At 51.0% G+C, this 61906-nt stretch overlaps 3 protein-coding genes and 3 long non-coding RNA genes across 9 annotated transcripts in view; 4 read left to right on the forward strand and 2 right to left on the reverse strand.

Moving 5' to 3' along the window:
* LOC116861853 overlaps positions 1 to 6356 on the reverse strand; it is an 8335-nt gene extending 1979 nt beyond the window's left edge. The window contains exons 1-2 of one of the 2 annotated variants that reach the window (XR_004381550.1): positions 6341 to 6356; positions 1226 to 1337 (exon numbers count right to left, since the gene is read on the reverse strand). This is a non-coding gene — a long non-coding RNA (uncharacterized LOC116861853). Of the gene's footprint in view, positions 1 to 1225; positions 1338 to 2859; positions 2923 to 6340 lie in introns of those variants that run through there. The other variant, XR_004381549.1, reaches the window with a different exon arrangement.
* The window catches only part of LOC116861805 (T-cell-interacting, activating receptor on myeloid cells protein 1-like), a 12277-nt gene extending 974 nt beyond the window's left edge, over positions 1 to 11303 (forward strand). Inside the window, exons 2-11 of the mRNA XM_032848650.1 lie at positions 1159 to 1228; positions 1801 to 1836; positions 1967 to 2257; positions 2533 to 2829; positions 7640 to 7684; positions 8093 to 8176; positions 8279 to 8306; positions 8736 to 8797; positions 9288 to 9325; positions 10617 to 11303. Of these exons, the coding sequence (XP_032704541.1) occupies positions 1168 to 1228; positions 1801 to 1836; positions 1967 to 2257; positions 2533 to 2829; positions 7640 to 7684; positions 8093 to 8176; positions 8279 to 8306; positions 8736 to 8797; positions 9288 to 9325; positions 10617 to 10760 (1086 nt within the window). The 5' untranslated portion in view covers positions 1159 to 1167 and the 3' untranslated portion in view covers positions 10761 to 11303. The remainder of the gene's footprint in view (positions 1 to 1158; positions 1229 to 1800; positions 1837 to 1966; positions 2258 to 2532; positions 2830 to 7639; positions 7685 to 8092; positions 8177 to 8278; positions 8307 to 8735; positions 8798 to 9287; positions 9326 to 10616) is intronic.
* A 3239-nt stretch (positions 11304 to 14542) lies between these two features.
* Positions 14543 to 23714, forward strand: LOC116861818 (T-cell-interacting, activating receptor on myeloid cells protein 1-like). Of its 2 annotated transcripts, XM_032848670.1 has the most exons (5): positions 14543 to 14645; positions 20686 to 20721; positions 20852 to 21142; positions 21417 to 21713; positions 22972 to 23183. In XM_032848670.1, exons 1-5 carry the CDS (start codon positions 14612 to 14614, stop codon positions 23112 to 23114), a joined length of 801 nt encoding a protein of 266 aa, XP_032704561.1. In that variant the 5' UTR covers positions 14543 to 14611; the 3' UTR covers positions 23115 to 23183. The 2 variants fall into 2 exon arrangements, with proteins under 2 accessions (XP_032704561.1, XP_032704562.1); XM_032848671.1 differs by lacking the exons at positions 14543 to 14645; positions 20686 to 20721; positions 22972 to 23183 and adding exons at positions 20442 to 20649; positions 23481 to 23714.
* Positions 23715 to 29683: 5969 nt separating this feature from the next.
* On the forward strand, positions 29684 to 42925 carry LOC116861852. Its single transcript, XR_004381548.1, has 3 exons — positions 29684 to 29913; positions 41634 to 41669; positions 42862 to 42925. It is a non-coding gene; the product is annotated as an uncharacterized LOC116861852 (long non-coding RNA).
* Positions 42926 to 43707: 782 nt separating this feature from the next.
* Positions 43708 to 46908, forward strand: LOC116861850. The gene is made up of 3 exons (XR_004381546.1): positions 43708 to 43755; positions 46221 to 46341; positions 46729 to 46908. It is a non-coding gene; the product is annotated as an uncharacterized LOC116861850 (long non-coding RNA).
* A 7797-nt stretch (positions 46909 to 54705) lies between these two features.
* LOC116861815 (T-cell-interacting, activating receptor on myeloid cells protein 1-like) lies at positions 54706 to 60006 on the reverse strand. 2 transcript variants are annotated; one of them, XM_032848666.1, is made up of 5 exons: positions 59905 to 60006; positions 58171 to 58206; positions 57750 to 58040; positions 57180 to 57476; positions 54706 to 55895 (listed from the first exon to the last, which is right to left on the reverse strand). In XM_032848666.1, the coding sequence occupies exons 1-5, from the start codon at positions 59978 to 59980 to the stop codon at positions 55762 to 55764; spliced, it is 834 nt and encodes a 277-aa protein (XP_032704557.1). In that variant the 5' UTR covers positions 59981 to 60006; the 3' UTR covers positions 54706 to 55761. The 2 variants fall into 2 exon arrangements, with proteins under 2 accessions (XP_032704557.1, XP_032704556.1); XM_032848665.1 differs by having other exon boundaries at positions 54706 to 55904.
* Between the last annotated feature and the right edge of the window lie 1900 nt (positions 60007 to 61906).

Genomic DNA, 61906 nt, shown 5'->3' on the forward strand with positions numbered 1-61906 from the left:
GTGCCAAAGACCATAGTTTTCCACTGGTCCGTATGAAGGAATCAAAAAGGTCCTATTTTGGGGACATGGGGGTGGAAATGTCTGGAGGGTGGATGAAGGGAGTCATGATTAGAAAAACCTCAAGAAAGTAAATGAACCGTGGATCCAGTGATCTTAGTGGGTGCTGGCAACCTTCTCCTGTAGAGGGCCTCATAGACAGGCTCTGTGGTTTGCGTGGTCTTCGTTACTTACCATCCGACACCTGTCAGGATGGCTCTCACCAAGAAGCCATGAGACAAGACATGTTGGTGAGGATGTGGGGAATAGGGACTCGTGCACTGGTGGTGGGGATGAAAACTGGTGCAGCCCCTGCAGAAGACAGTATGGAGGTTCCTTAAAAAGTTCAAAGTGGGGGTGCCTGGGTGGCTCAGTTGGTTGGGGATCTGACTTGTGATTTTGGCTCAGGTCATGATCCCAGGGTCATGAGACTGAGTCCCAGGTCAGGTCCTCACTGAGCGCAGAGCCTGCTTGGGATTCTCTCTCTCCCTCTGCCCCTCCCCTGTGTGCTCATGCTGTCTCTCTCTAATAATATTTTTTTAAAAAGCTAAAAGTAGAACTGCCATATGATCATCAGCCCCACTTTGGGGTTATATATCTAAAGGAAATGAAAAGAGGAAATTGAAGGGAGGTCTGTGTCCCCATGTTCACTTCAGCGTTATTCACAGCAGCCAAGACATGGAAATGACCTCAGTGTCCACCCACGGACAGACGGTTACAGAAGATGTGGTCTGTATGTAAAATGGGATATAAATCCAGCTATGAGGAGGAAGGAAATCCTGCCATTTGTGACAACATGGATGGACCTTGAGGGTGTGACCCGAAGTGAAACAAGGCTGGCAGAGAAAGACAAACACTGTAGATCTCACTTAGGATGTTTGGTCTAGATCTGAAAGTAAGGCCACCAGAGGGGAAAGGTGGGGACATGCACCTCACCCTTCCAGGTAATACCAATCTTAGATTTTTGAGATTGACTCATGGCCAAACCTAACATCAGGAATGCATTTAGGCCATTCCCCAGGGGCAGACAGAAGCTTCTCCACGCAAAGGACTGAGTTCTCAGCAGCTAGCTGTCCCTTCTCATAGGGCAGGGATCTCACCACCCCTTTCCCCCACCCTCAGTTGACTCAGATGGTTATGCTGCTGCGTTCAGAGAGAAATTTGGGAACTCATCATTTCTGGAACTTACCACGTAAGGAAATGCAAGGTGGCGGGTGGAACTGAAGTTGCTTATCAGCTGGTCTTAAAGGAGGAGGCTTCTTCCGGATTATCTGGGTGGTCACAGTGTAACCACAGGGTCCCTAGAGCAGCGAAAGAGGCAGAAGAGGGTGTCAATGCACCAACCACTGCTACTTGTAGAGGCAGAGGCAGAGGGTGCCACCAAGAGGTGTGGGCATCTCTAGAAGCTGGAGAAGGCCAGGAAATGGGTTGTCATCTAAAGCCCCCAGAAGGAACGCAGCCCTGAAGATACCCTGGTTGGAGCCAGTGGGACCTGTGTTGTTGGCTTTCCTAACCCACGGAACAGCAAGATGAGAAATCCGTGTTTTCACAAGCCACTAAACTTGTGACAACTTGAGACACCAGCAGCCCCAGGAAATTAACCTAAGGGCAAACCAGCACTCATGCTAGATGGGTTCTCTGGCAGGAGGCTGGGACTGCTGCTGAGTGTGATGACAGGGGTCCCTTCTCAGCGGCAGCCCCCGGGAGGCCCCGCGGGATGGGCTCCGGGCGAGTGCTCGTGTCTCATGGACGGTTCTCTTGCAGGGCTGTGTGCTGGCCAAGGAAGCAGGGGGACCAACGGTGAGATCCCTCAGACAGACCCTCCTTCTCCTTTACTCCAAACTCCCCGTATCACTGCTCTTTCCTTCAAGGGGTTTCCCAGGAGCAGTCAAGGGCACCAAACCCCATCCTGATCTCTGCTTCCTTCCAGAGTCCCTTCCCAAGCCCTCCCTCAGGGCCTGGCCCAGCTCGGTGATGCCTCGCTGGAGTAATGTGACGCTGCAATGCCAGACTTCTACCAAGAATGTCAACTTTGTTCTCAGAAAGGGAAAAGTTCCTTTGGACTCTGGGCAATCATGGATTTCCACAGATGGGCCGGCTGAATTTCACCTCACTGACCTACAATTCAGCAATGCTGGAGAGTACACCTGTGAGTACTACAGACGGGGGGCCCCACGCACACGTTCACAGCCCAGTGACGTCCTCCTGCTACTGGTGACAGGTGAGGAGGGTGCCTCGGAGGGACACAGGGTCTTGCAGGGACAGGTGTGGGGGAGGAACCGAGGGAGGGAGGGGGCAAGGGGAGACGGAGAGACACAGAACAGAAAGAGCCAGGGCTTGAAAGGGAAATCGCCTTCCCGCTGTCAGAGTGGAAAGAGGGTGAGATCAGGGATCTGTCACTTCCCCGACGTGGCAGGAACCCCTGTTAGGAGAACAAGGGTGGGTGGAGGACGCCGGGCTTCTCCCCATGACCTTGGAGCCCTCCTTCTCTTCCAGGAAATTTTCCTAAACCTTCCCTGCAAGCCCACCAAAGGGGTGAGGTGACCGCAGGAGACACCGTGACCCTGAGGTGCCAGACGGCAGCCAATGTTTACGAGACTATAATGTTTGCTCTACTGAAGGCAGGAGCAGCAGGGCCCGTTCAGCTCGAGGGTCCAGTAGAGAAGGAGACAGACTTCTCCCTCCAGAATGCGACAGCTGGTGACACCGGGAACTACAGTTGTGTGTACTTCCAGACCACCGCACCTTTCTGGGCTTCCAAGCCCAGTGATCATCTGGAGATCCGGGTGACAGGTGAGGTTTGTACTGCCAGGTGGACCGTACCTGGATTACCTGCCGCTGAGATGCTGGGACCCGAGGGAGTGCGGTGTGGGCACAGTCTGTCTCCACGAGACTCTGCGGCTTGGAGAAATGTTGAGGAAGAACCAAGGGAGGGCCGGGATTCTGCCGTACAGTATAGAGGATCTTCTGCCAAGACGGAGCACAGAAGGTGGAGAATCACATAAGAGGAGACTGGGTGGGGGCTTCCCACTGTAGGTGGCCACATGTGCTCTGGGTGGGGGGAGCAGCCTTCGGGGTGAGGGGAGATCTGCAGTAATTGACCCCCCCTAGGCAAATAAGATGTAGCCACAAAACCATCACACATCTCCTGGGCAGGGCACAATTCATTTAGACTAAAGTGTGAATGACACCTCCTGGGGTTATGTGGGTGGAGATTCTAGCAAAAAGGCAGAGGAGGAGGGAGAGAATAACAGAGCCCAGGAGCATCTTCTTGAGAAGGACTCGCAGACTCCAGGAAGATCTGTGTTCCATTTTCATTGGGATTCCAGCACTCCCGCCTTTTAGCTTAGCTGAGTCGAATTTTTCTCTTCCTGCCAAGCCCTTTCTTTCAAGACGCCGGATTTTTTACAAGTTATGGCAAAAGTGCATAATGTAACAGTTACCACCTTATTTTCAAGTGCACAGCTCAGTAGTAGTGCACCTACACCAGCTGCCTCCAGAAAGCCTTTCATCTTGCAGAACTGAAACTCTGTCCCCATCAGACAGCCTCTCTGTACCCACCGGCCCCCAGCCCCTGGCTCCCACCATCCTACATTGTCTCAATGCATCTGACTAATCCAGGAACCTCACATCACTGGGACCATACGCTGCTTGTCTTTCTGGGATTGGCCTTTCTCACTCCAAAATACATTCTCAAGGCTCACGCATACCGTAGCATGTAGCTAGATTTCCTTCCTTATTGAGGCTGAGAATATCCCATTTTAGGGACAGACCACATTTCACTTACTTCGTCATCAGCTGATGGATATTTGGGTCCTTTCCACCTATTTGGCTACTGGCTTGTCACCTCCTGGCCACCAAGTGACTATCAGTTCTTCCAGATGTATATGCAGAAACGGGATTGCTGGATCATAGGATGGCTCTCCCTTCATTGGGGACCCACCATCATACTGTTTTTCTGAGTGGCCACACGGTTCTACCTTGCGACAGACAGTGCACAAGGATTCTGCTGGTTTGTTCGGGAGATGGATGTTTCCTGACCCTTGTGCGTGAGGGCTATTTTTGATGACTGAGTTTGTCCAGGACAAGGAGAGGAAGAGAGACCATTAGGAACCAGGCCTCCTCCTGGTTGGGAGCTGAGCTCCCTAGTCCTGAAAGGATGACCAGTCATATCAGCACAGGGCAGTGAACACAAAAGTTGTGTGTTCCACAGTTTCATGTTGAAATCCTAACCCCTAATGGGACAGCACTGGAGGCAGGGCCTTTGGGAGCTGTTTAGGTCATAAGTGTGGAGCCCTCATGATGGGTCTAGTGCCCTTATTAAAGGAGACCCCAGAAGCTCCTTTGTCCCCTTCTGCCACCCAGAAGAGCCCCGCTCCCACCTGTGGACCATGCTGGCACCCTGATCTCAGACTTCTAGTCTCCAGATCTGTGAGAGAAAGATGTCTCTCATTCACCTGCCGCGCTCCCAGCCTGTGGCATGCCATTAGAGCAGCCCAAAGGGACTAAGATGGCTAATGGGGGTGAGTGTCTGCTTAGCAAAGCTGTTTGCTACAGAATTACAGAACCCTGGCCAGAGCAAGAAAACTCCAAGGTCCCGATGCTGATCTGGAGACCACGGGCAGCAGCAGGTGAAGGAGAAGTTTTCTCTCTACCCCAGGGTCAGGCCTCGGAGCCCAGGCAGGGAATTCCATGTGCCTAGGGACCCCTTCCCTGCATCTAAGACCCACCTACTCTGTTGTCTTCTAGGTCAATGTGAAGGACATTCCCCCCCAGGGAGAAGTCAGGTAATCGGGAGAAAGGGAAGACCAGTCTAACAACCACAGCCACTTGACCAGGGACAGCACCTGCCACTTGGGTAGATGGCCCCCCTGTCTGGAAGGCTGTGGACCCTCTCTTGTTTTGCAAATAATTACAAGCGTTTGGAATTTTAGCTCGTTAACAAGCTATCTGCCTACAGATTACTTAGCCTCTGCCTCAGCTTCTGTCCCTGTTGAATGGGATTGATAGTAGCACGTACACAAGGGCCTCAGGGATGAGATTTTGAGGCGTTAATTTACCTAACTCCTTTCTAAACTGTGTCTGGTGGACGGCAAGTGTCATCTAAGTCTTCCCCATTATTGTCATTATGAACGCCCAGAATTTCTCTCTCTGCATACCAGAACAGTTCTGCTCAGAGCTGCACTCCTAGTGGGAGGCTTTCCAGGAAACAGAATGTGTGCACCCCGCAAAAGCTGACGGCAAATATCTTCACCGTTACAATGACTCACAAATATCAGTGGAGAATTACATGACCTCCTGAGGTCTTCCAGGGTCTAAAAAGGCCAACGGTGCCCGTCTGTGTCTCTAACTCAGCTCTGTTGCATGTGACAAGACTAAGCACAGAGGAGATGGTCTTTCAAGACGCAACGCTCAAAGAGACAAAACTGGAAGAAAAATATGGTAGGCTGGACCTGCTCTCTGCAGAAGGCAGAAATTTTAAATAATTTTGGGGTATTCAACGACTGGTGAATCACTTTTTTTGTTCTCTTCTTGCTCCTCTGAGTTTCTTGCGTGATGGTCATCCACAGGCTGCCCGGCCTGAGTACATGAGCGACAGAGCGGCTCACCGGGAGGGACCCAGGATGCTGTCATCACGCCCACTCGCCACCCTTCCCGTGTTCCTTCAGCCCCCATTCAAACCCTGACAATCGTTGCCAAGGGCAACAGGCTGAGGAAGACAGGAGGGTGGGGAGGGCGGGTATTTGGCACGGAGATGACTGGATGCAGGTGCAGGGACAGATTACTGCAAAGGGGGCCCAAGAGTTTCCCTCTGGGATTCGCCAGAGCCTTTCATGAGCCCTTTTGGCATTTCTGGTGGTCACTGCTGGGGATGGGGGATAGAGGATGCTCCCCGAATCTAGGAGGTTGAGACCATGGAAGCCGCAAAACACCCCGGGATGCCCAGGACCCCTCCCCACCAAGAGCCCCTGAAAATTGATGGCGCCCAAGTCGAGCAACCCTGCTCCAGACCCTCTGTCTGATCTCCAGCTAGACACCAGAGTGCCTGCAGGGATTTTGAGGGTGGAGACCACACTCTCCTCCAATTCCTGAAGCCTCTGATTACTTAAACTATGTGCCCCAGACCAGCAGTTGTTCCAGAAACCACCTACCAGAATACTGGCATCGTTGCCTTCCTTCAAAGTCACTTGTGGTGTTCCAGGTTTTTTTCCCTTTTATTCCAAACTATGGTTTGTCTCCAGTTTCCCAGCGATTTCTTCAGAGCCAGACCCTAGGGTCCTGATGGCTTGTGGGGTTTACTCACCATCTCTGAAGCTGGAATGAGATCAGTGATGTCTCTGGTTTGGAGAGAGCAGAAGGCAGCTGGCAGGGGCAGGAGGAGAGAGTGAGTAGACAGGAGGGGGTTGAGTCCAACTGTCCTGACGGTGTGGCTCCGCAGGACAGAGGTGAAGAGCTGCGGGTGATACCACCCGGAACAGAGGACACAGTGGCCCGGAGTGAGCACACATCCCAGGCCTGCTGCCTTCTTTGGAGCACAAGGCTGGGGGAGGAGGTGGGGTCTTCAGATGGTCTCAGGGATGTGCTGCGTCTGCTTTGGTCCACTCGCAGCCAGCACAGCTGTGGATGGTAAAGTCAATGAAGAGTGACGTGGTGAGTATCATCCCATTAGCGGGAGTCCCACCCCGGCTCTGCTACTCACTAGCTGTGCGACCCCAGGCAACTCATGTGGCCGGCAGGGTAGACACGTGGGAGAGAGCTGATGTTGAGTCTGGGGGCAGCTGGAAGCAGAATTCCTTCATCCTCAAAGGAGATCGGTCTTTCTCTTCAGACTTTCAACTGATTGGATGAGGCCCACCCATATTATGGGGAGTAATCTGCTCTACTTACACCCTCCTGACTTAAGTGTTAATTACGTCTGTTTCTAAAAATGAATTTTAGTTAAGACTGCATTTCTTTTATTTTATTTTAACTCCAGTGTAGTGAACATGCAGCATTATATTAGTTTCTGGGGTCACCTTCCTGGCAACCGGTCCAGACTGGTATTTGACCAAGTAACCGGGTACTGTAGCCTAGTCAAGTTGACACAGAAATTTCACTATCACACCCGCCACCCGCGAGTCTTGGGTTTCCTGAGTGGGGTCCGGACATTTCCAAATACACTTGCCTTTTCTTTCTGTTCTATTCCCTAGATAGACCCAAAACTCAGCAAACCCTCCCACGACCCAGCAAAGACCTGATAAGAATTTCCTTTCTTTTGAGAAATCTGAAAAATACTGCCTCATAGAAGTAACAATCAAATAACAGATAGTACCATATTCACAGCCCGGAGTTAGACTTGTTTATAGTTTGTCGTATTTGTTCCAAACTGTTTTTTTTCCCACAAATAAAGATTCTAAAAAAGAGAGTCCTTTTTCCTTCTCAACATTATTCCCATGATTTTCCCCCTTCCAGAACCTTCTGCCCTGAAGTTCGTGTTATTTCTGTGCATGGTTTTATATATTTTTTACTACATGGGCATGCCTTTGTAAATAACGTATAGAGTTTGAAATTTTATTTAAATTTGTTTAAATTGAAAACTTGACTCAAGAATTCTGTCTTCTAGATAAAACTGAAATGAAGCGTCCCAAGACAGTGGGAACAGGAATAGGTAAGAGAGCAGAGCTTCCCGGGACATGCACTCATCCACCCGCAGGATGAGACGTCCTTGTGAAGCCATGAGTCATCCACCCTTGGGAAAATTCGCGAGGATGTCTGTCTTCTGGTGGTGCCTGAAGGCTATGGCTCAGTGCAAGGTCTTTCGAGGTGGGGAGATCACAGGCACAGCTCTGCCTCCCTAGCTGGGCCACTTTGGAAATGGTACTTTAACCCTCTGATGCTCAGCTTCTGCATCTGTAAAGTGGGCATCACTGTCTCTCTCCCAGGAGACCTGTAGGTATGAACATAATGTAGTGAGCTCTCCGGAGCGTGGTAGGAACTTGATCAATGGTAGACACACTGAGGCACCAGAATGTGTCTCAGGAGACCACGGGCCCTCTTACCCCTCGCCTCTCCCCAGGGACCCCTGGGATCACCCTCATTGTCATCTCCATCTTTCTTGTCCTCCTTGGAGCCTTCCTCATCTGCAAATACACCCGGTGTGGTGAGTTCGGGAAAACAACAGCTAAATATTTGGGAGGAAACGGGAGAAACAGAATGGGGAAGTAACACCACGGGGTTGATCCTGTCTCTCTTTTGTCGCCAGGGGCAGCTCCTGAGAAGGTGACCAAACGGTAGGGCTGCTCAGCGGATCCCATGAGCCCTACTGAATGCTTCCTCCATTGCTGCCCTGACTACTCAGGACCTTCTCTCTTCCCTCAACAATTCATGTGGCCCCAACCAGCCCCAGCGACCCTCCCAAGTGTCTCTCCATGTCCTCTCTTCTTACGACCACCCGCCACTTCTCACTCTGCGTTCTTTCCTTGGGTCCTTACCTCACAGACCACGCTGACCCCAACCACTTCCCATCCTCAGCTCTCAAGACTGGGCTGAGCACCTGAACAACGTGGGGACCATGGAGGGGGGTTAGAGTGTGGAGGAAGTGGGGGGACTTTGGTTTACACATGATCTTGCTTGGCGCCTCCCTCCACCTACCCACAATGATCCTGATGTCTCACTCCAACTACCTTTACCTCCAATGCGTCTCGGTTTCTCTCCTTTAGCTCCCGCTCTGAGGGACCTGAAGAAGTGCGGACTTGTACTCAGCCTGAGAAAGAAAGCGGTGGTGGGTACACGTGTGTGCGTACTTGTAGGTGTGCTGTGTGCATCCATGTGTGCAGCCTGTGCTCACGTAAGCATGTGCATTTGAGCGTGCATGTGAGTGTGCACGTGCAGGCATGCAGGGATGCCTGTGTGCATGTGAACATGTGTGTGCACACGTGCAAGAGCATGCATGTGCAGACGTGTGTAGGAGTGTGCATGCACACACATGTGCATCGAGAGAACACACGTGTGTAAGCATGTATGGCTGTGCATGTGTGCTGCGCGTGTACATGTGTGGTTTGCACGTTTGTGTGCATATGACTCGAGTGTGTGTGCGTGCGTTGAGTGTTCGTGTGTGGACATGCGTGTGCGTGCGTGTGAGAGCACACACGGGTGTAGGTGTGTGCACATGAGGGTATGTGTGGTGAGTGGGCGTGTGAATGGGTGTGTGTGTGTGCAGACTTAACCCCCAGAGCCTGGGATGAAGCAACAGCACCATGTTTCCCCCTCAGATCTGTCCGCAGCTATGACGAGCAGCTCTCTGGCCTCGGTAAGTCTCCCGTTCCACCCGTAGTCCCAGGCTCTCCGTCACTCCCTCCCTCCGGCTTTGTCAATGGTTTTCGCCTCCGCTTTCCTCCACCCCTACCCTTGCTCTACTGTCCAGGAGAATCTGGTCTGAAATCTTCTGTGGCTTCTCTGGCCAGGGGACCTGGCATCCCATGACGAGTCCTTTCGGGGAACATTTCCCCCGCATGACATGGGGTTGACGCTGCTGTTATTATAAACTATCTGTTTCAATCCTGGGCCGGTGACCTTCCCGCCCAGAGCCTCTGTGTCTTCATCTGGGCAAAAGGAACAAGGTGCTATTTATGAAAATATGCAAGCTATTTATGAAAATACGGCAGCCGCCGACCGTGAAGTGGCCACGTAGAACAGCCTGGAGTAGCCCTTGCTTTTGGCATTTACACTCCAATTTTTAAAAAAATAGTGGCAAAATGCACATAACACAAAATTCACCATTTAATCAGTACAATTTAGCGACTGTTGGAGTATTCACGATGTTGGGCAAGAATCACCATCATCTAGTTCCAGAACATTCTCATCACCCCAGAGGAAACACCTGTAAGTGCGCTCCGCATGCCCACCCCTCTGCCCCTGCCAAGCCCCTGACCGCCACTAGCTTTCTGTCCCTAAAGACGGACCTATTCCGGACATTTCATATTAATGCTCTCTGTGACGGCTGTTTGTGTGGATTATTTATGGGTTCATAACCAATCAGCCCAAACACACAACTGAGGACAACACTTACATCTCAGCAGGGTCCGCAGGTCAGGAATCTGGGTGTGGCTCAGACTGGGTCCCACAGCCTGGGATCAAGGGGTTGGCCAGGGCTGGTTCAGGCTTCAGTAAGAAAGGGTTTGTTTCCACACTCACTCAGGTGGTGGCTGGCGGGGGTCTGTTCCTCACTGGCTTTCCGCCAGGGACCACCCTGGCCACATGGGCCTTTCCACAGGACAGCTCGTAACACAGCAGCTGGCTCGGTCAGCATGAGCAAGCGACCTGAAAATAGGTGGGAACAAGAGGGAAGTCCTGTCTTTCGTCACCTAGTCTTGGACACGAAGGCACAGGACAGCCCACCCTTTTCACTTATCCTGTTGGACACAAGCATGCCTTTAGGTCCCACCAACCTTCCAGAGGGTAGGGGAATGCACCAAGACTCGAAGAGCAGGAGGCTCTTTCTAACACAGCTGTCTACTACACTGCTGTCGCAAATGCCAAATCTTCACGACCAACCTCCTCCCCAGGAATACTTGGTTCCTCTTCTCCTTGCTTCCCTTCAGGAGAGAGCAGCCCTGGTCTCAAGAGCTGAGGAGCCCCACGGAGTGACTTATGCTGAGCTGAACACCAGAGCCCTGAGCAAGGGTCCCTCCAGCCAGACGGAGGAGCCTCTGGAAGCCTGTGTGTACTCGACCCTTAAGGCATAGCCAGGAGACCCCAACAAGGGGATGGACGAAGGAAAGAGGACCCTTGAGGCACTCGGTGAATGGGAATCCCTTTCCTCAAATCTCTAATGAAGACTTGTTTCCTTCTTCTAAAAATGTATTTATTTTTAAATGAGAGGCATCATTTGCATAGAGAAAACTGCACAAACTTTGCTAAGTAAAAAGATATGTATATATATGGGATATCGCTACCTATCCCCTGGGGTATAACCACCGTCCAAATAAAAACAGTATTTCTAGCACTCCAGAAGGCTTCTTTGTGCCATTCTCTGGCTAACCACACTTCCCCCGAGATCATTCCTTTTTCTGACGTGCATCACCTTGGAGGACTTGGGCCCGTTCCTCGTATGAACTCACACACACGCGTGACACCACGTGCATTCTTCCACGTGGGCTGCTTCCACGCGAAGACGTTGTTTCTGAGGTTCATTCCGGATGTAGTTACTCGCATTGTACCTCCTTCCCTTTTTACTGATGAGTATTACTCCATCGTGTGTTCATGCCGCAATTTGTTGATCTCTTCTCTGGTGGGACGTTTGGGTTGTTTCCAGGCTGAGGCTTCTGTGGGTCAGCTTGCACGAACGCTCTTAGCTACGTCTTTGTATACACAGGTGCGTACGCAGGCCTTTCCCTGGATTATACACAGTGGGGCGGCTGGGTCAAAGAACAGGTGTGTGCTTCGTGCCATGAGACACTTCTGAACAATTTCCCAGAGGGGCTGTCCCACTTCCTGCTTCCTTCTTCACAAGTGCCCACTGCCTTTCTTGACTGCCTCCCTTCTGCTCCCACTCCCTTCTCTCCGCAGAACTGCCCCCATAACCCCACACACGTTTGTGGGCTTGATGAGCCTCCATTGTGGCCTGTGACCTCCAATCATTCTCACTCCTGGTATCTGTGCCCCTGTGTGATCCCCTCCCCTGGTTTCGGAGACTTGCTCCTAACCGACAGAAGACAGCAAAGCAGACGGGATGTCACTTCAGCAGTCGTGTTGATAAAGGATACACCCACCACCTGGCCAGCAGGCTCCTTCCTGCCTTCTTGGATTGTGCACTCACACGATGACGTGAGCTCCCCGTTTTGGAGAAGCCCCCTGGGCCAGGAACCGAGGAGAGTCTCCAGCCAGGGAGGAACTGACTCCTGCCAGCACGCATGTGGGCCTGCATTGTATAATAAAGAATCGGGCTGGTCTTAGTCCTTGGTTCTTGGGAGGTAATCTCGACGCGACGTGCGTGGAACCTCTCGCATAGCAGAAGCATCTTTGTTCTTTGCAGTGGGCGCTTCGTACCACACCCGGGTTTATGTCAGTGAGGTGACCCAGGATGAGGGCTGGTGATGCCAGAAAGACCAATCCTGTAATCACAGCCTTGACCTCTGAGGATGACAGGGGGCTGGAGACAGAGTTGGGCATGTGGGCAATGATTCAATCAATCACACCTGTGAGAGGAAATCCTGATGAAAACTGGGGACATTCGGGGAGCTTGCCCGCTGGTGATGCATCGTGAGGACATAGGAAGCTTCGCTTTGGGGGCCCTCCCAGACTCTCCCCTGTGTGTCTCTTCAACTGGGTGGTCCTAATTAGTATCCTTTATAATAAAAACTATTATAAGTACAGTGCTTTCTTGAATTCTTCGAGTGGTTCTAGCAAGTTCATGCACCTGACAGGAGTACAGGACCCTCCAGTATTCTAGGACATCGGCTCAGAGCTGCAGGTGACTCGGGAACACCTGAGCCTGCGGCTCGTGTCTGCAGCGAGGAGGTCTCGTGGGCCCTGCACCCTCAGCCGCGAAGTCTGTGCTGACTCCGGGTGGGTCGTGTCAGAACAGCAGTGCAGCTCAGAAGTCGATCCTTCCCCGGCTGAACTTTCAGATCAGACCCCAGCCCTGGCTGACGTGGTGACTGCAGCCCACGGGGGATCCTGCTTGCAGTGCTTGGGTTCCTGGCCCCGGAAACTACGAGATCGTGAAGGTGTGTGGCTGAAGCCACCGTACTGGCGGTAAGGTTGTTACAGTAACAGATAACCAAAACGCTGAAACCCTCATGTGCACCCTCCACACACTGAGCCCGAGACAAGGACGCACCTGCACCACTGCTGGGGGAGGCTCCGATGGTTTTCTGGGTTCCAGAAGCTGGGTCCCAACTCTTGCCCCTGCCTCTCCCACCTCTATGCCTTTGCACAAGGGAACCCGCCCCGCTGCCCTCACTCTACATATTTCTAGTTAACTTGCCCCTGCCACCTGGATTTTACCAAACACGGTTTGGCACAAAGCACACTGGTTCACCTGCATCGTGAACTCAGCAAGTTGGTCAAAATGTAAGTGGATGGGGACTTAGATTTGTAAGTGGCAGAGACACGCTTTGCTACCTAGAGACAAAACCAGGGAGGGCGGGGAAAGAAAATGGGAAGCTGTCATTTCAGACCTTTTGATAATTTCATTTCCTGGCTAAGAGCGAGCCTGTGAGTCACACACAGTTTTTCCAGGAGACAAAAATGATTTGGGGTACAGAGACTGTGGCCTCACGAAAGTCACGGCAAGTCGTGAAGAACGTGGCGCCGGGCCCACGCATGCTGGTTATTTGAGCGCGGTGCTGTGAAGTCTGTTCCAGCAGGAATTGTCTGAGCTCTTCTGCTGACACGCAAATGTACCCCACGACACCGACCTCTGCTCATGGGATGAAACCCACTGGTTAGTAGGGTTGCTCTGTAACCCCAGATCCGAACTGTCCTGGAGGGCTCTGTGCCAGCTTCTCAGCATAATTTACTGGTAAACATTGGCACGATGATTGAAACCAGCTCCTGTGAGACCCTCCGGAGGGCTCTGCTGCTGGGACTAACATCATGCCCATCATGGAATAGGAAACCCCAGCCAAGGACCCATGCTGGGTTTCCCGGTTCTGGGGGCTTTGCTAGTGATGCCTGCCTCAAGAGAGAAAGTCCAACTAGGAAGTTGTGTGGAAGGAGAGAGATCCTTTCTGCCTGGGGTACACACTCCCACTTCAATGCCAGGCAGCTGCTCTCCTGTATTCTTCTCCAGCCACACTCGGTGTTTGGGTCACACACTCCTGCTTGAGCAACTGAACCTCACTGGCAGAGTCAGCGGAAGAACTGTCAGGTGGGGCATCAGGCTGCCACACTCAGTGGAGCATGCGACTCCTGATCTCAGGGCTGTGAGTTCGAGACTTGTGATGGGCAGGAAGTTCACTTAAAAAAAAAAAAAAAAGGAAAAAGGAACTATTTGACTGTAGTCCTTAGCTCTTAAGACAGTGGGCAATGTTGGGGCGCCTGGGTGGTTCAGACGGGGAAGCATCTGCCTTCGGCTCAGGACATGATCCCAGGTTCCTGGGATGAAGCCCATATCAGGCTCCCTGCTCAGAGGGGAGCCTGCTTCTCCTTCCACTTCTGCCCCTCCCCCCCCACTCTCTATGGCTCTGTCTCAATAACATCCTAAAAAAAAAAAAAAAAAAGTGGGCAATGTCTAGCAACCTGTCTGTCCAGGATTTTCCGATCTTCTCAACAGCAGAGTACCTTCATGTCCTCTGAGGAACCCTCTAGACTCAAGCCTCGGGCACTTGGTAGGAGTCGCACATTTGACCCCTGATGTCTGAGACCGAGGAGGACTTGCTGTGAGCCACCGCCATGGAGCTCAGTGTGTAAGAAATATGTTGTAATCAGCAAGACCAACACTGTTTTCAGAACACAGTGTGGAAGGAGGAAGTGAAATTCAGAAAAGTCACAGCTCTAGACACAGGGCAAGGCTGTGGCCAGCCCAGTTCCTCGCCCATCTGCGGACGGCAAATCCAGCAAGGCATCGAGAGGCTGACAGGGACGTGCTGCCATGATCTCTAAGCTAGTGACAGTCCTCTGTCTCAGTAAGTATCCCGGGGAAACATGTTGGGACCATAGAAAACAACAGAACTGGTAAGAGGTTTGGACTGAGGATAGGAAGAGAAAAGGTAACACCAACTTGGGTTTATCGAGCGAATACTATGAAACAGAAATCTCGTGGAGTGTGATGTGTCTGTCACCTCTGAACCGAGGCTTTAGAAATCTCACTCTTGTTCCAAGTTCATGATTTCTGCCAAATGCCTTTGCTACCTGTTCTTATTGGCTTAATGGGTTTTGTTTTTCATACAGAGTCAGCCTTCTGTGCTTAAAGCAAAGTGCTTACAATACAAACTCTCCATACTATGAATAAAAATCCAGGTCAAATACAAGAATTATAAAGTAAACGCAACAATAAGGAAACAATGTTAAGATATTATAACTACACGCGCTGGTCCTCGTCAGCTTCCGAGACTGAGACCTGCTAGTTCTTTGCTATAAGGGCAATTAGCCACGGGGTGCCTGGGAGGCTCATCGATTAAGCATCTGCTTTCAGCTCAGGTCATGATCCCAGGGTAATGGGATCGAGTCCTGCCTCAGGCTGCTTGCTCAGCCAGGAGTCTGCCTCTGCTTCTGTCTGCTGCTCCCCCGCTTGTGCTTGCTTGCTCTCGGACAAATAAACAGTATCTTAATATAAAGGCAATTAGCCACAATCCATATAGATCAGAGACTAGATTCAAGGAATCTTGCTTTTTCTTTTATTTTTAAGATTTTATTTATTTATGACAGAGAGAGAGAGAGAGAGCGCGAGCGAGCGCATGAGCAGGGAAACATCAGACAGAGGGAAAGAGAGTGGGAGAGGGGGAAGCAGACTTCCTGCTGAGCAGAGAGCCCAATTCAGGGCTAGATCCCAGGACCCCGAGGTCATGACCTGAGCCGAAGGCAGACGCTTAACGACTGAGCCACCCAGGCGTCCCTCAAGGAAACTTTCTTGGTGACAAATCGAAGCTGTACAGGAGTGCTTCCGGCATGTGATCATGCAGTGCCTTTTGGTTTTTTTTTTAAGATTTTATTTATTTATCTGACAGAGAGAGAGATCACAAGTAGGCAGAGAGGCAGGCGGGGTGGGGGGAAGCAGGCTCCCTGGTGAGCAGAGAGCCCGATGCGGGGCTCGATCCCAGGACCCCGAGATCATGACCTGAGCCGAAGGCAGTGGCTTAACCCACTGAACCACCCAGGCGCCCCCCCAGTGCCTTTTTAGAAAAGATTTATTTATTTAAGAGAGTGCTCATGCGCGCGTGCGAGAGTTGGGGGAGGGTCAGGGGGAAGAGAGAGAGTCTCTCAAGCAAGTTCCACCCTGAGCACCCGTGTGGGGCTCAATCCCAGCACCCTGAGATCACGACCTGAGACGAAACCAAGAGTGCGAAGCTTAACTGTGCCTCCCAGGGAGCCTCATGTACTGCTTTGACTGTCCTTCCTTCCACCTAAAATCATCACACAAAACACGGATGGGAAGTGTTCCTCATTTGGGGAATAACACTCTGACCCATCCCCCTCAAAAAACCCCAAACACCTACGAGAGAGAACGAGGTCCACTTTTACAAATGAGGAATCGCACTTGAAGAGATTTGCCTCAGACTGCGCAGACTTGCCCCCTGTGCCAAAGGGCAGCCAAATCTCAGCCCAGAGCTGCTGAGCTCCAAAAATGTTTCCACTCAGCCATGACGTTAAACCAAGAGGGACACATGCACGGGGTCCACGGTATGGAGCACTCGAGGCGTGTCTGGAAGGACTCTAGGCTGGAAAAAGCCTGAGGATGTAGAGAGGGGTGGTTCAGAATGTCCCCAGTTACAGGGCTGGAACTGTACCTCAGAATGAACTGGTTTCCAGAAACAAACAAAGGTCATAGCCACAAAACGTCAGGGGACGAGGACTCACCTCCGTGTGGCCCTCTGCACTCGGCTTCCTGTTCTGGCCACGGTTCTCTGATCCTGAGACCTCAGGCTCCTCCCCGGAGCGCCCCTGACGCCAGAGGCTCGCCTTGGGAAGACCCAGCTGCTTGTGTGCAGAGAGAAGGCAGGGACACGGCGACCACCACCGAGTTCTGAGGACCCCGCTCCCGCACACAGTCCTTGTGGGGCCTCAGGGAACACATGCCCATCGATGCAACTTCCCTCATCTTTTGGAATTACTTTCACAGTCAGATTCAAGCATGCACGACCAGTCCCTGCTCAGAAAGACACTCTTTTCATGTCTACCATTCCTTGCATCGTTCATTCTCCTCTGGCTGAGTGAGACGCTGATTCCACCCGTGCCCGACTGGAGAGCTTCCCTGGACACGCGTATGAGACTTTCTTTCCTTTTCGTGGCTGAGGACTATGCTGCTTATGTATGGGTCCCGTTTGATCTGCCCACTTGCTGGTGGTCCCCTGGCTTGTTTCCACCTTTTGAAGGTTCCTGATCTTCCTCACGAAAATGAGATTAATCTTTCCTTTTTTTTTTCTTTTCAAAGATTTTATTTATTTATTTGACAGAGAGACAGAGAAATCACAAGCAAGGGGAGCAGCAGAGGTAGAAGGAGAAGCAGGCTTCTTGCTCAGCGGGGAGCTTAATGTGGGACTCGATCCTAGGACCCTGGGATCATGACTTGAGCTGAAAGCAGACGCTTACCCCACTACACCACCCGGGCATCCAGGATTAACCTTTTCTTTTTCATGTTGTCTTTGAGAAATAGTGAGTCTCTCCTAGTGGACTTCCTGTTGCTCCCCTAAGCAACGAGGTTTCTGAGCTGAAGACTGAGATGAGATGAGATGAGATAGGCTGGGCTGAGCTGTGCTGTGCTGGGGCCTGGGAGCCCATGATGAGTCCCATGTGACCTGAGGGTGTGTCCCACCACCAATGACCCAGCTCTGCAAAGCCCTGAACCCGCTTTGAGCTACCAGAGCACATGCCATGGAAGGGGTTAGACCCGTGTTTCTGAAAGATTCCTTTTTACCCCATGTGGACCAGTTTTGTGCCTTGGAAGTGAAAAGGGGGATGTTACCAGGTCTTTGTGATAAAACTGCCTCCCTACCACCAAAGTTCTCTGATCCCAGGACGTCAGGCTGCCCCAGAGAGCGTTCCTTACATCACCTCCTACATCCCTCACAACACCTCCCTCAAAGGCGTTGGGACCTGAGTGTCTGGGCGAGTGCAGGAGAGGGCTGATGGAGGAGGTTTTGCAAAAACTCTGAATTTTCTTTTTTAAAGATTTTATTTATTCGACAGAGAGAGATCACAAGTAGGCAGAGAGGCAGGCAGAGAGAGGGAGGAAGTAGGCTCCCCGCTGAGCAGAAAGCCTGATGTGGGGCTCCATCCCAGGACCCTGAGATCATGACCTGAGCCGAAGGCAGACACTTAACACACTGAGCCGGCTTTAACTCCAAATTCCCACAGGCCTCAGAATGCCCCATGAGCCAAGAGCGGGCCCACACGGACTTCTCGGCCCTGACCACAATCCCCCCCGCAGTGTCCATGCCATCGGGAATTTATATTCAGATGCCCACTTCCTCTGGGCATCTCACACAGCCCAGAGATGTCCTGCGTCCCTAAGAACTTACAGGCTTTTGCAGGGTCGTCCGCAAGCTCGTGCCCTTCCCTTGCTCTCTGCCGCAACACGAGGCTGCTGTTCACAGACGGCTCTCACCTGCTGTGCGGAGAGAAGGGACTCCCACTTCCCACTCAGCGCGGTCCGTCGAGAGGGCACAGGCTCTGTGCCGCGGGTTCCTCATCTTCTTGACCAAGCATGGCAGGATGAACGAAGATCTGGGCTCCCAGGGCTTTGGTGCTCAGAGAACAGGCTCGGCCCAGAGTTCAGGTCATGCTGCTTCCCAGGCACAGGGCGGGGGACCTCTAATACATTCGGGTGTCCACCGACGCGTGCTCTGCCCACCTTTTTCCTGTTTCCGTTCTCTGTGGATTCACTGACTGCGAGAGTTTTCAATACCCTAAACACACCCATTATGCTCCCCATTTTACTGTAGCACATTACACATAAATAACATTTATCCTCTTAACTCTCTGTATCTGGTCGGTGGCACTTAATGCATTCACAGTGACGTGCAGCCTTCACCCGAAACCTTTTCATCATCCCCAACATAAACTCTGCACTCGTTAATCGAAAAGCGTTCTTCCTCTCTTTCTCCCCAGCCCCTGATAACCTCTGTTCTATGTTCTGTCTGCATGAATTTGCCTATTCTAGGTACTTCGTCTAAGTGGAATCATACAGTATTTGCCCTTCTGTGTTTGGCCGATTTCACACAGAATAATGTTTTCCAAGCCCACTGGTGCTGTGGCATCTATCAGAATTCCATTCCTCTTTACGGCAGAATCGTCCTCCCCTGTCTACAGACACACCTGGTCTCTGTCCAGGTGTCCGCTGGTGGATGCTTGGGTCTCTTCAACTTTTGGCTCGTTATCGCTTTTTCAAAACGTGGAGAGTAATATTTTTGATTGGTCCACGCAATTTTAACACAAAGGTAACTTCCCCCCCTTTTCACAACTAAGACACAAAACTGTTTCACACAGGCAAAAAAAGGTAAATTTCTTAGAAACATAGGTCCAACCAAGTATCTGTGGACTGAGAGCAATCTCTCTCTTCCGGTAAATTCCGTAAACAGGTTTGATGTTATCTTTAACGAGATCTTAGAACTCAGGCCAAATTCTAACCACCACGATTGGGCAATACTGGTGGTGCCTGTGAGGGTCAGAGAGGCTCATGCCCACCATCGCTTGCAAGTCTCTTTCTAGGACAATGAATTTTGAACAACTGTGCTGCAGCCTTGAGAAATGTTTTTCTAGGTTTGGTCACTCAGGGGAATAATTGTATTTCCCTGGAAACTTCACAAGTTTGGTGCCTGAGCCCTATCCCAAGTGACTGGGATTCAAGGCTTTCATGCTTTGGTCTGGGCCCTGGGCTCTCTAAGTGCCCCCGCCCCCCAGGGGAGCACAATGTGCAGCCAAGGCCAGGAACCACGGGGGTGGGGTACCCTACAGACGGACCCAAGCGTGGGACAGCAGAGGAGGCAGGTTCTCCTCGTTCTGGGATATCCACGGGGATTCTCTGAGGCTTGTCTGAGAGGACAAAGCAGTAACCTCTGTCCTACTTGGAGTACCAAAAGATGGAAAGAGATCATGGCAAAGATGGGATCAGAAACTCACTAGATTAAAGGCTGAGGCTGACTTAACTGGCCTTGTCCAGAGACAGAGCTCCCTCCGTCTCTGAGCCAGCCCTGACTCCCACGTGGACATGGGTGACCTGGTGAGGTCTGGAAATGGAGCTGGCCTGGCGGGAGGAGGATGGGGAAGGTAGGGAGACGCTGCTTCTCGTCACATCCTCGGAGAAGCTGTGTTTACGCACGCATCTCATCAGCCCGTCAGCGTGCGTTTGCTGAGGTCCTACCGTGTGCCGAGACCTGCACAGATGCTGGGCACACTGAGGGGAAGAACACAGGCTCCGCAGGCCAGCTGCTCACAGGCAGTGACATCCTGTGGCTCCCGAGGTGCGAGGTGCACAGCTTCTATGAGCTTAGTTGTAAACTGTCATCGCAGCACCCGCCAGCCTTCGGCAGGGGCTGCTCCCGGCGCACGTGAGACCGTCGGCAGACCCTCGGTGCCACGCAGGGTCTCCAACAATTTCAGAGGTGGGCTAGGCTCCCACTCCAGTCCTGTGCTCCCACATCTTTCCCACGGTTTCTGCCTTCTACCCCCAAAGGGTGAGGTGCGGGGAGTCCACAGACTGGAACACCAGCTCGAGAGAAACGCAAGACGGAGAGTGGCTCAGGACGGTAGCTGCGAACAGAGGGGTTTGTGGACATCCGGGGAACCAGGACAGGTCCTGGGGCCGTGGGAGGAGCGAGCTGCACAGGAGACCTTCTGGGAGAAGCGAGGAAGGAGCCGAGAGCAGAGCTGGAGCCACAGGCCACTGTGGGGAAATGAGAAGCCCCAGAGGCCTGACCTCCAGGGTCCCTTCTCAGTGGCAGCCCCCGGGAGGCCCCGCGGGACGGGCTCCGGGCGGGTGCTCATGTCTCATGGATGGTTCTCTTGCAGGGCTGTGTGCTGGCCAAGGAAGCAGGGGGACCAATGGTGAGATCCCTCAGACAGACCCTCCTTCTCCTTCACTCCAAACTCCCCATATCACTTCTCTTTCCTTCAAGGGGTTTTCTGGGAGCAGACAAGGGCACCAAACCCCATCCTGATCTCTGCTTCCTTCCAGAGTCCCTTCCCAAGCCCTCCCTCAGGGCCTGGCCCAGCTCGGTGATGCCTCGCTGGAGTAATGTGACGCTGCAATGCCAGACTTCTACCAAGAATGTCAACTTTGTTCTCAGAAAGGGAAAAGTTCCTTTGGAGTCTGTGCAATCATGGATTTCCACAGATGGGCCGGCTGAATTTCACCTCACTGACCTACAATTCAGCAATGCTGGAGAGTACACCTGTGAGTACTACAGACGGGGGCCCCCACGCACACGTTCACAGCCCAGTGACGTCCTCCTGCTACTGGTGACAGGTGAGGAGGGTGCCTCGGAGGGACACAGGGTCTTGCAGGGACAGGTGTGGGGGAGGAACAGAGGGAGGGAGGGGGCAGGGGAGACGGAGAGACACAGAACAGAAAGAGCCAGGGCTTGAAAGGGAAATTGCCTTCCCGCTGTCAGAGTGGAAAGAGGGTGAGATCAGGGATCTGTCACTTCCCCGACGTGGCAGGAACCCCTGTTAGGAGAACAAGGGTGGGTGGAGGACGCCGGGCTTCTCCCCATGACCTTGGAGCCCTCCTTCTCTTCCAGGAAATTTTCCTAAACCTTCCCTGCAAGCCCACCAAAGGGGTGAGGTGACCGCAGGAGACACCGTGACCCTGAGGTGCCAGACGGCAGCCAATGTTTACGAGACTATAATGTTTGCTCTACTGAAGGCAGGAGCAGCAGGGCCCGTTCAGCTCGAGGGTCCAGTAGAGAAGGAGACAGACTTCTCCCTCCAGAATGCGACAGCTGGTGACACCGGGAACTACAGTTGTGTGTACTTCCAGACCACCACTCCTTTCTGGGCCTCCAAGCCCAGCGATCATCTGGAGATCCGGGTGACAGGTGAGGTTTTGTATGATTTTCTTAGGGCATTTTAAAATTTTAATTAATTTCCTAATTAGTTTGTTCTTATTTTGACTATCTTATTGGTTTTCTTGAGTTTTCTTGACCTATAACTGACTTATAACACTGTGTTAGTTTAAGGTGTGCAACATTTTTTTTTAACCGGAGAGCATTTCTTCTGTTACTTTCGGATTCCTGTTTCTCCTTCGCCTTCCTGATCATCTCCTTTTTAAATCTCTCCTTTCCTACTTTCTAGTCTTTGGCCTTTGTTGCTTGGCCTTCTTGGAGACTTTCTCAGCTTGTTCTTCCAAACGACACATCCCACCCCCTCTAGAGCCCCTTCTGCCACCCCGGGCGTCCCCAAGACCTGTGGTCCATCCTGCTGACGGCAACTTCATGGCATTACCTTTCTCAGTCTTGGAACACGCTGCTCCCCGGCCGCCTGCTGTCGTGACACAGCTGCGGTATCTTCTAAACTTGCTGCTTCGTGGGAGGCTGCGCCCGCGTCCTCGGCCTTGTGCATGTTTGCGTGTGCACTGTGGTCAGCGAACCTTCTGTAGTTAGGACGCAAGCTGAGGGCGGGCAGTGCCGAGAGGTGCAGAGGGCATCCTGGGCCTGGCGGTGTCCTCACGGGCCTCTCCCCACGGACTCTGTCTCCGGGGAGCGTTGCTGCTGATGGGTTCAGACGCGAACTCTGCGCTCCTGGCGTGTGTGAGCTGGAGGAGTCAGATGCCGGTTCCCTCTGGGAACCAGGGCCAATGGCGAGCCCAAGCTCTTCTTGGGGGAAGCTGAAATGAAACGCACGGTGGTCCCGACGCCCAGCTACTAAGCTGGAATTTTCTTGGGCTCACTGGCTGCACAGAATAAGTCTTGCTATGAGGAGGGGAGCAGACGCAGCCCCTGAACGACTTCCGTTCTCTGTGCAGCAACGGTGGGTTTTGGGGTTGCTGCTAAGCCTGGTTCCTACTACGAGGAGGGAGAAGGGGAAAGGGCAGTGCAGGAGGGTGGAAAGGAGATGGCGAGCAAGGACAGGAAGGGGGAGCGGTAAGGCAGAGGGACTGGGAAGGAGACCAGGGAAGGGCCACTACAGCTCTCCGGGAAACCCCATGTTGTGTTGAGTGACGACAGCCTCAGGGCAGGTAGAGCTGAGCACTGACCAGGAAGCACCAGCGGGTGCAGGACAGTCACACCGGGCAGGTCCGCGTGGGAAGGAGGGATGCTCCTTTCCAGCTGCTGCTCATCCTCTCCTCTCTCCCAGCTCCCCCAGGGGCAGCGTCCCGGGATTACACCTCGGGCAACCTCATCCGACTGGGTCTGGCTGCCGTGATTGTGGTGATTATGGGGGCTCTCGTGGCGGAAGCCTGGTGCGGCCAGAAGGAGTCTCCACGTGGATCCACATAAAACAGCTGAGCGCGTCTCTTCTTTGGGCTGGTGTCGCGACACGGGCTCTCTCAGCACCAGACTCCACCATGGGACTTCTTGTGGTTCTCAACATAGACACAGACGGCCTTTTGGATGGGATAGTTCTTCATCACAGGGGACTGTCCTGTTTGTTGTGGGAACACTTAGCACCACTTCTCATTCCCATTAAAGAGCAGTTGAAGCCCCAGCCATTGTGGAAGAAGATAGCAAGCAAGTTCTATCGTGCTTTTCCCAACACCCCTAGATGTGGAGGACGGGAGTGGGGTGGTGTTCCCCTGGTGGACAGCCTGCAGGAGGAGGCCAGGGAAATAATACCCTTCCTCTTCCTCCCTCTCCTGGCCTCAGGTCTGTACTGCCCACATGCCCCTGGCTGCCCAGGAAGGATGAGCACTGGCGGGGAGCCCTGTGGATTTTGAGTCCCACGGAACCTGCACTCTTTGCTCTATGGAGAACCACTCGCGGACGAGACTCACCTTCCCTCCCGCTGCAGCTTCGCCTGGGGCAGAGGACAGGCTGGAGCCTAAAGACGCACCTCATAAACTTGGAGGACCTGAAAAAATGCTTAAAGCTTCAGAGTCAGGCTGGGTAACCTGTGTCGTCACTTCTGTAGGAACTGTCATTCCACTGAGAAGTGGGAAAAACACTGCTTCCCACGTATCCATTACTGACTCCTCTCCATTCTCTATTTCATGCTTCTGGACCAATGAGTCGGGTATTAAAACTTCCGTACTCATCGCACGTGTCTTTCGACTTTGATTTCCCAGAGTCCCAACATTCCACCTCATTTGGGAGACTTCCTCTCAGTTTCGTGGCACCGAGCTGCCCCCGAGGTGCGCCCGCATGTCTCATTTCCTGGTGCAGCTGTAAAATGTTCCATAGTATTTTCATGTTCAAGATCTGTTGTTTGTCAATAATCTTGTTCTTTTTCACAAATACCCTTTTTTTTCCTTAAGATTTTATTTATTTATTTGACAGACAGAGATCACAAGTAGGCAGAGAGGCAGGCAGAGAGAGAGGGGGAAGCAGGCTTCCTGCTGAGCAGAGAGCCCGATGCGGGGCTCCATCCCAGGACCCTGGGATCATGACCTGAGCCCAAGGCAGAGGCCTTAACCCACTGAGCCACCCAGGTGCCCCACAAATACCCCTTCTTATTTTAGAGCTGGTATCGCCTCCCTTACAACCTGAGAGAGACGCTCATAAAAACCCAGCTCTGATCAGAGTAGAAACCGTTCTTGTGGATGTAATTCTTCAGTGCGTCTTCTTCCTTTCGTTTCGCCGTCTTTCCGCAGATCGTGGCTGAGCCTCCTTCGGGGTGCTGGAGGCAGGCAGGAGCTCCTCCTGGGCTGTGCATCTCGCGGCAGGCTTTCTCAGGGTGGACACTCAGGGAGGTCCAGGCAGCTGTTCAGTATTTCTCCCCCTTCCACCCAACGAGTAGTAAAACTCAGGGTTCCTCCCGGGTTCCTCCTTGCATTGCTATTGGCCACGAGTGGTCGAAATGGACAGAACTCTGGCTTTACAGCCGGCACAGGCCGGCACACCGGATGCCAGCTGCTCGGTCTATAGCCGGGTCTTGCCGCAGTCTCTGGACACCGTGGCCACTCATGGTTCGTGATGTGCCCATTCCCTCACGTGACTGCCCATGGCTCCTTCGGATTGTGTCTCCTCTTCCGTCAGATCCTACTTTTACTTTGAAACCGTTCAATTTCCGGGAAGTTGCAAACTCAATGCAGATACTGGCACCCTGGACCCAGTTTCTCCGATGGCACCGTTGTATGTCCACCACAATATGAAAACCAAAGAGTTGACCCTAGGACAGTGTGTAGGGTTCTAGGTCATTCTATCAAGTTTAGATTCGTCTGGCCACTGGCATAATCAACATACGGGCACAGTCTCTCACCATGACGATGTCCCTCACGGTGTGCCTTACTATCACACCCAACCTCTCCCCCCAACACCACTGTGACCACGGGCTTGTTCCCTACCTTTAAAATTTTGTCATTTTCAGAATGTTCTACATCCTACTACTTGGTTTTCATTTCCTCAATGTGGGCGTGACACAAAAACGTGTGGGTCACATAAGAGGAAGGAAGGAAAAAGCTGGAGGAAAGAGGTCACCGCCCACACCAAGCTTCCCTCCACCGGGTGACCGCAAAGCTGAAGAAGGGTGCTTACAGCAAGCTGCAGGAACAGGGCCATGATTGTGGTGATTAGTAGGAACTTTGGTAAGTTCCTTAAGATGAGGGTTCAAGTTGAGGGTGGGGTTCCAGAGGAGGGTGGACTGACACACTGAGAGACATGAAGGATGCAAAAGAAACAATGCCGGCTTGTGTTTACGGACTGCCTCATACACGTCAGGACCCACGCTCGAGTTTTCTCCAACATTCACATATGTACATTCCACATTCGTGACGTATGCCGTGCCTAGATCACCTTCACTTACTTAATGATTGACTGACAGTGAGTCAACATTTTTTCTTTAAATAAAGGTATTTATTTGAAAATAGAAACTACTTAGCAATAGTTGAATAATGCAGGGTCACCACCTATGTTAATGCAGGGAATTAACATAAACATAGAATACTATGGAAAAACAGAAAATGTTAGGACATTTTAGCCTTTTGTGGTTGTTATGCTTCTGACCCCATGGCTGACCACTTCCTAGCTATAAAGGGTGATAAGCCAGAGAGAAAGTTGTTCTAAGTCCATCATAAATGGAACTTCTCCCCTTGATGGGATCAGAAGGGCTTGACTGAAAGGGTAGTAACTTTCCGATGCTGTGACCAAAGCTATAGGGCACTGTGCCACCATGTGGCCTAAAATCACGTCCTTGGGCACCTGTGGTTCATATGCCACCCCGAGGGAAACACCAATCTGACCCTTGCAAACAGTCCTGCGTGGTGGGAATTAGGCCCAGGGGTCAAAGAAGGACCCTGAGACCGACAGCTGAGGGTTCCTGCTCAGGGCCACACAGAAAATGAGCAAAACAGGCAAAACGCAAGCCCAGCCTGCCTGCCTCTAACGTCATGACTGCTTCCACCAGCTTATAACAGGAAATTAAGATGGATACAAGTATGGTGTCTTCAAAACAGAAATGCCCTTGGAGTGACCGAACAGATGCTGACAAGGGGAAATTCTAGAGACATAAAAGAGGATTAGCTCATCATGGCAGGTGAAAGACCTGTCACAAAAGGCCACATGCTACACGATTCCATTCATATGAAAGTCCAGAATAGGGAAACCCACAGAGAAAGCAGGTTACTGGTTGTTTAGGGCTGCAGATGCTGGGGGGAAGAAATACAACAGAAGTTGAAAAGTAACGGGGTATCATTTTGAAGCCATGAAAGTGTGTTAAATTTGACCGTGTGAAGTTTGCACATATCTGTGAATGTAGGAAAGCCCATGAACGGCGAAGTAAATAGGCAAACTATATGGCATGTGAATTACATCTCGATTAAGTTGTTTTAAAATTTCCTGGGTGTGGGGCGCCTGGATGGCTCAGTGGGTTAAAGCCTCTGCCTTCGGCTCAGGTCATGATCTCAGGGTCCTGGGGATCTACCCCGCATTGGGCTCTCTGCTCAGCAGGGAGCCTGCGTCCCCCTCTCTCGCTGCCTGCCTCTCTGCCTACTTGTGATCTCTGTCAAATGAATAAATAAAATTAAAAAAAAAAATTCCTGGGTGTGGAACAGGGTACAGCTCAGGATGTCTGTTCGCAGGTGCCAAAACCCCTCATTTCCTCAGACAAGGATAGCATGTGGTTCTTGGCTCGTATTTGGGCACCATGACTATAGACCTGAGTTCTTACCACATTTCTCTGAACCCTAGACTCTAGGATAGTCTATACGGCTCTTTACTTCAGAACCCCACCTTGGGAAAATGAAAAGTATTCTGTTGTTAAGCCTTCTGTATTTCCAGGAAAGGAGGAATCAGATGTGTGTCTTGGGAGCCTCCATGCCTGCACACGCTGGTTGAGTGTCTCTGAAATACACCCGTGGTGCTGGGGCTTGGTTTCCTTATCCACACAGTGAGGGCAACGACGACCGTCTGCAGGCCCACCGCAGTGAGTAGAGGCTGTGCACGCACAGAAGATTACTGTTACTCCCATGGCGGAAGGAATCCTTCTGCCACCCCCCTCCCTGGCTCAGGCGCTATTTCTGCTGGAAATCCCCCACGGAGAACTGTCCATCATCGGTGAGTGAAGCAAGCACGTCCCTTTGCCCTCCTCTGTCCTCGACAGAACGTGTGCCCTGTCATCCGGCTCCAGGCACCCGCCCCTGGTGAGGTAAGACTTCTGAGAGCGTCTCCTCTCATCACTGTGTAGGTGACGTGCAGAGCTGACACGAGACGCCAGTCAGACAAGAAGCCAGGAGGTCCAGAGCGTGTCCAACCAACATGTTCTTCCAGCCACGCTGGCTGAAGCCCTCAAGCCTCCGAGGGACACCCAACTCGGGAGGCGGTGCAGGGTCCCGGGGCCCCCTCAGCAGTGTCTGCAGGGGTGCGTGAAGGCAGGTGTTGAGCAGGCAGGGACTGAAGAGGTCTGGAGGTTTCAGAACCCTGAATGGTCCTTAGCTGGGAGATGGCACATTGAGGGCACTGAATTCTGGTAGGAATTCACTTAAGATTACTTCATGATGCTTTATGATGATGTTTTTCTTAACTAAGTTTAATTTACGGGTTAAGCTGGGTTCTCACCCCCGAATTCCTCCCTTTGCTCTGATTTTTCCAACAACTATGAACAACTTAAAGTACCTTCAAATTCTTTGACTCTAAAATACCACACTCGCTCCCACAGGTAATCCTACTTCATCGCTACTCTGCTCACTTTGGTCTGTGCACTTGCAGGAGGTTGTCTGATGTAGGCCTACCATCTACCTACTTTCAGCAGCATCGGAAGGGGCACATATCCTGCTCAGTGGGGAAGGGTCTGTCCTGGGAGTTCCACCCATTCTGCAGGGACTGGGCAGGAAGGACAAAGGTTCAGGCCCCCAGGGCTTTGATGCACAGGGCCCAGGCTCCGTCCAGAGGTGCGGGTCAATGCTGCTTCCCATGTGCAGCTTCCGAGTGGATTCGGGTCCACACGCCTCTGCTGTCTCTGTAGTTGTCCTTTTTCCATTTCCTGGTTCCTCTGACTTTGCAATAACATTTCTTCACATACCTCAGCACATGTCCACTACCTTCCATTTTCTCAGACTACAGATTAAATTTGCATGAGGTATGCATGTGTTTGCACCTAACAGTCCTAATAACTTCTCACTTTCCCCCTGAAACATCAAACTGTTCCTCCATACAGGAGAAAGAAAGGAAATTTCTGTTCTTGGAATCACAGGGATAACTAACCCCCTATGCCTCCTTGTTAACGTAATATCCTTACTACAAGAATATTCAGGTACAGGCATGATGTCAATTTCCAGGCAATTTTAGCACTCAGGCCAAAGTATCCTCCCCGCACGGATACTCCACAATGATAGTATCACCCTCCTCTACCCCAAACTGCATCTAATCTAGCCACTTATTCTACAGCCTGCGTTGCATGTTCTAAATTGCTGCACCTGAGAGAGGAGGCAGTAACCATGGGGAAGACTGGTGACGGGGTCTGACTCTAGCCACCTCCTGCCATTTCCCAAGGCCATCTGGCATAAAGTGACCAGGAATCTTCTCCCTCAATAACAGCTTATATCCCATGGGTGATTCCTTTACAGGGCTTTGTCCTGGCCAAAGCGACACAACAGATGGTGAGTGTTTCTTCTTATTTAGATGCTACTTGTTTTTTCATCCAAAATTCCCCATCCTTCCCTTCTCCTTCTTTAAGGGGAAAGTAAGGTGTGTGCATAATCTGACTTGCACTCTACTCCTTCCCAGGGTCGCTTCCCAAGCCTTCTCCGTGTCTTCCCCAGGTGGGTGGTATCTCCCAAGGGCAACGTGATTCCCGAGTGCTCAGCTCTCACCAGGAAGGTAAAATTTCTTTTCAGAAAGGAAAGCCGCTCTTGGATCCCATGTAGCTACCCAGTTCTACAGGGATCTACAGCTAAAATCTACCTCTTTAACCTGAGTCACAGTGATGCCAGGGAGTCACCTGCGAAGATTCCACGGAAAAGGCCCCTTTCGGACGCTCTCCAGCCGTACCTCTGTACTGTTGGCTACAGGTGAGGAGGGGGTGCATTAGGATGACTCCTGCCCTCAAACACAGTCTTCCTTGACACCGAGCACGGAGCGAGGCAGAACTAACAGAAGACTGGGAGATAAGGAGCGCTCAACCTCCTTGCCCCGGACAGAAAAACAGAATAATCTGGAGTTGGCTTGAATCCACGCCTAGGTGGGAGTAATCAGGGGTCAGCCATCTTTTCTCCCAAGTGAGAGCTCCGTCCCAGAAGGCCAAGGGAAGGAGAGAAACGAGGATACCTCTAACACCGTTACCGGAAGTGACCTTCTATTACCGGAAGCAGTCTTCCACCACTGGAAGTAACCTTTCCTTACAGGAAGTAACCTTTCCTTACAGGAAGTTTGCGCAAACCTTCTCTCCAGGCCTTTCAGAGGCATAAGGACACCCCGGGAAGAAACGTGACTGTGCAGTGTCATTGGCCAGACAATATGCTCGAAGATGTAACGTTTGTTCTCCTGAAAACAAGTACCAGAAAGCGTGGATAGCACCAGCAACCTGAAGGACAAAGGAGACTTCTCCCTTAAGGAACGTGACAGTCAATGACACTGGAAACTACAGCTGCGTCTACTACCAAAGGCTCCTTTCTTGGCCTCAGACCCCAGTAACCACCTTGAAATCTTGGTAAAGGGCAAGGTTTTATGTGATGTTAAGAAAGATTTACTTTTCAAAAGATTTTTATTTATCTGATAGATAGAGAGGGAGCGCACAAGCAGGGGGAGCAGCAGGCAGCGGCACAGGGAGAAGAAGGCTCCTTGCTGAGCTGAGAGCCTGACGTGGGGTTTGATCCTAGGATCCTAGGATCGTGACCTGAGTCAAAGGTAGAGGCTTAAGGGACTAAGCCACCCAAGCGCCAGATTTTTTTTTTTTTTTAATCAGAGAGTGTTCTGTTAGTCTCTGATTCTCTTTTCTCCGTCACGTCCGTTATGTTCTTTTTAAATCTTTTGTAATTTCCGTTTCTTTGCCTTTTCTATCTTGCATTCTTGGATGATTTCTTACATTATTCTTTAAAATTATTAAGCGAGTCACTAGCAGAATTCCTTCTACTATTGTCTGCGGCTCTTAAGATTTTGGTTTACCTTGGTATTAGTGATTTCATTCTCTATTACTTTGTCTTGTTCTCCAAACGTGGTGTTTCCCCAGCAGACTGCTTTTGTGTCGTGGATGCAGTATATACTTGTGTCTCCTGGCCCATACTACTAGTTGCCTTCTAAAATTGCCTTTTGTTTCCGGGTGCTGGGTAGCTCAGTCATTAAGCAACTGTCTTTGGCTCAGGTCGTGATCCCAGGGCTCTGGGACTGAGCCCCACATCAGGCTCTCCGCTCAGCAAGGAGCCTTCTTCTCTAACTCATGCTCTCTTGCTCTCTCCCTCTCAAATATATAAATAAAATCTTTAAAAATAAAATTATCTTTTGTGTCCTACTATAATTCTGCTTCCTTGGAAGCTACACACTAATTTCTTGGTTTATAACTTTCTGTCTTACTGATTCTTCCCATAGTCAGTGTATGTTTTATAATTAAAGGTCTGTATGGTCAGTAATAAGAGGTGGAGGGTGCTTTCTAAATATGGTGGCATCATTACCATTTCTCTCCATGGGCCTTGCCTCAGAGAGTATTGTTACTGCTGAATTTAGAGATGGACTGGTCATAACTGGGATGCAGGAGGTAAGACATTCCCTGTTTACATGTAGTAGCTGTGCCCAGCTCTGCTGAGGGATGACACATACACAGGCTCCTCATGAGGAACCAGAGCCACTGCCAATCTCAGGCTCTTCTTGGGTGCAGCTGAAATGCACCGTGACCCTGAATTCGAAAATTCCTGTGCTCAATCCCTGTGTGAAATTAAGTTTTGTGCTCTGAGGAGGATACTGGGTTGGCTACTAGATTTCAGCACTGTGGGTGCTATAATGGGTTGATTTTTTGTCCCCCCCAAAGGTATGTTTGAGTCCTCCTAATCCTGCTACATGTGAATGTGATCTTACTTGGAAATAGCATTACTTTGTCTTTGTAGATAGTCATTTGTTAAGTTCACATTAAGTCATACTGGATTAGGGAAGTCTCTTACCCAATAGGACTGCTGTCCATAAAAGATGAAGAATAAAGACACAGAGACACACAGAAGAAAGACGGCCACATGAAAACCGAGGCAGAGACTGGAGTGATGCCATCACAAGCCACAATGCCTGGTGCTTCCAGAAGCCACAAGATGCAGAGAGAGAAGGATGAGAAGGATCTTTCCCTAGAATCTTTGGAGAAAGTGTTACCCTGTCAATACCCTGTCTTCAGACTGTGAGATAATACATTTCTGTTATTTTAAGCCTCCCAGTTTGTGACACTGTTACGGCAGCCCTCAGAAACCAATGAAAGTGCTCTAAGTCTTTTGTGTGCTCCTAAGACTAATTCCTAATCTGTGGAGGAGGAAAGGAAATGTGGACGGGTGGAAATGAGATAAAAAGCAAATAAATGAAGGAGAGAATATAAAGGAAAAAAGACAAAAGGAGGACCACTACCGCCCTCTTGAAAGCCTGTATTGTATTTTCAGTGAATAAAACTTCAGTGCAGGTACAGGTAGGTGACTGCTGGCCAGGAGACACAAGTGGGCGGGTGACAGTCACATTTGGTAAACTCATTTGAGCAGATGGGATACCAGTAATGACCTCATTCTCTCTCTCAGTTTCCCCAGGCACAGCACTGGGGGATTACACCAAGGTTAACCTCATCACACTGGGTCTCACTGCCATGTATCTGATTATCACTGGAATTTTGGTGGCGGAAGGCTGGCACAGCCAGGAGCCTCCATGAGGATCCACATAAAACATGTGAGTACTTACCTTTTTCGTGGGCTCAGGGTTCTTAAAGCACCAACCTATATCAAGGAGATTTCCCATTTCTCAGTCGGAGGACCAGTGGTGGTGGGCTATTTCTTTGTCAGGTGTGCCTGTCCTCTTGACTATGGGAACATTAACCATCTATTTTCCTTCCCCGTTAAATACCAGTTAAACCCTGCAATAAGTGTGGAAAAAGAGAAAAAGCAAGTACTATTGTACTTTCTCCCTATCCCTAGATACAGACAATGGGGAGCAGGGTGTTTGGAGGCCAAGAGAAATAATCTTCCTCTTCCTCCCTCCCCTGACCTCTCTCTGTTCTTCTCTACCTACAGGCCCCACAGCTGCCCAGGGGAATGATGGTCAAGTTAGACCCACTGACCATGAACAGTTTCCAGTGGAACATGCATTCTCACCTCTGCTGAGAGCCACTCCAGGACTAGATGATGGTTTCCTCTTCTGCACTCCTCAGCTGGGGCAGAGGACAGGCCTGGGCATAAAGATTAATCCAACAGGATATTAATTTATGCAACACAGAACATCTTTTCCCCTACTGACATGACGTACCATTTCTGTCATGAAGCAAACTTCCATAAGCGTACAGATCTGTTTCTGGCTTCATTATTTATTTGGTCAGTGTGGCTTTACTGTGCACTTTGCTGACAGCTAATGCTGTCAAACATCTTCTCATGTACTACTGGATAGATGTATATATTCCTAATGAAGTATCTGATGAAAGATTTTGTCTTTTTTTTTTTTTTTAAAGTAGGCTCCAGGCCCAGTATAGCGCCCAGTGTGGGGCTTGAACTCATGACCCTGAGATCAAGATCTGAGCTGAGATCAAGAGTTGGACACTTAACTGACTAAGCCATCCAGGCACCCCAACTCTGCCCATTTTTAAATTGGGTTGTTAATCTTGATACTGAGTGGTAAGAATATATATATAATCTGGGTACAAGCCCATTAATATACAGTATGGCAGATACTTACTTCAGTCTGTTACTTCTCTCTGCACTTTTATTTATTTATTCATTTATTTATTTATTTTTTAAAAGATTTTATTTACTTATTTGACAGAGAGAGAGAGAGATCACAAGTTGGCAGAGAGGCAGAGAGAGAGAGGGAAGCAGGCTCCCTGCCCAGCAGAGAGCCCAATACGGGGCTCGATCCCAGGACCCTGAGATCATGATCTGAGCCGAAAGCAGAGGCTTTAACCCACTGAGCCACCCAGGCGCCCCACGTTTAGTTGTTTATTTTTAAAGATTTTATTTATTCATTTGAGAGAGTGAGAGAGAGCATGAGAGCTGAGGTCATGGAGCTGGGAGCCTGATGAGGGACTTGATCCTGGGACTCCGAGATCATGACCTAAGTTGAAGGCAGTCGCTTAACCAACTGAGCCACCCAGGCACAGTTTGGCTATCCTGGACATTGCTGCTATGAACATTGGGGTACATATGGCCCTTCTTTTCACCACATCTGCATCTTTAAGGTAAATACCCAGTAGTGCAATTGCTGGGCCATAGGGTAGCTCTATTTTGAACTTTTTGAGGAAACTCCATACTGCTTTCTAAAGTGGCTGCACCAACTTGCATTCCCACCAACAGTGTAAGAGGGTTCCCCTTTCTCCACAACCTCTCCAACATTTGTTGTTTCTTGCTTTGTCAATTTTTGCCATTCTAACTCATGTAAGGTGGTATCTCAATGTGGTTTTGATTTTTATAAGGACACACCCTAATGACCTCATCTGAACAAGTGTACATTTGCAAAGACTGTATTTCCAAATAAAGCCACACCCATAGGTATTAGAGATTAGGAGTTCAGCATCTTTTGGGCGCCACAAACCAACCCATATAAGAGATGGCTGACTTGCCTATCTACTCCCATTATTTTAAGTAAGTGCTTGTATATCCTTAGTTGGAATCGCTGTAACTATTTCTCTGCTCGACCCTATTCATCAGATTATGGAAAACAATGCTTACAGGCACAGCATATGAAAAGTATATTTCAGGGGTGCCTGGGTGGCTCAGTCTGTTAAGCATCTGACTTGATTTTGGCTCAGGTCATGATCTCAGGGTGGTGGGATCAAGCCCCACACTGGGTTCTGCCCTCAGCATGGAGTCTGCTTAAGATTTTTCTCCCTCTCATTCTGCCTCTCCCCTCACTCTCTTAAAAAAAAAAAAAGTATATTGCATAATAGAGAAATTTCTATTCATGAAATAAAGTTCTTATTCTTTCTTATAGTCAGAGGACCAACACTAGGACATGAATTTTACCTTTTACCTAGTCCTTTTTTAAAACTGGATGGTCTTTATTGTTTTTTTTTTTTTAAGTTTTTATTTATTTATTTGACAGACAGAGATCACAAGTAGGCAGAGAGGCAGGCTCCCTGCCTAGCAGAGAGCCTGATTCGGGGCTCGATCCCAGGACCCTGGAATCTTGACCTGAGCCAAAGGCAGAGGCTTTAACCCACTGAGCCACCCAGGCACCCCCTTTATTGTTTTTTTTTCCCTTTGTTGTTTTTATCATATCTGCTACTTATAGAAAACACGAAAGATAAGACACAAATTTAAGAAAAAGCACGAGGAAAATACGTAATAAGTAATTTGATTACGAAATTCTTAAAACTTCTTCAGTATCAAAGTTTGATTCCTGATTCTCTTTTTGACTTAAAAACCCTAGTCTATACTGGTGTATTTTTGAACTAAGAATTGTTATGGAGCAATAATTTTCAATTACCAAACACTACAAAAGATATAAAATGCATGGAGCTTTCTTTGGCATTTATTTAGCTTACAGTAGTTCCGAAATCTATTAATAATGAGGATGTTTCTACTACTGATTCTTAAGGAAAACCTAAATAACATCTCTATAATGGAATAAAGAAGTGTATATCAAGTTAGAAAACACAAAAAGTTAGGGCTAAAATAACCTCATGGGGTGCCTGACGGGCACCAGTCCACAGAACATAGGACTCTTAATCGCAGGTATGTTTGTCTGAGCCCCATGCTGGGCACAGAGCCTAGTTTTTAAAAAATTTAAATAACCTCAAAACATACAAATACCATCTTTTTAAAGAAAGATGCACTTTGTAGGTATTTCATTTTGCAGCAACTTCAAACCTGCACACGGTTTCCAAGTACAGCACGAAAGCCTTCTGATTTGCGGACCAATCAGACTGCGCGACAGTGACGCTCCCAACATTCAGTCCGTCGTGTGACCCCGATGAATAACAGTGTTCCCTTCTACGAGCACCAGACACCTCTGAGCCGGGACGCAACACTGATCCACGACTGCCTTGCAGTACTCAGAGCTCATCGGAATTCTGCCAGTTGTCCCGACCTCCTCCTGCAGCGAGATGACCCCGGTCCGGGTCTCGTGTTGCCCTTAGTAGCCGCATTTCATCTCCTTCACTCTTGAGTGGTCCCCCTCAACCTTCAGGACCTGAGATCACAGGCCAGGTACTTTGCAGAACGGGTCTTGGTGGTGTTAGTCTCTTTTTCCTCACATTCAGACTCGGGTTACCTGAGCGCCTTCAACGGGACCTTCACAAACACCATCCCGGGTCCTCACTACCTCCCAGCGAGTCGCACACATTGTGACTTGTCTCGCTGGGTGGATGCTTAACACTTTGTCACTTGCCCTAAAGACTTCCTAAAAAATCCTCTCCTCTAAGAGCATGTGATGAGCTACAGAGATTTTGTGCAGGACGCAGAGAGGACATCACACTCTCTGCTGCCCCGACCAGGCAGAATATTCCAAGGGCTCAGAACTCATCCCCCAGGAGCTGCCGAAGGTGAGCCTTGAGGGGAAGACAGGCTTTTCCTAGTAACATGCAGTGTTTGAGCAAGGCAGGCCAGCTGAGTTCACCCTTCCCTGCACACTTCCCTGCGTTCTAGCCGCTAGAAACAAGTCACTAAAAAAAGGCCCATGTTCAAAGAGAGGAGATTTTGACTCTAACTTTTGATGTGATGAATAGAAAAAAATAGAAGGACACATTTAAACCACCAAGTCCAAGGTACCCACCGCAGGCTCCGATCTCCTAAATACACATTCAACTAGAAACTAGAGCTCTCAGTCGGGAGAGACACAAATGTTCCTGCTCTTTCGCTTTCCTTCCTTCTTGCTTTTAACAGTGCATATACCGGGCGCCTGGGTGGCTCAGTGGGTTAAGCCTCTGCCTTCAGCTCAGGTCATGGTCTCAGGGTCCTGGAATCAAGCCCCGCATTGGGATCTCTGTGCTCAGCGGGAAGCCTGCTTCCCCCTCCCTCTCTGCCTGCCTCTCTGCCTACTTGTGATCTCTGTCAAATAAATAAATAAATAAATAAATCTTAAAAAAAAAAAAAAAAAAAACAATGCATATACCTATTGTGGTAAATGCTCCATGTGCCCTTGAAAATAATATATATTTGGTAATTGTTGGGTATAGCAGGATTCCAAAAATATTAATTAGGTCAAATTGGTTAATCACATTGTTCCAACTTCTTTAGCTTAACTGACTTTTTAAAAGATTTTAGTTATTTATTTGACAGAGAAAGAGAGATCACAAGTAGGCAGAGAGGCAGGCGGGGTGGGGGAGGAAGCAGGCTCCCCGCTGAGCAGAGAACCCGATGCAGGGCTCCATCCCAAGACCCTGAGATCATGACCTGAGCCGAAGGCAGAGGCTTTAACTCACTGAGCCACCCAGGCGTCCCAGCTTAACTGATATTTTTGTTTGTTTCATCAATAACTACGTAGATAAAAACCTTCCATGATAGAAGACCCTCGTGTGTGCGTTTGGGCGGACGGGTGACCGTGTTTCACGGACTTCCTAAGGATGGTGACGAAGTGTCTTACTATATCCGTGCAAACACGGATTCAGCAGTACTGATGACCTCAATTCATCCCAGTGTCCAGCATCTTTCCTATGAGCCAGGGAAGGGGCAATATTCTTGATATCAACCTGCCTCCGTCTCCCGAAGAGAATCCTCTGGTCCCAGCCTTCAGGCCTTTCCAAGTTAGAACTGGGACCTGCACCTGAGTGTGTTCAGATGAGGATTCTGACACAAGAAGCGGTTGCTTGAAGCTGTTCGTGCACACCACCTGGCTCTCACCGGAGGAATATGGGCAAGTCACGTGAGTCACAGGAGAGGAAGAAAGGGGAGGGTCGGCCAGAGCTGCCACCACGGGGTCTCTCCTCCCTCCCACGCTTGCAACACGGAAGCAGGGCCCCTCGAACAGGCTGCAGGGCCAGTATGACCCCTGCGTTCCTCTCCCTCGTCTGCTTTGTAAGTTCCTTGGATGCGTATACTGGGACTTGAGACGGCGGTGGACTGAGGGAGAGACCTAAGGCAGGTGATGAAGCAGGGAGCGGGCACCATCTGCTCACCGGCATCAGGGCCCTGCTGGCGGCTCCAGACAGGCTTCCTCTAACAACTAATGTGAGCACTTACGCGTTTATATCCCGCATCCACGGCTGTGCTCTGCGCCTACACTGCCTCTCCTCTACTCCGTATTTCGGTTTTAGTGACTTTAGTATTTTTAATTTAAGTGTGTGTATTGGAGGATGGACACTTCCAAACGATACTTTCAACAACCACCCAGGGTCACTTGCTAAGAACGGAAGGTCTCTGTAAGGGTATGCGTAAGGAAAAGGAAGAAAACATTAGGATTTCTAGCCACGGGCAGTTGCTGGTCAAGTTTCTGAGCTCAGGGTGGCTCACCTCTTGTCAGAAGGGTGGGCAGCAAGACACAGAGGTGCCCACCCCTTAACGTGACTGGAAGTCACTGATGCGAGATCAATACTACAGAACGCGAGGTCACTGCATCCCCTCAAATCATCCCACAGAGCACCCGCAGCTCCTCTCTCGTGCTGCGGGAAACACCACTCTGAGCAATGCCAAGTACCCTCGGGAAGGGACTCAGACCCGCGGGGTAACGAGGGCCTGCAGCCCGAGAGCCGAGGGCTCCCGCTCCCGGCCGCACAGAGGAGTGGCACAGTCAGCATTCAGACCCAGGCCTGTCTGGCTCCAAAGTCCTTGCTGTCTCTGGCCGGCCACAGCGGGACATTAAGAGAAATGCGTGTGTGGGGTCTTCAGAGTGCAAATGTCCTCAGACGGAGTGTACAGACGGACAGTGGGACACCTACGGAGGTGACACAGGAGTGGGTCACACAAGCGTAGGGAGGCTCTCAGGACATCCGGCCTCTCAGGTCTGTCCGTAGGCACCACAGAAGCCTGGTGTCTGGGGGGTGGGGGTGATCCCCAGGCAGTGGTCACCACGGCCGAGCTCTGTCTTCACCACGTTCCTCTGATCCCAATACTCCAGACTAGATCGAGGAGCCCCGTCTTGGAAAGGTGAACGGGGTCCACACTGAAGCCACCCGTGTTTCCAGGAGAGGAGGAATCAGGTGTGCGCCTCGCAGCCTCCACGCCTGCACACGCTGGTCAAGTGTCTCTGAAATACATCCGTGGTGCTGGGGCTTGGTTTCCTTATCCACACAGTGAGGGCAACGACGACCGTCTGCAGGCCCACCGCAGTGAGTAGAGGCTGTGCACGCACAGGAATCCTACTGTTACTCCCACGGTGGAAGGAATCCTTCTGCCACCCCCCTCCCTGGCTCAGGCGCTATTTCTGCTGGAAATCCCCCACGGAGAACTGTCCATCATCGGTGAGTGAAGCAAGCACGTCCCTTTGCCCTCCTCTGTCCTCGACAGAACGTGTGCCCTGTCATCCGGCTCCAGGCACCCGCCCCTGGTGAGGTAAGACTTCTGAGAGCGTCTCCTCTCATCACTGTGTAGGTGACGTGCAGAGCTGACACGAGACGCCAGTCAGACAAGAAGCCAGGAGGTCCAGAGCGTGTCCAACCAACATGTTCTTCCAGCCACGCTGGCTGAAGCCCTCAAGCCTCCGAGGGACACCCAACTCGGGAGGCGGTGCAGGGTCCCAGGGGCCCCCTCAGCAGTGTCTGCAGGGGTGCGTGAGGGTGTTGAGTGGGCAGGACCTGAAGAGGTCTGGAGGTTTCCGAACGCTGCGTGGTGCTCAGCCGGGAGACGGCAGGTCAAGGGCACCGAGTTCCAGTGGGAATCACTCAGGACGTGCTTCATGATGCCGAGACTCTTTCCTTAACTGAGACGAACTGGACCCTCGGTCCTCAATCCGTCCTCTGCCCTGATCCTCCACATCTCTCGGCCGCCACTCCGGTGTCCACCGCCCTGTCCGCTCCCTTTGCTCCATCCGTACTGCGAGCCCTCCGCCCTCGCACAGCTACAGCCAGAGCGGCACACCCGCCCCCACGGCACGGTCACTGCAACGGGGACCGGTCCGCCTCGGGGCTCCGCCTGTCTGCAGGCCCTGGGCAGGAGGGACAGGGGCCCAGGCCCCAGGGCTCTGGCACACAGAGGCCGGGCTGTCCGGTCAGGGGTCCTGCTTCGTGCCGAATGTGTCTTCCCCACGCCTGCTTCCCCGAACTCACGGACTTGCCGGCGTGTGCGCTCTTGGGAGCTGGGAGCTCCCTGAGATGTCATCACTTTACATTCCTTCTCCAGGAACTTAAGAGTTCTCCGTTTCCTCGGAGTCCATCCCTGGAAAGTTCCCACGTTCCCTGATGCTGTTGCTTGTTTCCTCAGGCTTCTTCCAGCGGGGCTGCGCCGGGTCGCCTCTCCCGGCCTCTCTGGGCTGCCGCAGGTGGGCTCGCCCCTGAAGGCAGCTGCGGGGTGTCTGAGGTGTGGGTGATGCAGGTCTCCCATGGGACCGGGTCTTGGGGCCTCCAGCCGGGGAGGGGGACGCAGCAGCGGCACAGGCCCTGGGAGGACAGGGCAGGTCAGCAGCTGGGGCTCCTGGGGCAGGTCCCCCCCGCAGGGACAGCCCCAGTCCCGGGGAGCCCCAGCGGCTGGGACTGTGGACCGTCAGCTGGGATCGGCCTCGGGTGAATACTGTGGGGCTCTTGGGGGTGAGGCTTGCTGGGTTCCCCCGTGCGGTGCAACCCCTCCGAGGGACGTCCCCCCGGGGCCCAGCTGCTCTGCACCGGGGGACACAGGGCTGCAGGGCGAAGGCTGCCCTCACTTCTCCACGTGACCACACCTGCCTTTGCGCTCTCAGCACTTCTGCTGCCTCTTTGCCGCAGTCGGGAGATTCCCCAGAGCTATTTCCGTCCGTCTGGAGCTGTGTTTTGTAACCGTTCTTGTTTTTGTGGGGGACCCGAGCGTCGGGGCCCGCACAGCCCACCATCTTGCTGATGTCACCATCTGCTCTGGGAGTTTCCACAGCCCCCCCGGGGAGCCCCGCGTGTAGCCAGTGTTGGAGCACACCCCACACACAGCTGTTGCGTGGGACAGTGTTGTGTGGGACAGGGGAGAAACACGGTCTGTTCCTGAGACCTGTTTTAGGGCGCTACACAGGGAGCTCTGTCCTGCTTGGAGAAATAAGGGATGAAAATACTTAACAGAAAAGACGGGCTCGGAGACGTTCCAGCACAGAAGGCTGTGGCTGTCCTCACTAGCTCCTTCCCCCGAGAGGACATGCTGCACCTTCCTGCCCCGTGGTGGTGGGTGATGACGGTGTCTCCCTGGCACCGGGAGGGAGGAAAAGGGCAGTTGTTGTAAGTTTGCACTGTCTGAATGAACAGACCACTGGGTGGAGACTTCCAGACGGTGCCAAGAACTCAGTGGGATGAACGGACAGCTGTCACCTCTAAGGCAGATTGCGACCGAGTCAGTCGGATTCATAAATGGAGCCAGCGTCTATCTGGAAAGTTCTGGCATTGTCTGCTGAGGATTAGGACAGGACTGAAACAGCCCTATGACTCTGCATCTTCTACCACCTTCATAAAGTCTGAGCTGTGCTTACCTGGGCACCTCGCCAGCCGGTCAGTGTGCGCTCACAGGGGTCCTACTATGGGCCAGGGCCTGTGTGGACACTGCGCATGCCGAGGGGAAGAACACAGGGTCCCAGCCCTCCAGCTGCTCACACGGAGTGACATCTTCTGTCTCCTGTGGCATGAGGGGCAGACTTTTACAAACTCGAAGATTTTATGACCCACTCGCCTCTGCCCGAATTCATGGCACCCAGGGCACTGCGCAGCCTTCATTATGGGGGACACTTTCATCACAGAGGAGACTGTCTGGGGGCTTCCGGGCCCACCGAGGCTTTGCACATCAGCAGGAGTTAAGCTGGCTCGCCAGTCTCCTGCACAGTCCTGCCTTCTTCCCCGGGGGATGGGGAGTCAAGGAAATCGAACGCAGACTCTAGCAGCAAACGCTAAGAATAAGGATCCTTTGACAGAGGATGTGCATGGAAGGGCTTGTGGACATCCGGGGAACCAGGACAGGTCCTGGGGCCGTGGGAGGAGCGAGCTGCACAGGAGACCTTCTGGGAGAAGCGAGGAAGGAGCTGAGAGCAGAGCTGGAGCCACAGGCCAGTGTGGAGAAATGAGAAGCCCCAGAGGCCTGACCTCCAGGGTCCCTTCTCAGTGGCAGCCCCCGGGAGGCTCCGCGGGATGGGCTCCAGGTGGGCACTCGTGGGTCACGGACGGTTCTCTTGCAGGGCTGTGTGCTGTCCGAGGAAGCAGGGGGACCGACGGTGAGTGTATCTTGCGGATACGCTCCTCACCGTCGTTCTACAGCCCTGAGGCTTCTTCTCTGGCTCTTGTCAAGGGGCAGAGGATTCTCCTTCCTCTTTTATTATTTTATTTTATTTTATTTTATTTTATTTTATTTTATTTATTTATTTGAGGGAGAGCACAGAAGCAGGGGGGGAGGCAGAGGGAGAACCAGATTTCCTGCTGAGCAGGAGCCCAATGCAGGACTTGATCCCAGGATGCTGGGATCATGACCTGAGCCGAAGGCAGAAGCTTAACTCAGTGAGCCACCCAGGCGCCCCATTTTTAAAAGATACAAATGTCATATGACATCATAATAGTTTCAGGTGCACAACATGAGTCAAAATTTGTACATGCTGGGAAATGATCACCACAATAAATGTAGTTAGCATCCACACCACACAGTTAACTATTTTTTGGTTGCTTTTGCTGGTTACAAGAACTCGTAAGCTCTACTCTCTCAGCCACTTTCGAGTAAGCCCTACACAACTGGTCACTACGGTCTCGGTGCTGCTCGTCACAGCCCCGGGACTAGCTTTGCAACTGGAGATTTGGACCTTTTGGTCCCCTTCGCCCGTTTCACTCGGGCAACCATCTATCTGTTTTCTGTATCTACGATTTCTTTCCTTCTTTTCTTCCTTTCTTTGACACTCCACACGTAAGTGACGTCATAATAAATACAGTAAATACAGTATTTACGTTCCCACGTCTGATTATCGTGATGTGATACTTCCAGACCCATCCATGATGACACAAGTGGCAATATTTCCTTCTTTTCTGTGTAATATTCCATTACACAATTAGCCACACCAAATTTTCTTTACCCATTCGCTCATCGGTGGTCATGTTTTGGCTGTTGTAAGTAATGCTGCAGAGAACACGGGGGCGCAGACGTGTTTCCATTTCATTCAGCTATCTTCCCAGCAGCGGGGCCGCTGGATCTCGGGCAGATCTACTCAGAACCACGCGACTGCTCTCCGCAGCGGCCGCCCCTCCTTACGCTCCCAGCAGCAGCGCGCAGGGTTCCCTGTTCTCCTCATCCTCGCCGACAACTGCCATCTCGTTTTCTGGGTGAGCGCCATTCGGACAGGTGTGAGGTGACATCTCATGAAAGAGCTCGCTGAGAACCGGCAAACTCATCAAATCCAGCCCCAGAATCTGCTTTTTTTCCAGGGACGCTCCCCAAGCCCTTCCTCGGCGCCTGGCCCAGCTTTCTGGCACCTGCCGAGGGTGACCCTGCGATGCTGGACTGCCGTCAGGGACGTGGAGTCCACTCTCAGCAAGGGAGAATCCCGCTGCCCTCCGAGTCCATGGTGTCCGTGGGCCATTCAGGAAGGATGGCTGAAGTCCCCCTCGTTAACCTGAGTCAGCCAGACTCGGGGAAATACGCCTGCAAATACTGCCGGACAGAGGGCCTGCGCCAGTGCTCCCCAGCCACAGACGTCCTTCTCGTGGTTCCAGGTGGGAAGGAAGCGTCCCAGAAAGATCTGGCCTGACCCGTCCGGCCCTCCCACATCAGAGGATGAAGAGGGACTCAGAGGAGAGGACAGTAAGTGGCCTCTCCTACGGCGGGGCTTGAGGTCGGCAGGAGCGGCCTGAGGACACTGGTTTGATCGGGGATTAGCAAACGGGAGGTCCCGATTCCTCGACAAGACTTTGCCCCCAGTTGGGCAAAGTTGTGTCTGGTATTCTTGGCTCACACGCCCTGAGGAAACACCTTCGAGGACACCAGGGATGACGGGGACCCTCAGCTTCTCCCCATCACTTCTGACCCTCTTTCTCTTCCAGGAAGTTTACCTAAACCTTCCTTCCTGACTCAGAGAGGCTGACGGTGACACCAGGAGAGAACGTGACTCTTCAGTGCCAGAAAACAGACCTCATGATGGCATCTGTCATGTTTGCTCTGCTGAAGCCGGGCGCTCCTGAGCCTGCCGACGTCCAAAGACCATGGGGAACATGGCTCACCTCACCCTCGGGACTGTGCGAGCCGGGGACGGTGGCAGCTACTGTCTACTACCGAGCCGAGGCTCCTTTCCGGGCCTCACAACCCAGCAACAGCTTAAAACTGTAGGTGAGAGGTAAAGAGGGGGGACGAATTTATAATTAAATAACCCTAACCCCTCGCTGTCGTGCCCTGTGTCCCTGCCATGGTCATTTCCCTTACACGCAAACACAGACGCAGACAGAAGCAGACACAGTCGGATACAATGTTGCTCTGGTCATCCCGGTTACTTGCTGGATCACTGAAGAACAGGAAAAACGAAACTTCTCACTTTTACCGTCCCTTATTCCTCCTCTGATGCCTCGTCCTTCTCCACGCAGACCCACGTTTCTGATTCGCGTCACCTTCCCTTCGCTGAAGAACTTCTGGTCACACTCTGTGCGAGGCAGGTGTACCAGCAACAAATTCCCTCAGTTTCTGTCCGTCTGAGGAAGCCTTTACTGCTTCACTTTGAAGGATAATGTCTCAGGGTCCAGGATGTTAAATCAGCGTTTTATTTCTCTCAACACGCTGACATCTCACAGCGCTGTCTTCCCAGGTGGTTCCCAGGGAGTCGGATGCAAGCCTCACTGTCGCTCCTGTACAGCCGAGCCTCTCCTCTCGCTTCCTTCAGGATTCTCTCACCCTCTGACTTTCTACCTTGAAAGGGTATGCACAGAGGTAGTTTCTCGTGCTTTATTTCCGACGTTTACCCTCCTTGCTGTTCTCTCGGTTTCTGGGATCTGCGGTTTTGTGTCTGACATTAATTTGGAGAAAATTCAGTTGTCATTTCTCTTATCTCTTGTGTTTCTCCCTCTCTGCTCATGTTGGTCCCTATGACGTGCGGGTCACGCCGTCGTCCACAGCCCTCGGACCCTCCGTTCTGGGTTCTTCTAGGCTGGTTTCTGCTTGCTTCCCGGGTTCGGAGGCTTCTGCTGGCGACTCCTCAGGCACCGATTTCCTCCCTCAGCCGTGCCCATCGAAAGGCATTCTTCATTTCTGTCACAGTGTTTCTGGTCTCCGGAGCTTCTTTTGGAGTCTTTCTCGGGATTTCCACCTGCTTGCTTACACCGCCCATCTGTTCCTGCCTGCTGTCTGCTTTACCTGGGGCAGCCCCAGCATGTGAATCAGGGTGGTTTTAAGCTCCTGAGATGATCCTTCCAACATTTCCGCCGGATCTGCATCTGGTTCTGCTGCCGCTGTGTCTCTTCCAACTGCTTGTTTGGCTTTTGGTACACCCTGTCCTTTGTTCCTGATGGCCGGCCATGACGTGCCAGGCGAAGGAACTGCTGGAAACTGGCCTTTAGTGACCTGGTGCTGAGGGGCTGGGAGCCTTCTAGGGTCCTGGGATCATGGATCCGGCTTGCAGGGAACCTGTGCCCCTGGGCTGTGACCCTCACAGGGCTTCTCAGTCCCCCTGCTGTGGTGGGACACGGTGGCGAGAGCTGGCTAGGGTTGGGTGTTTCTCTCCTTCCAGATCACTTGGGCTCTGATCAGACCCCAGGAGGCTAGGCTCAGTTAACTAGAACTCTGCTCTATTTCAAAGTGGGTTTTCCCCTCTCCCTGCCAGAAGCAGAGGGGGATTTTTCTTGGCTCTTCACCAGAAGAACCTGACAGAGCTCCAGGAGGTGAAACTCCCAGGCCCCATGCCCGGGCCCCCATGACCAGCTCCCCAGAGTTCCTGACTCTCAGACTTGTCCAAGACAAGTGTCCCTACCTGGCACAGGTTCCCATGGAGGTTTCGGCTTGTGGGCTCTTGCTCGGCAAACTGTGAGTCTCTGGACTCCCAGGTTGGCCTCTGAGAGCCCCGCAGAGGGCTGCTCTGTGACCTCACTGCCATTTCAGATCTAACAAGAGTTAGAGACTTCTCAGTCTGGGTTCTGCTTTTTACTCTGTTACCGTGGAGTGGCGACTTCCATGTTCAACCAGAAACTGGAAGCCAAGATCTCTGTCATCTCGATCTGGGGAAATTCTTGGTCAGGGACTCCATCTTGCTCAGGGACCAGGGCCTCCATCATCAGAGAGGACACGCACAAGAGCACTGTCTCTTCAGTCTGTTGTTCTCAGCACCACGCTGGGAGAACAGAGGCCTGGGAACCAGCACGAGCCGAGACACATCGGAAGGGACCCTTGCGCACAGAGTGGGAGGCAGGACAGTGACTTTCTCCCCCGATGACCCAACCTGTGACTAGTAGCGATCTCTGCCTTTGGGGGTTTGAGGATTTCCCCTCTCCCCATCCATTCTCCTCCTTGCATTATTTCTTCTCTGTCACGATGCAGCACATGCAGAGCAGACCTCTTCCTTGGCCCTCACCAATGTACATTTACATATTTTTAATTGATTAGGAATTTTAAGAAACCATTGTCCTAGAGGCCATGGGATATAATGCATTCTGTGTCCTGGTGCTTCTGTTTCTGTTTCCTGATGACTCCGGATGGCAGCTCACTGACCAGCAGGCACAAGCAGGCTCTGAACAGGACAGTCAGGGTAGGACGGAGGGAGGGTGCTCCACGGTCAGGGCTGAGCACTTGTCTCTTTCAATTTCCTCAGATATGGCACCAGGAAATCACACCAAGATTAACCTCCTCCGACTGGGTCTGGCGGCCCCCTTTCTGATGATTATGTCCTGGCTGAAGCCTGGCTTCCACAAGGAGCCTCTGCGCAGACCCAAGTAAACAACTGAGCACCCTTCTTTCTCATGGGCTGTCCTAGTGACGGGGGGCATGTCAACACCAAACTTTCCTTGTGGGGACCTCCTATGTTTCTCAACAGTGGCACGACTGGCATTTCTGGTGGGATATTTCCTACCACAAGGACTGTCTGGTTCATTGCAAGAACATTCAGCATCTCTTGCGTCTCTCGTTCAAGCAGCTGAAGCCCCACTCACTGTGCTGACAAGCCAAAGGACACTCCTATGCCCTCTCACGCATCCCCCGATTCGGAGGAGGGGTGTGGGGTACAGTTCCCCTGGTGGAGAACCTGTGTTTGGAGGCCAGGAGAAATCATATCTTCCTCTTCCTCCCTCCCATGACCTCTCTCTGTCCTTCTCCACCTACAGACCCCACAGCTGTTGAGGGGAATGATGGGTGTTGATGAAGTTGGACCCACTGACTGTGAACAGTTTCCAGTAGAAGGCGCATTCTCACCTCCGCTGAGAGCCACTCTGGGACTCGATGACGGTTTCCTCTTCTGTACTCCTCACCTGGGACAGAGAACAGGACAGCACGTAAGAATTCATCCCACAGGGACGCCTGGGTGGCTCAGTTGGTTGGACGACTGCCTTCGGCTCAGGTCATGATCCAGGAGTCCCGGGATCGAGTCCCGCATCGGGCTCCCAGCTCCATGGGGAGTCCGCTGCTCCCTCTGACCTTCTCCTCGCTCATGCTCTCTCTCACTGCCTCTCTCTCAAATAAATAAATAAAATCTTTAAAAAAAAAAAAAAAGAATTCATCCCACAGATGATGACTTCATGCAACCCTGACCACTTCAACATTCCTGTTGTTGCACCAACGGGACATGCCACTTGGGTCCCAGCCCAAATGCCCATACACAGACGAACCTTTTTCTGGGATTGTCATTCAAGCTATTTGCTGTGTCCTTCTTTCGCATTTTCCTGATAGCGAATGATGCTGAGTGTCTGCTCACGTACTACTGACCTTTCTAAAAATGTTTATTCAAATACAATCAACATATAATGCTATACTAGCTTCGGGCACACGACACACTGATTCAACAACTCTATACACTCCTTGATGCTCACCGTGGTAAGCACAATCACCATCTGTCACTACACAACCTTTATTTTAATTCCCGATAAAGTATCTGATTAAATATTTGCCCATTTTTAATTGGGTTATTTGTCTTCTTAATACTGAATTGCAAGAATGTATACATATTCGGGCCACAAGTCTGTTAACAAACACCTACTTTACCCGTGTTTTTTCTTACAGTTTGTGACTTGTCTTTTCATTTTTAAACCTCTCTTAAAGAGAAGTTTTAAGTTTTGATTAATGTCACCAATTATGAATTATTTTGTCCTCTGTGGTTCGAGTTTTTGTGTCCTAAGGAATCTTTGCTTAACTCAAGGTCACAAAGATCTTTTTCCTATATTTTCTTATGTAACTATCATAGTTTTAGACCACATTTACATATTAATCTTTTTTTTCCTCTAAAGATCTTATTTTTATTTATTTATTTTAGCAAGATAGTGTGCGCATGCATGGGAGGCAAAGAGTAAGAATACTTGAGTTGGAGTCTCCTCCTTCTAGGACTGCGTGTGTGTGTTCCCGAAAGTTCGCAGGTGGAAACCTTAACCCCACAATGTGATGGTGCTGGGCGGTGGGGCCCTTGAGAGATAATTAGGTCATAAGGATGCGGTCTTCATGAATGGGATTAGTCTCTTCTTATAAGAGACACAAGAAAGATGATCTCTCTTCACCATGTGAGGATAGAGGGCAAAGGCAGCCATCTGAAAACGGGGAAGACGGCGCTCACTAAGAATCCCGTGTTAGCACCCTGGTCTGGGACGTCCAGCCTCCAGAACTGCAGGAAGTAAACATGTGCTGGTCGGGCGACCCGGTCTGTGGTCCTCCGTTAGGGCGGCCTGAGCTGACGGACACCCGCAGGTGGGACAGGGGAGAAGTGCAAGTCCTTCCTTTCTTGAAAGACCCACTAGGATTCCGCGGTTTTAGGGCACCAAGCAGTGAGCCCTGTCCCGTTTGGAGTATCAGGGAATGAAAAGAGACAATGGAAAAGATGGCTTCAAAAGCCTTTCCGCACCAGAGCTAAGGCTGACGCACGCATTTCTCTGCAGGGACAGAGTTCTCCCCATCTCCGAGCCAGCCCTTCTCCCCTCAGGTCGGCGGGGGTGACCACAGGGTGGTGTTGGAAGTGGCGCTCACTTTGCGGAGGAAGATGGTGAGTTCTGGGGACCTGGCATCTTTTCACACCCGTGGAAAAATCTCTGAGGGGCCCTCCCACTGGGCATCCTCTCAGTCAGCCACTGTGCGTTTGCTGAGGCCCTACTGTGTGCCAGGACCCCTGTCCGCAGATGCCAAGGTTCCCAGCACAGCGTCCCTGCTTTCGGGGCGAGGGACATCCCACCTCCCACAGCATGAGGACATCCACTTCTATGAACCCGCTCGAGACTTTACAACCAGAGGGATGTTAGCATCCTGGTGACAGCAGTCAGTCCGCTTCCCACTCCCTTTTGAGCACAAATCCACGTCCTTATGTGAACGAGAGCGCCTCTGCACAGGTCACCGGGACGCCAGAGACCCGTCCCCGTGCGTATGGAAGGTGAGTGGCTGCAGTGGAAGAGGGGGGCAGCGAAGGGCGGGGTGACAGTCTGCAGCCCGGCTGCCGCTCCTCAGCGACACCCCCATTTCGGAGGAGGTCTCTCCTCCAGGCTCCCCCTGCCTGCCCAGAAGGAGCTCCGGGATCCCCGCTTCGAGGACCCCCTACAGCAGGGACACACCCGGAGCAGCAGTGCTAAGCACCACCTCCTCCCCCCCCAGCCACCCCACCTCCCCCCCAGCCTGCTTCTTCACAGGCGCCCAGCCTCAGCGGGGAGGCAGTGCAGCCAAGAGAAACCGAGACGGGTGCCCTGGCGCCACCTTCTGGGAAACAGAAGAGAGGCTTCTACCGACCATCGCGTTGAACCGTGGGCCTCAAAGTGAGAAGGTGCTCCCTCCTTCCAGGGCGGGGGCAGGGAGCCCTCTCACCAAACACGGAAAAATCACGGCAGCACAGCATCACGAAAAGCAAATGACAATTTCCCAATAACCAACGAATCCAAAGACAATACTGAGATCTGAGAAAGAATTCAAAAGAGCTGCGGTGGGGCCCCTGGACAGCGCAGGCGGTCGAGTGTCTAAGTCCTGCTTTCGGCTCCTGTCGATCTCAGGGTCTTGAGACCGAGCCCGGCATCTGGCTCCGTGCTGGGCGTGGAGCCTGGTTAAGATTCTCCCTCCTTCTCCCTCTGCCCCTTTACTCCCCACGCCTGCAGCCCCGCTCTCTGTGCTCTCTTAAAAACAAAACAAAACAAAACTGAGCACATGGCTGGCTCAGTGGGTGGAGTGTGCAATTCTTGATCTTGGAGTTGTGATTTCAAGCCCCACGTTGGGCATAAAACCTACTTTAAAATAAAATCTTTTTAAAAAGTGAATTCAAAAGAGCTGCTATGAAGACATTCAGTGAGCGACAAGAAAACTCAGGAAGTCAGTACAAGGAACTCAGGAATAAAATTAATGAACAGAAGGAGGATCTTACCAAAGATTACTGAGATTCTAAAAAAGAGCCAAACGGAAATTCTAGAGCTGAAAAACTCAATAAATGAGATGGACACTACATTAGGAAGCACTGGAGATAGAGCAGATCACCTGGAGGAGAGACCCAGGGGCCCCAAGAACTAAGATTTTTAAAGCAAATAAACTGTACAGGAGGGGCGCCTGGCCAGCTCAGATGGTGCAGTGTGTGGCTCTTGATCTTAGGATTCTGGATTTAAGCTCTACATTGGGTTTACAGATTACTTAAAAAAATAAAATAAAATCTTTTTTTTAAAGATTTTATTTATTTATTTGCCAGAGACAGAAAGAGAGAGAATACAAGCAGGGAGAGCAGCAGGCAGAGGGAGAAGAAGACTCCTGGCTACGCAGGGAGCCCGATGACGGACTCAATCCCAGGACCCTCGGATCATGACCTGAGCTGAAGGCCAATGTTTAACCAACTAAGACACCCAGGCGTCCCCCCAAAAAATAAAATCTTAAAAACAAAACAACACAAAACCCCTACAAGAACCGACAGACTCCATTACAGGAAACAGCACCAAGATTAAAGAGTATACCAGAAGGAGAAGAGAGGGCGAGAGGAGACTGTATTTAAAGGAACAAAAGCTAAGAATTCCCCAAACCTGGTGAAGGAAGTAGAAATAAAAGTCCACGAAGCAGGGACACCTGGGGTTAAGCATCAGCCTTTGGCTCAGATCATGATCCCAGGGTCCTGGGATGGAGTCCCGAATCCGGCTCCTTGCTCGGCACAGAGCCTGCTTCCCCCTCTGCCTGCAGCTCCCCCCTGCTTGTGCTCAGGCTCTCTCTCTGACATAAATAAGTAAATCCGCAAAGCTAACAGACCACCTTATTATCTCAAGAGAAAAGACCTTCTCCAAGACACATTACAATGATGCTGTCAAAAGACTGTGATAAAGAAAGAAGGGTAAAGGCAGCCAGGGGCAAAAGGCAGTAACCTGTAAAGGAACCTCCCTGAGGCTATAAGCAGATTTCTCACAGAAATTCTACAGGTCAGGAGACAGTGGAACGACATATTCCAAATACTGAAAGACAAAAATCGCCAGCCAAGTAAACTCTTCAGATACGAAGGAGAGTAAAGACTTTCTCAGACAAACAAAAGTTCAGGGAGCTCGCCCCCACTACACCTGCCTTTCAAGAAATGTTGAAGGCAGTTCTTCAAACTGAAACAGACAAAAATACACAAAATTCTGATTAAGGTGATAGTATTAGAAAAGTGTAACATTTTTAAAATAGTATATTAAACACTTAAATACAGCATGAAGGTTAAAGAAAAAAGAGCATTAAAAATCACCAATTCGGGGGCACCTGGGTGGCTCAGTGGGTTAAGCCTCTGTCTTTGGCTCAGGTCATGATCTCAGGGTCCTGGAATGGAGCCCTATGTTGGGCTCTCCACCCAGCGAGAAGCCTGCTTCCCCCTCTCTGTCTGCCTGCTGCTCTGCCTACTTGTGATCTCTCTCTCTGTCAAATAAATAAATAAAATCTTTTTTAAAAGTCATAGTAATGAAATCACGGCATAAAAAGAAATCATTTGTGGTATCAAAAATGTACAAGAGGAGGAGGAAAAGGATGAGACTTTGAACAGGCAAATGCAGATAAACTGCTATCAGCAGAAAGGGAACTGTGTTATCAAGGAGATGTTTCATGTAAACCTCACAGTAACCATAAAGCAAAAATCTAGAGCAAAGACATGAAACATGGAAAAATGCACAGACTCAGCAAATCACAATGGAAAACCACCAACTTACAAAGATGGGCAGAAACAGGGATACCAGATAAGGGGTTAATACCCAAAATACATAAAGAACTCAGACAACTTAGTAACAACAACAACAACAGCAACAACAACAATCCAATTAAAATACGGCCAAAAGTAAGCAGACATTTTTCCAAAGAAGACATCCAGATGGCCAACAGACACAAGAAAACCTGCTCAACATCACTCATCATCAGGGAAATGCCAATGCAAACCCCAACGACATGTCACCTCATCCTGTCAGAACTGACTAGCATCCAAAAGACAAGAGATAACAATGCTGGCAAGGATGTGGTGAAAAAAACAAAAACCCAAACTCAAACCCAAACCCTTGTTCCCTGTAGTGGGCATGAGAATTGGCCCAACCACTATGGAAAACAATAGAGAGCATGTTCAACAAAATATAAAATAGAACTATGAAATGAACGAATAATTCCACGTCTGGGAATATACCCAACTGAAACAAAAACAGGATTTCAAGGAGACCTCTGCACACCCTCGCTTATCGAAGCATTATTCACGAGAGCCAAGATACAGAAACAACCGCGATGCCCACCAGCTGATGAATGGGTAAAAAGATACAGTCCCGGGGTGCCTGGCTGCCTCAGTCCCTGCGGCGTGCGACTCCTGATCGCGGGGTTATGGGTTCCAGTCCCAGGCTGGGGATTACTTGAAAATAAAATCCTAAAAAAAAAAAAAAATGGTAATACATATACACAACGTAATTTACAGGTAAATATCCCGCCACTCACAACAACGTGGCCGGACCCTGAGCGCACCCTGAGTGCTAAGCCGGGTAAGTCGGACGGAAAGACAGGGGCTGTGTGCTATCGTTCACACGTGGGATCTGAAGAAGTCAAACCCGTAAAACGACAGAGTAAAGGGTGATGAGCAGGGCATGGAGGGATTAGATAACGTTTTTCAGGGCACAAAACTGTAACGAGCAGTAAAGAAACCGCGGAGACCCAAGGCACGGCATCGTGAATACAGACGATAATATTACACTGTGATCACACGGCGGGACCACGTCGCTGCCGCAGTCGTGTTGTAGCAAAACAACAGGTGCGCCCCGTAACCCAACACAATGTTACACACGAAACTCACGCAGGAATGCGAAATGTCCGGCGCGCCCTCCCTGAAGACTGGAAGGTATTAAACTGGTTACACTACGGGAAAGCGCTGGGGAGAAAAGACCCCCTTGCGTGTGCAGGGCGCCCTGTGAGACGCCACACCCAAAGCACCTGAACCTCAGGAACGCCCCCCCCGCCCCGCTTTCCTCGGCGAGGCGGAGGCGGGGGTGCAGCGCAGGCGGCTCTACGGGGCGCACCCCAGGGCGCGGGGAGCGCTCCCCAGGGCCGGCTGAGCGGCGTCCTCCCGGGAAGGCCCGCGCACCTGGCCAGGCCGGGGCGCTCGCGGCCGCTACTCACCTGCCCGGGACGCCGCTCCCCGACGCGGGACGCGACAGGCCGGGCTCCCGCCGCCCCGGAGCGCGCTCTCAGGCCGCCGCCAGCGCAGACGCGCAGGACGCCGGGGCGCACGCGGCGCCCGCTGGAACGGCCGGCGGAGGGGCGGAGGGGCGGAGGGCCGAGCCCCACCCTCTGCGGCCCGGGGCGCAGGTTGGGAGCGCGCGGGGCGCAAGTGCCCTTTCCCGGTCCCGCGACCGGTGCCCGGACTGAGCAACGGTGCCCTGTGCATCCGCGGGGATGCCGAACTGCCACAGACTCTGCCGTGTGAGAGTCCCCAGCACGTCCTCCGGCGGGAGCCCCGCTCGGAGGGACAAATCTGCGTCCCTCCCTACCCCCACCTCGGGAACAGGGTTGGGCCCGCACGGGCCGCTGGGACTTGTAGTCCCCAGGACGCGGCCGACGAGGCCGACCGCCCTTCAGGCAGACAGTAGGGCTGGGGACCGCTCCGTTTTACAGTGTGGGAGAGCGCGGTGCTTCCCTTGCGTCAGGGCCGGGTCTGTATTACTGACCGAGTGCCTGCTGTATGCTGAACTCCTTAGCTGGACTTGCGGGAGGGTCGGTGAGCTCGTGGGCACTTTCGTTTAAGCAGGAAGATGAACTTGCAAGGAAGAAGGTCAGGAACAAAAATGACAAATTCCAAGAGCTGTTGGAAATCACGCAAGGGCCAGAGACGAGGTAAAAAAAAAAAAAAAAAACTTCCCGGAGGTCATGGGGTTCCAATCAGGCTTTGAAATGTTGGATGATTGGGCAGTTGGTTAAGCCTCTGCCTTTGGCCCAGGTCATGATCCCAGGGTCTTGGGATGGAGCGCAGTGTCAGGCTCCCTGCTCAGCAGGGGAGTCGCTTTGTCCCTCCCCCTCTGATCTCTCTCAAATAAATAAAATCTTTTAAAAAAAATGCGGAATGTTCTTGATGAAGGGAGGGTGGCAAGGAGTAGAAAGGAGCGTGGTCTGGCTGTAATGAGAGGTTCATGACAGACAATGCTGAGCAAGGCTTAGGTGGGGATGTGGTCACCAATGTCTTTGGCTCTCTCTTTCAGAAAGGCCCTCCGAGGGACACCTGCATGGCTCAGTCAGTTAAGCGTCTGCCTTCAGCTCAGGTCATGATCCTAGGGTCCCGGGATCGAGTCCCACATTGGGCTCCTTGCTCAGCAGAGAGTCTGATTCTCCCTCTGTCCCTGCTCTGCTTGTGCTCTCTCTCTCTCTAACAAATAAATAAAAATCCTTTAAAACGGTAAGAAAGGAAAAAGAAAGAATATCAGTTTTGAGTTTCCCTCCAAGGGAGACTATTAGTACAGACAGGGAGATGCATCTTCAGGCTTAAATGAAAGAGAACATCTCATTGCTAGTTTCCAATTTCTGGACCTTGAGTTGCTCTAAGACTCGATACACGTATACAAATCGATCATTAACTTGTAAGTAGCAAAATAGGATTGAGTTGTGTGCGTGCTAGATATAAGCCTTCAAAAGATGCTTCCATTTTTGTAACTGTTTTGGCATTTATTGTTTTCATATACCAGAAGTCTCAAGGGAAGTGAACCCCAATCTTTCTTGACCTAAAGGAGCGTGTGTGCTTTGGGGCTTGGTCCTGGGAGCAAGGGATGATTTATGAGAGCAGTTTTGATGTCTTACAATGGCTTAGACATAAACCCACGGTTCAGGAAATCCTTTTCAAGGTCACTTGTTTTTATCTTCTGATTTCCGAAACCAAGATCACACTTAAGTAAAAGATATTTATTCTCAAGTTTCTCTGATAATGGAACACCAAGAAGTCATGATGCTTTTACTTTTACTAAAACACCGTGGAATGCTGTATCACAGTTAACTAGTGTGGATGGAGTTTTTTTGGTTAAAGTCCACATTTTCCATATCCTGGTTCCAGGAAAAGTGAGCTGGTGCCATATAATTTATTAATTTTGATTTTGATACATGAACAACTTTATAACCAAGTGATTCTGTCTTAATCTCTGTTGTCCTGAGCACCAAGAAGCCTTCAATATGGGGGACAGTTCCTGGCCACTCGATCCTAGATGACACTCTCAGGGGCCACTTTGGGTCTTCCATAATGTCAGGAAATAAGTGAGGTCACATTTCATCTGCAAGCTTCCCAAACCTCCCCCAAAGATCTCACACAGGCTGTTAACTTGACGAAGGATGCCTCACTCCCCAGACAGCTGTGGAGCCTATGCATAGAAGGACAGACCTGAGATCAGGAGAGGGAGGAAGACAAGAAATATTTCTCCTGGTCCCCAAATACAGGCTGTCCACCAGGGGAACACCACCCCACTCCCGTCCTCCACATCTAGGGGTGTTGGGAAAAGCACGATAGAACTTGCTTGCTATCTTCTTCCACAATGGCTGGGGCTTCAACTGCTCTTTAATGGGAATGAGAAGTGGTGCTAAGTGTTCCCACAACAAACAGGACAGTCCCCTGTGATGAAGAACTATCCCACCCAAAATGCCGTCTGTGTCTATGTTGAGAACCACAAGAAGTCCCATGGTGGAGTCTGGTGCTGAGAGAGCCCGTGTCGCGACACCAGCCCAAAGAAGAGACGCGCTCAGCTGTTTTATGTGGATCCACGTGGAGACTCCTTCTGGCCGCACCAGGCTTCCGCCACGAGAGCCCCCATAATCACCACAATCACGGCAGCCAGACCCAGTCGGATGAGGTTGCCCGAGGTGTAATCCCGGGACGCTGCCCCTGGGGGAGCTGGGAGAGAGGAGAGGATGAGCAGCAGCTGGAAAGGAGCATCCCTCCTTCCCACGCGGACCTGCCCGGTGTGACTGTCCTGCACCCGCTGGTGCTTCCTGGTCAGTGCTCAGCTCTACCTGCCCTGAGGCTGTCGTCACTCAACACAACATGGGGTTTCCCGGAGAGCTGTAGTGGCCCTTCCCTGGTCTCCTTCCCAGTCCCTCTGCCTTACCGCTCCCCCTTCCTGTCCTTGCTCGCCATCTCCTTTCCACCCTCCTGCACTGCCCTTTCCCCTTCTCCCTCCTCGTAGTAGGAACCAGGCTTAGCAGCAACCCCAAAACCCACCGTTGCTGCACAGAGAACGGAAGTCGTTCAGGGGCTGCGTCTGCTCCCCTCCTCATAGCAAAGACTTATTCTGTGCAGCCAGTGAGCCCAAGAAAATTCCAGCTTAGTAGCTGGGCGTCGGGACCACCGTGCGTTTCATTTCAGCTTCCCCCAGGAAGAGCTTGGGCTCGCCATTGGCCCTGGTTCCCAGAGGGAACCGGCATCTGACTCCTCCAGCTCACACACGCCAGGAGCGCAGAGTTCGCGTCTGAACCCATCAGCAGCAACGCTCCCCGGAGACAGAGTCCGTGGGGAGAGGCCCGTGAGGACACCGCCAGGCCCAGGATGCCCTCTGCACCTCTCGGCACTGCCCGCCCTCAGCTTGCGTCCTAACTACAGAAGGTTCGCTGACCACAGTGCACACGCAAACATGCACAAGGCCGAGGACGCGGGCGCAGCCTCCCACGAAGCAGCAAGTTTAGAAGATACCGCAGCTGTGTCACGACAGCAGGCGGCAGGGGAGCAGCGTGTTCCAAGACTGAGAAAGGTAATGCCATGAAGTTGCCGTCAGCAGGAGGAACCACAGCTCTCGGGGACGCCCGGGGTGGCAGAAGGGGCTCTGGTGGGGGCGGAATGGGTCGTTTGGAAGAACAAGCTGAGAAAGTCTCCAAGAAGGCCAAGAAACAAAGGCCAAAGACTAGAAAGTAGGAAAGGAAAGATTTAAAAAGGAGATGATCAGGAAGATGAAGGAGAAACAGGAATCCGAAAGTAACAGAAGAAATGCTCTCCGGTTAAAAAAAAGAAAGAAAAAAGAAAAAAAGGATGCACACCTTAAACTAACAGTGTTATAAATCAGTTATAGGTCAACAAAACTGGAGAAAGCCAGTAAAATAGCCCAAATAAAACAACCTAATTAAGAAATAAGTTAAATTTTTAAAAGTCCTAAGAGTCATGCACCTGTCGCCTCACCTGTCACCCGGATCTCAAGATGACTGCTAGGCTGTGAGGTCAAGAAAGGAGCCTTCATCAGAAAGTACACACAGCTGTAGTTCCCGGCATCATTGACTGTCACAGTCCGGAGGGAAAAGTCTGTCTCCTTCCCTACTGGACTCTGGACCCGTATGGGCCCTGCCGTTCCCGCCTTCAGTAGAGCGAACATTACAGGCACAAAAATATTGTCTGGCCTCTGGCACTGCAGGGTCACGGTGTCTCCTGTGGTCACCTCACCCCTTTGGTGGGCTTGCAGGGAAGGTTTAGGTAAATCTCCTGAAAGAGAAGGAGAGTTCCAAGGTCATGGGGAGAAGCCCTGCATCCCCCACCCATCCTTGTTTTCCTGGCAGGGGTTCCTGCCAAGTGGGGGAAATGACTGATCCCTGGTCTAACGCTCTTTCCACTCTGACAGCAGGAAGGCAATTTCCCCTTCAAGCCCTGGCTCTTTCTATTCTGTGTCTCTCCGTCTCCCCTTGCCCCCTCCCTCCCTCGGTCCTCCCCACACCTGTCCCTGCAAGACCCTGTGTCCCTTCGAGGCACCCTCCTCACCTGTCACCAGTAGTAGGAGGACGTCACTAGGCTGTGAACGTGTGTGGGGGGGCCCCCGTCTGTAGTAGTCACAGGTGTACTCTCCAGCGCTTTTGGTTTTTAGGTCAGTGAGGTGAAATTCAGCCGGCCCATCTGTGGAAATCCATGATTGCACAGACTCCAAAGGAACTTTTCCCTTTCTGAGAACAAAGTTGACATTCTTGGTAGAAGTCTGGCATTGCAGTGTCACATTACTCCAGCGAGGCATCACCGAGCTGGGCCAGGCCCTGAGGGAGGGCTTGGGAAGGGACTCTGGAAGGAAGCAGAGATCAGGATGGGGTTTGGTGCCCTTGACTGCTCCTGGGAAACCCCTTGAAGGAAAGAGAAGTGATACAGGGAGCTTGGAGTGAAGGCGAAGGAGGGTCTGTCTGAAGGAACTCACCGTCAGTCCCCCTGCTTCCTTGGCCAGCACACAGCCCTGCAAGAGAACCGTCCATGAGACTCGACCACCCGCCCGGAGCCTGTCCCCCGGGGCCTCCCTGGAGGTCAGGCCTCTGGGGCTTCTCATTTCCCCCCACACTGGACTGTGGCTGGAGCTCACAAGAAGCTGGAGCTCTGCTCCCGGCTTCTTCCTCACTTCTCCCAGAAGGTCTCCTGTGTAGCTCGCTCCTCCCACGGCCCCAGGACCTGTCCTGGTTCCACAGATGCCCACAAACTCCTGAATTCTTAAGAGAGTTTATGTACTCATGCCCTGAGAGACACAAGGCTTTACTGTCCCGTCAATACCTGGAGGGAGCTACTCTATTCTGTTCTCCTTAGCATTCCCCGTGTCTAAACAATCCTGGAACACAGTAAGAATCAAGAAAGCACATTGGACAATTGAAGAGATGTCCCAATTTAAGCAGGACTCAGATTTTTCCAGGCTGGTAGAAAGATTCAAACTTATAATACCGTCCTTTCTTCATTTCACCAGATAGACCAGCCTGAAGGCAACTAAAGCCCCATGGATTATCCTAGAATCTAGGGGTCAGCGATTATTGTGAAAATCAATCACATCGCTGGGACCCAATCAAGCTAAGACAATGCTGTCCCTATATGTGGGAAGCAGGTTTTCTTAGCCCCCAGCCAATCGACCTCCGGAGATGCCGCCAGCTCTACTGTGCCCCTGAACATTTTGAAGCACTCATCTTTCATCTCCTTATACTTTTCCCAGCTGACATTTGCTGACTCACCCCGGGGACTTTCCCATTCTGAAGACCCACCATGCCTCATTCTTAATATCCCATTATGACCAAGTGAAAACAGTAGTAACTTTGGATCCAGACAGGCCTGGGTTTGAACTTTGAGGTTTCTGCTCATTCACTGCACAGCCCTGAGCAGGAACCCTGAACTGTCAGTCTCAGGGTCCTCGTTTATCAACATGGGTCTGACTCCCATCACGTAGGACTGTTTGCAAGGGTCAGAGTGGTATTTCTCTCGGGGTGGGTTACAAACCACGGGGCCCTACAGATGGTTTCACGGGATGCAATGACACAGTATTTTATAGCATTGATCAAGGCATCAGAAAGCTGAAACCCTTTCCAGTCACTTCTACTCCTTTGATCACAACAAAGAATTCCTTAGGCTAGAGATCAGCCTTCTCACACATCTGTCTCTGGCCAACTGCCCTTTGTGACAGGAGAGTAGCTGGGCATGGGCTCAGAAATGTGATGGCCAACAGCCCATGGCTAGACTGTCCTAACTCCTTCCTCCTTTAATTTGCATATATGTTTACACCAACCTATTTTTTGTTAAGTGACCCTGGCTTTTCATTTGAATTTTATTTTTTTAAATTTAAGCTATTGGCATTAAATTCCCATCTTCAGATGAATGTGCTTGTTCAAAGACATTGAAAAAATAAATAAAATGAAATAAAATTAAGATATTGAGTCAATAACATTTTAAGTAAGTAGGGATGACAGAGGCAGAGGACAGGTTATGGCGTGAGATGTATTTACCTACCGGCGAACATCTGACTGATAAGATGTGTCTCAAGACTCCCCCTGGGTTTCTGACACACCCAAAGCAATCAGTGGAGACAAGCAGACCTTACTGTTGCTCTTCCCATTTCGAGTGGTCCCATATCTCTCCACCCACCTTCACCTCTAATCCCAGTAGACGGGCCCAAGAGACTTACCAAAACAGAGGAGGCAGAGGAATTCAGGGATCATACTGCCCTGCAGGCTGCTCTGGGGGCCCCTCTCCGGTCTCATCCACTTCAGGGAGGGAAGCTGGATGTGGTGTGGTGGCATCTTTGGCCAACCCTTCCCTTCCTTCCTCTCATGTGACCTACAGGTTTTGTTCCAACCACACCCAGGAAACAAGAAGGAATAAAAATGCTCCAAGGGTCATAATTTATGCAAACTCTTTATATGAACACAGTGAATTCAGGGCTCAAATTCTAACCCAGCCAGGGGCGCTGGACACCTGGGTCGAAATGATTCCACTGAGGAGATGGAAACAGGTTGGTGCAGACACTGCTGGAGATTCCCGGTCTATGGGACCCTGAATAGCTAAAGCAATTCTGAAGAAGAAAAATGAAACTGGAGACAACACTTCAAGCTGTATTGCAAAGCTGTGATCATCAAGACAGTATGGCACTGGCACAAAAACAGGCACATACATCAATGGAACAGAATAGAGAGCCAGAAATGGACCCTCAACTCCATGGTCAACTAATCTTCAAGAAAGCAGGAAAGAATGTCCAATGGAAAAAAGACAGTTTCTTCAACAAATGGTGTTGGGAAAACTGGAGGGCAACATGCAGAAGACTGCAACTGGACCACTTTCTTACACCACACACAAAAATAGACCCAAAATGGATGAAAGACCTAAATGTAAGATAATAAACTATCAAAATTCTAGAGGAGAACACAGGCAGCAACCTCTTTGACCTTAGCCACAGCAACTTCTTATTAGACATGTCACCGGAGGCAAAGAAAACAAAAGCAAAAATGAACTATTGGAACCTCATCAAGATTAAAAGCTTCTGCACAGTGAAGGAAATAAGCAACCAAACTAAAAGGCAATCTACAGAATGGGAGAAGATATTTTCAAATGATATATCTGATAAAGGCATAGTATTCAAAATCTATAAAGAACTGGGACACCTGGGTAGCTCAGTCAATAAGTGTGTGCCTTCAGCTCACATCATGATCCCAGGGTCCCAGGGTCAAGTCCTGTGATGGGGGGGGGGGTCCTTGCTCAGTGGGGAGTCTGCTTCTCCCTCTGCCTGCTGCTCCCCCTGCTTTTGCTCACTCTCTGACAAATAAATAAATAAATAAAATCTTTTTTAAAAACCCAAACTCTAGGGGCGCCTGGGTGGTTCAGTGGGTTAAAGCCTCTGCCTTTGGCTCAGGTCATGATCCCAGGGTCCTGGGATCGAGCCCCACATCAGACCCTCTTCTCAGCGGGGAGCCTGCTTCCCCCTCTCTCTCTGTCTGCCTCTCTGCCTGCTTGTGATCTCTGTCTGTCAAATAAATAAATAAAATCTTAAAAAAAAAGAAGACACACAAATGAAAAGACACACACAGACACATGAAAAGATGCTCAACATCACTAACCTCAGGGAACTATAAATCAAAACCAGGAGAAGATACCACCTCGCACCTGTCAGAATGGCTAAAATTAACAACACAAGAAACAATAGGTATTGATCAAGATGTAGGGAAAAGGGAACCCTCTTACACTGTTGGTGGGAGTGCACACTGGTGCAGTCACTTGGAAAACAGTTTGGAGGTTCCTCAAAAAGTTAAAGATAGGGACACCTGAGAGGCTCAGTGGATTAATTGTCTGCCTTCAGCTCAGGTCCTGATCCCAGGGTCTTGGGATTGAGCCCAGCAGGGAATCTGCTTCTCCCCCTCCCTTTGGCCCTCCACCCACTCAAGCTTTCTCTCTCTCTCTCTCAAATAAATAAATAAAATCTAAAATAAAAAATAAAAAATAGAACTACCCAAGGATCCAATAACTGCACTACTAGATATTTAACACAAAATTTACAAAAACACAGATTTGAAGGGGCACACTCACCTCGATGTTTATAGCAGCAATGTTCCCAATAGCCAAACTATGGAGAGAGCCCAAATGTCCATCAAAAAGATGTGGCATATATATATATATATATATATATATATATATAT

Source organism: Lontra canadensis, unplaced genomic scaffold (genome assembly GCF_010015895.1).
Source record: "Lontra canadensis isolate GAN:19392208 unplaced genomic scaffold, GSC_riverotter_1.0 scaffold206, whole genome shotgun sequence".
Classification (NCBI taxonomy): Eukaryota; Metazoa; Chordata; class Mammalia; order Carnivora; family Mustelidae; genus Lontra; species Lontra canadensis.

Excerpts from the sequence above, each read along its gene's own strand:
- LOC116861818 (XM_032848670.1), top strand. The coding sequence starts at position 14,612 with ATGATCTCTAAGCTAGTGACAGTCCTCTGTCTCA. Across the intron at positions 20,722-20,851 it reads AGGAAGCAGGGGGACCAATG|AGTCCCTTCCCAAGCCCTCC; the intron begins GTGAGATCCCTC and ends GCTTCCTTCCAG. Across the intron at positions 21,714-22,971 it reads TCTGGAGATCCGGGTGACAG|CTCCCCCAGGGGCAGCGTCC; the intron begins GTGAGGTTTTGT and ends CCTCTCTCCCAG.
- LOC116861815 (XM_032848665.1), bottom strand. The coding sequence starts at position 59,980 with ATGAGACCGGAGAGGGGCCCCCAGAGCAGCCTGCAGGGCAGTATGATC. Across the intron at positions 57,477-57,749 it reads CCTCCTACTACTGGTGACAG|GAGATTTACCTAAACCTTCC; the intron begins GTGAGGAGGGTG and ends CTTCTCTTTCAG. Across the intron at positions 55,905-57,179 it reads TCTTGAGATCCGGGTGACAG|CTCCCCCAGGGGCAGCGTCC; the intron begins GTGAGGCGACAG and ends CCTCTCTCCCAG.